We start from the raw sequence: 72089 nt of genomic DNA on the forward strand, positions 1-72089 counted from the left end.
TTCTTTGAACCTGGTAAATACGAGACCACAAAGTCAAAACGGGAGAAAAACAATGACCAACGGGCCTGTCTAGGATTCAGGCGTTTAGCAGACTCGAGATACATCAGATTTTTGTGATCAGTCAAGACCACCACACGATGCTTAGCACCCTCGAGCCAATGACGCCACTCCTCAAATGCCCACTTCATGGCCAGCAACTCCCGATTGCCAACATCATAATTCCGCTCAGCAGGCGAAAACTTCCTAGAGAAAAAAGCACATGGTCTCATTACAGAGCAACCAGGGCCTCTCTGCGACAAAACGGCCCCTGCCCCAATCTCAGAAGCATCCACTTCAATCTGAAAGGGAAGTGAGACATCAGGCTGGCACAAAACAGGCGCTGAAGTAAACCGGCGCTTCAACTCTTGGAAAGCTTCCACGGCTGCAGGAGCCCAGTTAGCAACATCAGAACCTTTCTTGGTCATATCCGTCAAAGGTTTAACAACGCTAGAAAAATTAGCGATAAAACGACGGTAGAAGTTAGCAAAACCCAAGAACTTCTGAAGACTCTTAACTGACGTGGGTTGAGTCCAATCATGAATAGCTCGGACCTTGACTGGGTCCATCTCCACCGCAGAAGGGGAAAAAATAAAACCCAAAAAGGGAACCTTCTGTACTCCAAAGAGACACTTTGAGCCCTTAACAAACAAAGCATTCTCACGCAAGACCTGAAACACCATCCTGACCTGCTCTACATGCGAGTCCCAATCATCAGAAAAAAACAGAATATCATCCAGATAAACAATCATAAATTTATCCAGATACTTCCGGAAAATATCATGCATAAAGGACTGAAACACTGAAGGAGCATTAGAGAGCCCAAAAGGCATCACCAAGTAAAAACACAACCCATTCTGACGTCTATGATTTTTCCGTTCATTTCTAGTCTGAATTCTATCGCATTGCATTAAATCAGGTGCCTGTTCAGACAACACCACCAGAGGATTAGCAGTTTTGCGCTCCCGCAAACGCCGATCAATTTGAATAGCCAGCGCCATGGAATCATTCAGACTTGTAGGAATGGAGAAACCCACCATCACATTCTTAATGGCTTCAGAAAGGCCATTTCTGAAATTTGCGGCCAGAGCACACTCATTCCACTGAGTAAGCACGGACCATTTCCGAAATTTTTGGCAATACACTTCAGCTTCATCCTGGCCCTGAGAAATAGCCAGCAAGGCTTTTTCTGCCTGAATTTCAAGATTGGGTTCCTCGTAAAGCAATCCGAGCGCCAGAAAAAACGCATCAATATTCGCCAATGCCGGATCTCCTGGCGCTAGCGAGAAAGCCCAATCCTGAGGGTCGCCCCGCAAGAAAGAGATAACAATTTTAACTTGCTGAGCTGAGTCTCCAGACGAACAGGGTCTCAGAGATAGAAACAATTTACAATTATTCCTGAAATTCCTAAACTTAAATCGGTCTCCAGAGAACAGTTCAGGAATAGGTATTTTAGGTTCAGACATTGGACTACTGGTAACAAAATCTTGTATGCTCTGCACACGAGCAGCAAGCTGATCCACACTTGTAATCAAAGTCTGGACATTCATGTCTGCAGCAAGCATAAGCCACTCAGAGGTAAAGGGGAGGAAGAAAAAGAGGGGGAAAAAAAAAAAAAAAACCTCAGAATTTCCTTTCTTATTATCCCACTTCTGCAATGCATTAAACATTCAATGTAGGCTTGGCATACTGTTATGACCCCAATGGCAGAGGGTCTCAGGAATAAATACCAAGTCTGCAAACACAAAAAAACCCAGCTCATAGGGCAGTGGTAACTGGGCTGACCGTATATCTAATCCTAGCACCACAAATAGCAGCAGCCGGGGATTGTGCCTACGTTGGTTCTAGACGTCTCGCGCCAGCCGGAGAACTAACTAACCCTAGAAGGGAAAAGATAGACCTTTCTTGACTCCAGAGAAAAGACCCCAAAAGTTGGATACAAGCCCCCAACAAATAATAACGGTGAGGTAAGAAGAAAAGACAAACGTAAGAATGAACTAGGTATTTAGCAAAGAGAGGCCCACTGACTAATAGCAGAATATAGTAAGATGACTTATACGGTCAGCAAAAACCCTATCAAAATTTCCACGCTGGATATTCAAGAACCCCCGAACCGTCTAACGGCCCGGGGGGAGAATACCAGCCCCCTAGAGCTTCCAGCAAAATCAGGAATCACATTTAGTACAAGCTGGACAAAAAATAAGAGCAATGCAAATAACCAAAAAACAAGGAAGCAAGACTTAGCTTAATTTTGCTAGAACCAGGACCAGCAGACAGGAGCAAACAGAAAGGACTGATTACAACGATGCCAAGCACCAGACTGAGAATTCAGGAAGTTCATATAGCAACACCCCTGGACTAACGACCCAGGTGGGTGCCAAACTGAGGAAAGACAATCCCAGAGTCATATCACTAGTGACCACAAGAGGGAGCCAAAAAAGTCTAATTCACAACAGGCCGCCAACACGATTGTGCAGATGTTGGGTTGAACAATTAATAAAATGTTCAATTCTCTAGTTGCCTACTCCTGGCCTAATGGATATTGATCATGTGCGCACTAAAGAAATACACCAGACAGACACAGTCAGATGTATACTCCTTGATGAATCTGTGGCTCAGCTCCAAGGGCTTTTTATTAGTCAGACACAAGCTTATATATTTCCTGTAAGGGGGCTCGGTTAGCTCTAAAATGGGAGTGATCGGATGTATTTAATTGGTTAGTGGGTTGGGCAATGAGCAAGTCCATGGGCGTATCCATGAGGTCATCAGGGTGGGTTGGTCCATGAGGTCATCAGGGTGGGCGTCACTGTGGGTGGATCCATGAGGTCATCAGGGTGGGTTGGTCCATGAGGTCATCAGGGTGGGCGTCACTGTGGGTGGATCCATGAGGTCATCAGGGTGGGCGTCATCTTGGATACCAGAGCACATGGCATGCTGATACAGGAAATGGCAGCCATCTTTAGGGTCTCATTGATCATCTTGGATACCAGCACATGGCATGCTGATACAGGAAATGGCAGCCATCTTTAGGATCTCACTTTGATCTGAGGAAACTTATGTAAGGTTAAACAATACATGTTATGGGTTGCTTCTGTCAATTACTTTATGTCTTATGTGTTGAGGTTAATTAAGTATTTGATCTTATGGCTCTCCTCTACAGTCCCCCCTAAATACTTTATTAACCTTTTTTTTTTATCTTGATCCCACCGTGGTTCCCTAACCCACCAGTGTTAAGTGTCACTATGACATCAGAGGCTTCATGACAATTCGGATGCTACTGACACGAGAGAATGTGTGACCAATTATGGGTATACCGAGGAGGTATATCGGAGCGCGTTACCCATGTCCTCTGGACTTTCCTACGTGCTGGATCGATTACTCTCCAATCTCCCATCACCATGGTTACATAAAATACACATGTGACTAACCCTGATGCACACATCCTAGATCTCACCGTCTCGCACGGGAGGGGGGAATTGGAGTTTTCACCAGTTTGAGACAAGTTTTCCCTTGTGGAAAACCTCCCTTTGTAGCTGGACTTTGACAAGCAGGTCAGATCCTACTCTGTCCCTAACTAACAAGTTTATAATGTGAGAGATGGATCCAGGAGGCGCTCAGCAACCCTGACCGAAGTAGGAGTAGTCAGGAGCACTTAGTAGGGACCCTCAAATCTCGACTCCAGGGATGTCTTTCTGATGAACTTCTTTACCAGCATGTAGTCACCAGGTTGGAAAGCATGGGTACCTTCAGTGGAATCTGGACCTGGAATGGATGATAAAACTTGTACATGTGTTACTGACAGTTCTTTAGTAAGGGCAATTACATAATTTACAAGAGTATCACTTCCTAAAGCTAGCTGTTGTGGAAAATATTGACCCAACCTTGGAGGCCCCCCAAAAAGAATCTCGTATGGCGTGAGTTTAGTGGGACCCCTTGGAGTGTTTCTGACTGAGTATAAGGCAATGGCTAAAATGTCTGTCCAAGGAAGTCTGACCTCCTGACTGGCTTTCAGTATTTTATTTTTCAAGGTGCCATTCAATCTTTCTACTTTCCCACTGCTCTGGGGGTGATATGGAGTATGTAAACCCAAATCCGCTCCCACCAATGTCCATAGTTCCTTAGTCAGTGCTGCCGTGAATGCGGGTACTTGGTCACTCTCAATTACCTCTGGGACCGCATATCTGCATACTACTTCAGTCATCAGGCTCTTAACAGTCACTCTGGCAGTCATGTTGGTTTCTGGATAGGCTTCGGGCCATCCTGAAAACATGTCAGTCACTACCAGTCAGGGCCGGACTGGCCATCGGGCACTTCTGGCAAATGCCAGAAGGGCCGGTGCCAGTAGTGGGCTGCTCGATCCGCCTCCCCCCGCCCCCGCCGTCGCATTCAACTATACCGGCGTATAGACGCCGGTACAGTTGAACGCAATGATGGAGGAGAGAGCGTCTACAGACGCTCCCTCCCCCATCATTCCCCGCTCTGCCTCTGACACTGCGGGTGCGCGAAGACGTCATATCATCGCGCACCTGCTGTGTCCCGGGCAGACTGCAGCTGCTGAGAGTGAGACAGGAGCAGGAACCAGGAAGCAACGCGGGGCATGAGGAGAGGTGAGGAGAGTTTTGTTTTTTTTACTGAACTGTGTGGGGCCATTCTCGGGGGGCGGGGGGGGGGGGGGTGGAGGAAGAGAAGAGATGCGGGCTGTGCTCTGTGCTGTATACTACTGTGTGGGCTGTGCTATATATAGTACTCTGTGGGCTGTGCTGTATATAGTGCTCTGTGGGCTCTGCTGTATGTAGTGCTCTGTGGGCTGTGCTGTATATAGTACTCTGGGCTGTGCTGTATATATTACTCTGTGGGCTGTGCTGTATATAGTGCTCTGTGGGCTGTGCTGTATATAGTGCTCTGTGGGCTGTGCTGTATATAGTGCTCTGTGGGCTGTGCTGTATATATTACTCTGTGGGCTCTGCTGTATATAGTGCTCTGTGGGCTGTGCTGTATATATTACTCTGTGGGCTGTGCTGTATATAGTGCTCTGTGGGCTCTGCTGTATTTAGTGCTCTGTGGGCTGTGCTGTATATAGTGCTCTGTGGGCTGTGCTGTATATAGTGCTCTGTGGGCTCTGCTGTATATAGTACTCTGTGGGCTGTGCTGTATATATTACTCTGTGGGCTGTGCTGTATTTAGTGCTCTGTGGGCTGTGCTGTATATAGTACTCTGTGGGCTGTGCTGTATATATTACTCTGTGGGCTCTGCTGTATTTAGTGCTCTGTGGGCTGTGCTGTATATATTACTCTGTGGGCTGTGCTGTATATATTACCGTGTGGGCTGTGCTGTATATAGTACTCAGGGCTGTGCTGTATTTAGTGCTCTGTGGGCTGTGCTGTATATAGTACTCTGTGGGCTGTGCTGTATATAGTGCTCTGTGGGCTGTGCTGTATATAGTACTCTGTTGGCTGTGCTGTATATATTACTCTGTGGGATGTGCTGTATATAGTACTCTGTGGGCTGTGCTGTATATAGTGCTCTGTGGGCTGTGCTGTATATATTACTCTGTGGGCTGTGCTGTATATAGTACTCTGTGACCTGTGCTGTATATAGTGCTCTGTGGGCTGTGCTGTATATATTACTCTGTGGGCAGTGCTGTATATAGTACTCTGGGCTGTGCTGTATATAGTGCTCTGTGGGCTGTGCTGTATATATTACTCTGTGGGCTGTGCTGTATATAGTACTCTGTGGGCTGTGCTGTATATAGTGCTCTGTGGGCTGTGCTGTATATAGTACTCTGGGCTGTGCTGTATATAGTTCTCTGTGGGCTGTGCTGTATATAGTGCTCTGTGGGCTGTGCTGTATATAGTTCTCTGTGGGCTGTGCTGTATATAGTACTCTGGGCTGTGCTGTATACTACTGTTTGGTCTGTGCTGTATACTACTGCGTGGGCTGTGCTGTATACTGCTGTGTGGGCTGTGTTATCTACTACATGTGCTGTGCTATGTTATGCAGGCTGTGCTATATACTATACGGTTTGTGCTATATACTATGCGGGCTTTGCTATATACTATGGGGAGTATATTATATTCTATGGGGGAGGCCATGTTATGTACTATGTGGCTGTGTTATATACTATTGTGGGGGTGTATTATATACTATGGGGGAGGCTGTGTTATATACTATGGTGGAGGCTGTGTTATATACTATGGGGGGCTGCATTATATTCTATGGGGGCTACATTATATATTATGGGGAGGTGGGCTGTATTATATTCTATGGGGGGGTTACATTATACTCTGTGGGGTGGCTGCATTATACTATATGTGGGCTGCATTATACTGTATCGAGGACTATGGGGAATACGTTATACTATATGAAGAACTATGGGGTGCATTATACTATGGGAAGTGAATTGTAGTACATGGATGACTATGGCGGTGCATTATACTATATGGAGCACTGTGAGGAGTGTATTATACTATGTGGAGGACTGAGCAGTGTATTTTAATATGGAGTACTATAGGGAGTGTATTATACTATATGGAGGACTGTGGGGCACATTATAATATATGGAGGACTATGGGGTGTATTTTACTAAACAAGTAAAATGCTGCATATTCAGATTGTTCTTGCTGGAACAAAAATCATTGTTCTCAGCAGCACATCGCCAGCGTAAACTGTAGATGTGCTGCTGATAACATGATACTGTATGGTGATCTGTTAGTGATCTATTAGTGATCGTTCTGTCCCATCCTTATTCCTCAGTTGGTGGAAAGAGGCCGGGAAACAAGCGTTGAACAACTTCCGTATTGTCGATCAAACTCATTTAGCGGCCTGAACTCAGCGCACGTAAATACAACAGAAATGCTTTTGTGTGATGTGCAATATGTTAGCATTTGGGGCCCCATTTTAAACTTTACCTAGGGCCCCACTTTGCCTAAAACCGGCCCTGCCTACAAGTGTACAAAGATATTATACAGTCATCATGTGACAAGTGGGCCTGTGTAACTTCAAATGCCAGGGCTGAATTTTAGTCCCAGTCCGGCCCTGCTACCAGTACCTACTCGTACTTCCCTACTTTTGTCATTTGAATGTGATCAATCTGAATCCTCTGAAAGGGATAGATTGGTTTAGCCAGCTGTTTCTGAGTAACTTTCTGAGGCGGTGCTGGATTGCATGCTGCACACACAAGGCAGGACTTGAAATATTTTTGGTTGACAGTAGAGATCCCAGGTGCCATATAAGTCTTCCAAATCAGGTCATTCATCCGATTCTTGCCTCTGTGGGTGATACCGTGTGCCCATTCTGTCACTGAGGGGTACAGATTACGGGGTAGACAGAGCTTTTTGTTCACCCTCCAGACTCCATCTTCATCCTTTTTTAGCTCCTCCTTCTTGCCATGACTTCTTTTCATCATCTGATGTCTTGATGTAGATGGATAATCCTCAAGAGAGAGCATTTAGGCCCTTCTTCAGTGTCTTGTGACATGTACACCGCTGCTTTCTCTTTCCCAAATGGATCCGCAGCATAGGTTTTTGCTGTTTTGTCAGCAAAGAAATTCCCCCTTGCTTCTGGAGAATCCGGTCTCCTGTGAGCTTTGATCTTGATCACTGCAACCTTTGAAGGTAGATCCAGAGTGACCACAAGTTCTTGCATGGTAGCAGCATGTTTTACAGGAGTTCCACTGGACGTTAGGTATCCTCTGGCTGCCCAGATACTGCCGAAGTCACGAGCCACTCCGAAAGCAGATCTTGAATCCGTGTAGATGTTGACCACCTTCTCCGTCGCTTCCTGACAAGCCAACGTCAAAGCCTTAAGTTCCGCATCTTGTGCAGACATGCGGTGGTAGGGATCCGGCTGAGATGACCTGGTCATGTGTAACCATGGCATATCCCGTATGGAGCCTTCCTGTTTCATCTGCAAATCTGGAACCATCAGTGAAGAACGTCAGGTCAGCATGTGGGAGTGGGTCTTCAGACACGTTTTTCTTGGAGGCGGCTTCTTCCTGCATTTGTTCGAGACAGTCATGATCCTCTGAGTGTGTAGAGGCATCTTCTCCGAGAGCATCAGTATCATCATCCACATCCCCCCTGGAAAGAAGAAGCAGCGTGGACGGGTTGAGGATGGTGCAGCGGACAAGAGTGACATTATCCGGACCAAGAGGGAACATTGGAGTCTCAAATGACACTGTAACGACAGGTGTTTAGGTTGAGTCTGGCCTAGAATAGCTTTTATGTAGTGTGGAGCCATTAAAAGAACCGGATGTCTTAAGATGATATCAGAATTTGGGATTCCAAGAGCTGGTGCAGACTGTATGACCTGTTTAAGAGCGTAGGAAGCTTCCACGGATTTGGTACATAGTGGAAACACTGACGTCTTGAGGTCATCGTACAATGGCTGCATCAGCTTTGAGGCATCTGGAAACCTTTGGCGACAATAGGTGATAGGTCAGCCAACTCATCCGAGGCCCATGACTTATGTTCTTGGCAGAACTCAACACCAGAGTCCCATGTCTTGTCACTGGCAAGTGAGTCATCATTGAACACGATATCCATAACAGGCCAATATACATCACCTGCTTTAAGATTTGGCAAGGAAATGAGATCTGGCCATGTGGCTGAGTGATTCCTTTGGATTTGAAGCATGCTTCTGTTGAAAGGCATCGGCTGTTTTTCTGGATCTGGAAGTTGGTTCAACAGAGTAGCAGCTTGCTGGGGTGTAAACTTGACATAGAGGGTGGGCTCCTCAGACATGAGCATTGGCACTGTTGGTGGTGGCACCTGAGGTGGGAGTAGAGATGGCACCGGGAGTACAGATGTAATCACTTGTGTATGAGGAGCCGGAGGAGGTAACAGTCCTGGAATGAGGGGCTCTATTTGGGCAGCTCCAGTATCATGGTGGGGGTCCAGGTGACGCAGGCAGTCTTAAAAAGCTTTAACAGTCCTGTCCTCATTACTAATTAATAAAGTAGGGGTCACACAGCGTGTATGATGATTCTACACGGAAGATTGCCAGATTTAGTCACCGCTATGTCCCCAACAGCTATCTGACCACGTGACTCAACAATGATTTGACTGTCAGCTTGAATAGTCGCCCCTCCTGCTTCCACTATAGCTCTAGCTACACCTCCATTGTGCTCTAACCGAGAATTGGCAGCATTAACAATAGCATCTGTCTCCATTGTTGTTATGTCACCCTTTCCCACCACTAACAAGGGTCCCTCAGGAAGTTCTTTTTCAAAAATAGGTTGCCAACATTCCCTCCCCTTTGTGCTTCCTGTGCTATCGGTATCCCCCTCCCAGATTGAGCCCCCCCCTTGTTACAGTTGCCACTGTCTCATTCAGGTGTGCGCTTGGCTGCGAGACAGCCTGTGAGGTACTGGGTATAGGGTTAGGTAGACTGTGTGAGAGTGCTGTTGTAGTGGAAGCGTTGGGAGAAGAGGCTGTTGCTTGGAGCATCTCATGTGGGTGTGCAGCTAAATTGGCAGTGGAAGTGACAGTAGAACGGGTCGGTGCTGGGGACAATCCAGGTGGGAGTATTGCTGGATTCACGACAGGAGTGATAGAGGAAAGAGTCGGTGCCCTATTGGAAACCACTGGGACGGGAAATATGGGTAAAGCCTGTTCACTTCCCGAAGGAATATAGTATTGGCCATCAGTGGTCATTACTGGGTAACAAGGATTTAGTGATGTGGTGTGTAGCCTTAGTCTGAGATGTTCACCACCAGGAGCAGCACATTTGCCATCCAGAAAATGGCTGCCATTACATTTGCCATCCACAAAATGGCTGCTGCCAGCATTAACACATTTGCCATCCACAAAATGGCTGCCGTTAGCATCAACACATTTGCCATCCACAAAATGGCTGCCGTTGGCATCAACACATTTGCCATCCACAAAATGGCTGCTGCCAGAATTAACACATTTGCCATCCACAAAATGGCTGCTGTCAGCATTAGCACATTTGCCATCCACAAAATGGCTGCTGCCAGAATTACATTTGCCATCCACAAAATGGCTGCTGTTAGAATTAACACTTTTGCCATCCACAAAATGGCTGCTACCAGCATTAACACATTTGCCATCCACAAAATGGCTGCTGCCAGCATTAACACCTTTGCCATCCACAAAATGGCTGCTGTTAGAATTAACACCTTTGCCATCAACAAAATGGCTGCTGTTACAATTAACACATTTGCCATCAACAAAATGGCTGCTATTACAATTAGCACATTTGCCATCAACAAAATGGCTGCCATTACATTTAGCACATGGCCCATCCACAAAATGGCTGCTATTACAATTAACACATTTGCCATCAACAAAATGGCTGCCGTTAGAATTAGCACATTTGCCATCCACAAAATGGCTGCCGTTAGAATTACATTTGCCATCCACAAAATGGCTGCTGCCAGAATTAACACTTTTGCCATCCACAAAATGGCTGCTGCCAGAATTAACACATTTGCCATCCACAAAATGGCTGCTATTACAATTAACACATTTGCCATCAACAAAATGGCTGCTATTACAATTAACCCTTTTGCCATCCACAAAATGGCTGCCGTTAGAATTACATTTGCCATCCACAAAATGGCTGCTATTACATTTAGCACATTTGCCATCAACAAAATGGCTGCCGTTAGAATTAGCATATTTGCCATCCACAAAATGGCTGCCGTTATAATTACATTTGCCATCCACAAAATGGCTGCTGCCAGAATTAACACTTTTGCCATCCACAAAATGGCTGCTGCCAGAATTAACCCATTTGCCATCCACAAAATGGCTGCTATTACAATTAACACATTTGCCATCAACAAAATGGCTGCCATTACATTTAGCACATGGCTCTGGGCCACCATTATACGGTGGTGGCCGCTCAGAGGATATATTTTTGTAATACACATAAGTCAAAACTCTACCCTTTGTATTCCTTTCCTCCTCTACCCAATTTTCTTTATACAAACTTTCAGAGACTCTTTCCCACGCCCTAGCAGTAGACAACAATCCATTATCTTCTAGGATACCTTTTTTTTTTTTCTAAGACAATCTTCCAGTCCAGGGGCTGTAACCTCCCCCTTCTGGCATTCCACACAACTTCCACTAATGTACACGAGTCTAACTTGCCATCTGAATTTGGCTTAGTGCCAATACGGCAGGACTGCATTAATTTCTCCATCTTTCTATAGATATACAGTATATATATCTATCTATCAAGATAGCAAACACCAAACAAACAATAAGACGGGGGAGATGACTCAAACCTGAGATTCTAAAGGGAACTGAGTCTGCAGTACTCAGTTCCTATTCTTTCTTGTCACGTGGTCCCTGTCTGACTTCCGTGTTCCGTACTTTACAAACCAATTATTCCCTACTTTGTCAAATTGCTCCCTAACTTACCAGTCCCCGTGCAGAGTCAACTCACTCGATGTCACGAGGCAAAACTATAAATTTATTTATTTGGCTCGAACTGAGTCATCTCACTCCAAGTTTTAATGAGCTGCTACACAATTTATTAGGCGCCGAACTGAGTCATCTCACTCCAAGCTCTACCGGGCCCCCCCTAGGCCGAGTCAATTCACTCAAGGTCCTAGTCTCTCTTATACAGAACTGAAAATCTTATCACAGGCGACAACCATGTACTGTACCACAGACAAAAATTATTTTTTTTCTTACACTTGCTTGCTTTCCTTCTCTAAAAAACTTGTTTTTCCTGTTTTAACACTTGCTTGCTTTCCTTCTCTAAAAAACTTGCTTTTCCTGTTTTAACACTTGCTTCTCTTAACTACCAGTCATCCCCCCTCTTCACAACATGTAACAGGCAGTAGGCAACTAAAATATGTGACGGTTCTTGCAATTAAATGACCAGCAGCGGAGAGACCCTTCTGCCATCTTACAGATACCAAGAAAATCAGACACGGTCAGGCAATCTGCACAGGATACCCCGAAGGACACAGGTAAAGACTACAGATTATAAATAATCAGCAGACTTACCGTGTTCTGATAAGGAGGTGATCAGTCTCCAGGTTCGGGGTATTCAGTGCATCCTGCTGTTCCACTAGCCGGTCCTCAGGGTCTCAGGGCTCTTCCTCTGCTGGCCCCATGTTGGGCGCCAAATATGTTGGGTTGAACAATTAATAAAATGTTCAATTCTCTAGTTGCCTACTCCTGGCCTAATGGATATTGATCATGTGCGCACTAAAGAAATACACCAGACAGACACAGTCAGATGTATACTCCTTGATCAATCTGTGGCTCAGCTCCAAGAAGGGCTTTTTATTAGTCAGACACAAGCTTATATATTTCCTGTAAGGGGGCTCGGTTAGCTCTAAAATGGGAGTGATCGGATGTATTTAATTGGTTAGTGGGTTGGACAATGAGCAAGTCCATGGGCGTATCTATGAGGTCATCAGGGTGGGTTGGTCCATGAGGTCATCAGGGTGGGCGTCACTGTGGATGGATCCATGAGGTCATCAGGGTGGGCGTCATCTTGGATACTAGCACATGGTCTGCTGATGAAGGAAATGGCAGCCATCTTTAGGGTCTCTTGGATCATCTTGGATACCAGCACATGGCATGCTGATACAGGAAATGGCAGCCATCTTTAGAGTCTCATTGGTCATCTTGGATACCAGCACATGGTGTACTGATACAGGAAATGGCAGCCATCTTTAGGATCTCACTTTGATCTGAGGAAACTTATGTAAGGTTAAACAATACATGTTATGGGTTGCTTCTCTCAATTACCTTATGTCTTATGTCTTGAGGTTAATTAAGTATTTGATCTTATGGTTCTCCTCAACACAGATAGGCCAACAACACGCAGATAGGCCGCCAACACGATTGTGCAGATAGGCCACCAACACGCAGATAGGCCGCCAACACGATTGCGCAGATAGAGCACCAACACGCAGATAGGCCACCAACACGATTGTGCAGATAGGCCGCCAACACGATTGCGCAGATAGGCCACCAACACGCAGATAGGCCACCAACACGCAGATAGGCCGCCAACACGATTGCGCAGATAGGCCGCCAACACGCAGATAGGCCGCCAACACTGGTGCAGATAAGCCGCCAACACGATTGGTCCTTCTCCAAAGTTCTACAGCTGATGGCCGTTTACTGTCAATATTCAATATTACTAATAAAACCGCAAACACTTTCCATCTTGGTGAGATCTGGCACACCGTGACTTTGGTGCCTCCACAACCTGTGAATCACCTCAGCAGACACCCTGTGGTCGCCATTATGCTCATATCTTCCAACCTCCTCAAATTCAGGGTACATGCTCAGATTTAGGTTTGGAAAGAGGATATTCTCAGATTTGGGAAGCTGCTCCACTGTTAATGTGGTTGGGGAATGTTCCCGTTTCAACTCCACCTGCATTCTAAGGATACAATTCAATACAGTAGCAGAGTAGGGAGCTGTGAGCGGCCACCCCGAAGGGTACCCAGCCTGTGAATGCCCTGTGGGCTGTTCACATAAGTGCAGCACCCAGCCTGTGAATGCCCTGTGGGCTGTTCACATAAGTGCAGCACCCAGCCTGTGAATGTCCTGTGGAATGATCACATAGATGCAGCACCCAGCCTGTGAATGCCCTGTGGGCTGTTCACATAAGTGCAGCACCCAGCCTGTGAATGCCCTGTGGAATGATCACATAGATGCAGCACCCAGCCTGTGAATGCCCTGTGGGCTGTTCACATAGATGCAGCACCCAGCCTGTGAATGCCATGTGGGCTGTTCACATAGGTGCAGCACCCAGCCTGTGAATGCCCTGTGGGCTGTTCACCTAGATGCAGCACCCAGCCTGTGAATGCCCTGTGGGCTGTTCACATAGATGCAGCACCCAGCCTGTGAATGCCCTGTGGGCTGTTCACATAAGTGCAGCACCCAGCCTGTGAATGCCCTGTGGAATGATCACATAGATGCAGCACCCAGCCTGTGAATGCCCTGTGGGCTGTTCACATAGATGCAGCACCCAGCCTGTGAATGCCCTGTGGGCTGTTCACATAGGTGCAGCACCCAGCCTGTGAATGCCCTGTGGGCTGTTCACCTAGATGCAGCACCCAGCCTGTGAATGCCCTGTGGGCTGTTCACATAGATGCAGCACCCAGCCTGTGAATGCCCTGTGGGCTGTTCACATAGATGCAGCACCCAGCCTGTGAATACCCTGTGGGCTGTTCACATAGGTGCAGCACCCAGCCTGTGAATGCCCTGTGGGCTGTTCACATAGGTGCAGCACCCAGCCTGTGAATGCCCTGTGGGCTGTTCACCTAGATGCAGCACCCAGCCTGTGAATGCCCTGTGGGCTGTTCACATAGATGCAGCACACAGCCTGTGAATGTTCTGTGGGCTGTTCACATAGGTGCAGCACCCAGCCTTTGAATGTTCTGTAGGCTGTTCACATAAGTGCAGCACCCAGCATGTGAATGCCCTGTAGGCTGTTCATACAGATGTAGTGTGAGCAGGTAGTGGGATGCAGTGATGGACAAGAGGCAGAGCAAGGATTAACAAATATAACAGTTTTAATTTAACAGTGGGTTAACTCTTCGCAGGGAGGTGCAGGGTTAAATGGGGAGAATAACAGTCCAATTGTAAAGGATGTAAGTAATTTGCAGAGTTAATGAGCACAGTAACAGCAGTTCTTTTGTACACTCAGAAGTTTCTCCGACTCTAGATGCTGCTTGAAAAAGTCAGTATCGCCGACAACAGCTGGTGCGGTGCTTGTCCAAGAAGGTCCTGCTGGTAACGATGGTCTGTCGTCTGGCGGCAGTGGTCGGTTGTCTGTTACCTTCCACTGGACCCCTAGTCTATAAGTGGCTGCGGCCAACGCAGGCAAGGCCGCAATATTGTCAGGGTCCTGGTCGAACGATGTGGCAACGTCCGGCAATGTGGGCAGCAACAAACAGTCCTGCACACTGCCCTGGCTCTTAAACTTACGTACGGCGCTCAGCTGAACAGGGCTCCCGGCTCTCTCCCTGTCACTGTGGCAGGCTTCGGCAGCGTCCTGGCATATGGCCAGCCCTGTTTCGTCTTGACCCGGCTGCGCATGCACCTTGCCCCTCTCACGGCTGGCAGGAAACTCCTTGACGCTGCGTGCGCTTTCCCTTTAAACTGCGCCCCCAGCTTCCGGGTCAGAGCCCCGGTTTAGTCTTTTTTGCCTTCCCACGGGAAACAAGGGATGCAGCCTCAACAGTTCCGGACCCAGCGCAGCACAGGTACCTGCAGCCCAGTCTTCCTCTCTACACTCCCTCTCTCTTTTAGCTTGCCATTCCATGTGTGAGACCTCTTCATGCTCCTTTATGTTCTTCGGAGGTGGGTCAGATGCCCACAATTTTCGCATCTATTTCTGAGCTTCACTCAGGCAGCTGCTAGCTGAGCTCCGCTCAGTTAGTTGGTCCCTGACAGGGGTGGGATCCTGTCAGAGGCCTAGACAGAAGGCCCCGGAGCTGCGCCTGCCCCACGTGCGGCAGCTTCCAGAAAGAGACACGAACAGAGAACTGCCTTGTAGAGAGTGAGAAGAAGTCATAGCAAAAGGAGAGGAAACCAGAAGGAGTTCTGCCCTACACAGGCTGCCTCCTTCTGAGGCGCAGGATCCCGGTAGCCGGAACACCGAGGGAGCAACAGTCCTTTATGCCTAGCTCCAGATACCGGCAGGACAGCTAATTTCACGTTACCTGCCCGCCCTATACCCAGGAGGCAAGTTGGCACCAACTTGAGGCTGGGGCATGATAGAGTCCCTGTAAAAAGCCTCAAGCCACTGGTCATACGGGTTTGTCCTATTCATCCGGGGGACAGAGAGAGACCCAACATCTAGAACATCTACTACAGTTGTGAGGACCTTATGAGACGCTTAGCAGTAAGGTACTACAACACCGCAGCATTAGAGGAAGGCTACTGATTTCTACCTGGATAAGGGGACTCTGGATTTGCCTCCGAACTGGCCGGATCCTGCCTGCCCTGTGATCTGGTGCTCTGGACTGTGGATGCTGAAGCCTTCAGTAAAAAGGTAAAGAGACTGCAACTTTGTGTCCTCGTTCTTCACTGCGCCTCACACCATCCACCATCTACACACTGGGAAGCCCTGGGGAAATACTTCACCTGTGGGAAGGTATACCATCTAGCTGCCATAACATCACCCCAGCGGACCCCTTAAAGCAGCGTCGGTCACCCTGACCAAATACCACAGGTGGCGTTACGAACATTATCCCTTTAAAGACCTTTCCCCCCTTTTACACGGACACCCCTAGGGCCAAGGGCTGGGTCAGCCACTGTGACATCCCCCTTGAGAACTGAAGGACCCGGTACCGAGTACCCCACTGCCCTATGGGGGGCGATTCATACTTCCCTTGGACTGGCGGGCGGCAAACTATCCATTTCAGAGAACGAGGCAAGTGATTCTTCCTCATCACAATCGGAAACTGTGGGAGTGAGTGTTTCAGGGGCACTTGGCACTTTCTCCTCTCCTTTGGAATCTTGTGACAGGCAAGTTCACTATATACTTCGGTGGACTACTCGGGTAGGCATCCCTTCTTCCTCTTTGGGTTGAATCTCACAGATGGGACCATTGGGTCCAATTCAAGTCAGTGTTCCACAAGAGGGAGACAATATTTCACAAAAGAAATCATAGCATCAGTCAAATAAAATGAATAAAAATGTATAGTACTCAGCAATATCTACCACATGGGATACTTGAATTAAATCAACAGGTACTAGGCCAAGGGGCCCTGTGGGCTGTTCACATAAGTGCGGCACCCAGCCTGTAAATGTCCTATGGACTGTTCACATAGGTGCTGCACCCAGCCTGTGAATGCCCTGTGGGCTGTTCATATAGGTGCAGCACCCAGCCTGTGAATGTCCTGTGGGCTGTTCACATAGGTGCAGCACCCAGCCTGTGAATGTCCTGTGGGCTGTTCACATAAGTGCAGCACTCAGCCTGTATATGTGAGGCGCCCCAGGGTCCTGGTCATCACAGTGGCATTGCTTTCCTCCAGGGGAGAGTGATGCTACGTTCGGAGGCAAGGAAGGATAACTGCATCCAGGTACCACAAGCATGCAACACATTCATACTCCAGGCCACCAGGGGGAGCTTTTGATCCTATTTACTAGGTGACTCCCCATATATAAGGTAGTTTGGAGGGAAAGTGAGTTCAGTTCCTGTCAGAGAAACAGAGAGGAAGGAAACAGAAAGATGTGCTAGAGAGAGAGATTGCCAGAAGGGAGCTTGTCGCGGAACATCAGCTCAGGCGGAGCTGGTACGATAGGAGAATAGCTGAGCAGACGTGGGGGTCTGCATCTCCTGGCAGCAAGAGGAAACTGAGAAGGAAAGAACATCAGTCAGTTAGTTCCAGACAGGAGTCAGTTCCTGACACAGTCAGTTCCAGACATCCGTCTAAGGAGGACAGAGGGTGTTGTGAATTCCGTTCTTGGACTCCATCCTGTGGTTGCGAATGGTATTTTTGGGAGTTCTGCTCTTGGGCTCCCTCTGGTGGTTTCAAGTGGAACTTAGCAGCTGCGTTCACTAATCGGTTTCCTGGCCTTGTTATTTAACTGGGCTTTTGGCTTTAGTGGATGCCAGCTGTCAATGTATTTCCTGTGGATTCAGTCCTTTCCTGGAAGTTCTCTGTTGGCCAGTCCATTTTCAGCTTAAGATAAGTCTGCTACTTTTTGGGTGTTTCCCTGCTTATGACCTTCTGTTCAGTTCAATTTATGTCTCTTTTGTCCAGCTTGTCATTATGAAATATTCCGGCTAGTTGGAAGCTCTGGGGTCGCAGATTTGCCCCTCCACACCGTGAGTCGGTGTGGTGGTTATTTTTGTAAACTCTGTGTGGACTTTTAGTTTTTATACTGACCGCACAGTAGCCTTTTCTATCTCTGTCTATTTAGATAGTATTGGCCTCCTTTGCTAAAAAATCTAGTTTCATTTCTGAGTTTGTCATTTTCCCTCTCCACTCACCGTCAATATTTGTGGGGTCTATCTTCCTTTGGGGGTTTCTCTGAGGCGAGATAGCTTTCCGTTTCCATCTTCAGGGGTAGCTAGTTCTTAGGCTGTGCAGAGGCGTCTAGGCAGAGATAGGAACGCTCCACGGCTATTTCTAGTGTTGGTGTTAGGAGTAGGGATTGCGGTCAGTAAAGTTACCACCTCCTCAGAGCTAGTCCTATTTTTGTTTTACCCACCAGGTCATTTCAGTGCTGCTCCTTAGCGAGTCCATGATTGGTTTTGCCCACCAGGTCATCTCAGTACTGCTCCGTACCCACCAGGTCATAACAGTACAGCTGGCCCATAATGTGTTAAATGCATCTCAAAAGAGGGAAGAGAAAGTTCTGAGTAATTTTTTTTTTTTTTTGTGTTGCTTGTTTTGTCCTTTTTTTTTCCCCTTGATTTTTGGATGGTGCAGGAGCTTGGTGCTGATATGGAGGTTCAGGGTCTGTCTGCGCGTGTTGATCATCTCGCTGCAAGGGTACAGAGTATCCAAGACTATGTTGTTCAAACTCCTGTTTCTGAGCCTAGAATTCCTATTCCTGATTTGTTTTCTGGGGATAGATCTAGGTTTTTGAATTTTAAAAATAATTGCAGATTATTTTTTGCTCTGAGACCCCGTTCCTCTGGTGACCCCATTCAGCAGGTGAAGATTGTTATTTCTCTGTTGCGTGGCGACCCGCAGGACTGGGCATTCTCCCTTGAGCCAGGGAATCCTGCATTGCTCAATATAGATTCGTTTTTTCAAGCACTTGGACTGCTTTATGACGAACCCAATTCTGGGGATCAGGCAGAAAAAATTTTGCTGGCTCTGTGTCAGGGTCAGGAAGCAGTAGAGATATATTGTCAGAAATTTAGAAAGTGGTCTGTGCTTACAAAATGGAATGAGGATGCCCTGGCGGCTATTTTCAGAAAGGGTCTTTCTGAAGCTCTTAAAGATGTTATGGTGGGGTTTCCCACGCCTGCTGGTTTGAACGAATCAATGTCTCTGGCCATTCAGATTGATCGGCGCTTACGTGAACGTAAGGTGGTGCACCATATGGCGGTGTCCTCTGGGCAGAGTTCTGAGCCTATGCAATGCGATAGAGTTTTGACGAGAGCAGAACGGCAGGAGTTCAGACGTCAGAATGGGCTGTGTTTTTACTGTGGTGACGCTACTCATGCTATCTCTGACTGCCCGAAGCGAACTAAGAGGGTTGCTAAGTCGGTTACCATCAGTACTTTACAGCCTAAATTTCTCTTGTCTATTACCCTGATTTGCTCATTGTCATCCTTTTCTGTAATGGCATTTGTGGATTCTGGCGCTGCCCTGAACTTAATGGACCTGGAATTTGCCAAGCGCTGTGGTTTTTCCTTGGAGCCGTTGCAGAGTCCTATTCCCTTGAGGGGGATTGATGCTACGCCATTGGCCAAGAATAAACCTCAGTACTGGACACAGTTAGCCATGAACATGGCTCCAGCACATCAGGAAAATATTCGCTTTTTGGTGTTGCATAATTTGCATGATGTGGTTGTGCTGGGGTTTCCATGGTTACAGGTACATAATCCAGTGCTGGATTGGAAATCTATGTCCGTGACTAGTTGGGGTTGTCAGGGGATACATAGTGACATTCCTCTGATGTCAATTTCCTCGTCCCCTTCTTCTGAAGTTCCTGAGTTTTTGTCAGATTTCCAGGATATATTTGAGGAGCCTAAATCCAGTCCTCTGCCTCCTCATAGGGACTGTGATTGCGCTATTAATTTGATTCCTGGCTGTAAGTTCCCTAAGGGTCGACTTTTCAATCTGTCTGTGCCAGAGCATGCCGCTATGCGGACTTATGTAAAAGAGTCCTTGGAGAAGGAGCATATTCGCCCGTCTTCGTCACCGTTGGGAGCGGGGTTCTTTTTTGTTGCCAAGAAGGATGGCTCCTTGAGGCCCTGTATAGATTATCGCCTTCTCAATAAGATCACGGTCAAATTCCAGTACCCTTTGCCTTTGCTTTCTGATTTGTTTGCTCGGATCAAAGGGGCTAGCTGGTTTACCAAGATTGACCTTCGAGGGGCGTATAATCTGGTCCGCATCAAACAGGGTGATGAATGGAAAACAGCATTTAATACGCCCGAAGGCCATTTTGAATATCTTGTGATGCCTTTTGGGCTCTCTAATGCTCCATCTGTGTTTCAGTCCTTTATGCATGATATTTTCCGGGAGTATTTGGATAAATTTATGATTGTATATTTGGATGATATTTTGGTTTTTTCCGATGATTGGGAGACTCATGTGAAGCAGGTCAGGATGGTATTTCAGATTCTTCGTGCTAATACACTGTTTGTGAAGGGGTCTAAGTGCCTTTTTGGAGTTCAGAAGGTTTCTTTTCTGGGGTTCATTTTTTCTCCCTCGACTATTGAAATGGACCCTGTTAAGGTCCAGGCTATTTATGATTGGACTCAGCCCACATCTGTGAAGAGCCTTCAGAAATTTTTGGGCTTTGCTAATTTTTATCGCCGCTTCATTGCTAATTTTTCTACTGTGGTTAAACCTCTGACCGATTTGACCAAGAAAGGTGCAGATGTTGTGAATTGGTCCTCTGCGGCTGTGGAGGCCTTTCAGGAGCTTAAGCGTCGTTTTACTTCTGCCCCTGTGTTGCGTCAGCCAGATGTCTCTCTCCCTTTTCAGGTTGAGGTTGACGCTTCTGAGATTGGGGCAGGAGCTGTTCTGTCTCAGAGAAGCTCTGATGGCTCTGTGTTGAAGCCGTGTGCTTTCTTCTCCAGAAAGTTTTCGCCTGCTGAGCGTAATTATGATGTCGGCAATCGGGAGTTGTTGGCTATGAAGTGGGCATTCGAGGAGTGGCGACATTGGCTTGAGGGAGCCAAGCATCGTGTTGTGGTCTTGACCGACCATAAGAATCTGATTTACCTTGAGTCGGCCAAGTGCTTGAATCCTAGACAGGCTCGGTGGTCTTTGTTTTTCTCCCGTTTTGATTTTGTGGTCTCGTATCTTCCGGGATCTAAGAATGTGAAAGCTGATGCCTTGTCTAGGAGTTTTTTGCCTGATTCTCCTGGAGTCCGTGAGCCGGCTGGTATTCTCAAGGAGGGGGTGATTCTTTCTGCTATCTCCCCTGGTTTGCGGCGGGTGCTTCAGGAGTTTCAGGCTGATAGACCCGACCGCTGTCCTGTGGGGAAATTGTTTGTTCCTGATAGATGGACTAATAAGGTGATTTCTGAGATCCATTGTTCGGTGTTGGCTGGTCATCCTGGGATCTTTGGAACCAGAGATTTGGTTGCCAGGTCCTTTTGATGTCCTCCTTTGTCACGTGATGTGCGTTCCTTCGTGCAGTCCTGTGGGATTTGTGCTCGGGCTAAGCCCTGCTGTTCTCGTGCTAGTGGGTTGCTTTTGCCCTTGCCTATCCCTGAGAGGCCCTGGACGCATATTTCCATGGATTTTATTTCCGATCTTCCTGTGTCTCAGAAGATGTCTGTCATCTGGGTGGTTTGTGACCGGTTTTCTAAAATGGTCCATTTGGTACCTTTGCCTAAGTTGCCTTCCTCCTCTGATTTGGTTCCTTTGTTTTTCCAGCATGTGGTTCGTTTGCATGGTATTCCGGAGAATATTGTGTCTGACAGAGGTACCCAGTTTGTTTCTAGGTTTTGGCGGTCCTTTTGTGGTAGAATGGGCATTAATTTGTCTTTTTCTTCGGCGTTTCACCCTCAGACAAATGGACAGACGGAGCGAACCAATCAGACCTTGGAAACCTACTTGAGATGCTTTGTGTCTGCTGATCAGGATGATTGGGTTACCTTCTTGCCATTGGCCGAGTTTGCCCTTAATAATCGGGCTAGTTCGGCTACTTTGGTTTCGCCTTTTTTTTTGCAATTTCGGTTTTCATCCTCGTTTTTCTTCAGGGCAGGTTGAGCCTTCGGACTGTCCTGGGGTGGATTCTGTGGTGGACAGGTTGCAGCGGATTTGGACTCATGTGGTGGACAATTTAACATTGTCTCAGGAAAAGGCTCAACGTTTTGCTAACCGCCGTCGGTGCGTTGGTCCCCGGCTTCGGGTTGGGGATTTGGTCTGGTTGTCTTCTCGTCATGTTCCTATGAAGGTCTCTTCCCCTAAGTTCAAACCTCGTTTTATTGGTCCTTATAGGATTTCGGAAATTATCAATCCGGTGTCTTTTCGTTTGGCCCTTCCAGCTTCGTTTTCCATTCATAATGTGTTCCATAGATCTTTGTTGCGGAGATATGTGGTGCCCATGGTTCCCTCCGTTGACCCTCCTGCTCCGGTGTTGGTTGAGGGGGAGCTGGAATATGTGGTGGAGAAGATTTTGGATTCTCGTCGTTCAAGGTGAAAACTTCAGTATCTGGTCAAGTGGAAGGGTTATGGCCAGGAGGATAACTCTTGGGTTTTTGCCTCCGATGTCCATGCTGCTGATTTGGTACGTGCGTTTCATTTGGCTCGTCCCGATCGGCCTGGGGGCTCTGGTGAGGGTTCGGTGACCCCTCCTCAAGGGGGGGGTACTGTTGTGAATTCCGTTCTTGGGCTCCATCCTGTGGTTGCGAATGGTATTTTTGGGAGTTCTGCTCTTGGGCTCCCTCTGGTGGTTTCAAGTGGAACTTAGCAGCTGCGTTCACTAATCGGTTTCCTGGCCTTGTTATTTAACTGGGCTTTTGGCTTTAGTGGATGCCAGCTGTCAATGTATTTCCTGTGGATTCAGTCCTTTCCTGGAAGTTCTCTGTTGGCCAGTCCATTTTCAGCTTAAGATAAGTCTGCTACTTTTTGGGTGTTTCCCTGCTTATGACCTTCTGTTCAGTTCAATTTATGTCTCTTTTGTCCAGCTTGTCATTATGAAATATTCCGGCTAGTTGGAAGCTCTGGGGTCGCAGATTTGCCCCTCCACACCGTGAGTCGGTGTGGTGGTTATTTTTGTAAACTCTGCGTGGACTTTTATACTGACCGCACAGTAGCCTTTTCTATCTCTGTCTATTTAGATAGTATTGGCCTCCTTTGCTAAAAAATCTAGTTTCATTTCTGAGTTTGTCATTTTCCCTCTCCACTCACCGTCAATATTTGTGGGGGGCTATCTTCCTTTGGGGATTTCTCTGAGGCGAGATAGCTTTCCGTTTCCATCTTCAGGGGTAGCTAGTTCTTAGGCTGTGCAGAGGCGTCTAGGCAGAGATAGGAATGCTCCACGGCTATTTCTAGTGTTGGTGTTAGGAGTAGGGATTGCGGTCAGTAAAGTTACCACCTCCTCAGAGCTAGTCCTATTTTTGTTTTACCCACCAGGTCATTTCAGTGCTGCTCCTTAGCGAGTCCATGATTGGTTTTGCCCACCAGGTCATCTCAGTACCGCTCCGTACCCACCAGGTCATAACAAGAGGGTCCACGAAGCTGTGCATGCCCACAGAGCTGCAGCTCCCAGAAAGAGACATTTGAAGGCTAAATCGTTTGCAGCGAGCGTGCAGGAGAGGAAGCACAAGAGAGTATATCAGAAGGGGACCAGCACCGAGCATGCTGCCTCCTTCTGAGGCGCAGAGACCGGTAGCCGGACCACTGAGGTGGTAAGGGCCTCTATGACTTACATCAGAGACCGGCAGGACAGCTGAACTCTACATTACCTGTCCGACATTAAACCCAGGAGGCACGGTGACAACCTTAGAGGCTGGGGCGTGCTAGAGTCCCTATAAACCGCCTCAAGTCACCAGTCATACGGGCATGTTCTATCCAATCCGGGGGACAGAGAGAGATAACATCTGTGAGGACCTTATGAGAAGCTTAGCAGTAAGGGACTACACCACTACGGCGCTAGAAGAAAGGCTTTTATTCTCCACCTAGACAAGGGAACTCTGGACTTGCCTCCAAACCGGCCGGAGTCTGCCAGCCCTGTGGTCTGGTGCTCTGGACTGTGGATGCTGAAGTCTTCAGTAAAGGTAAAGAGACTGCTATCCTGTGTCCTTGTTCTTCTCTGCGCCACTCACCATTCACCATCTATACATCGGGAAGCCCTGGGGATACACTTCACCTGTGGGAAGGTATACCATCTAGCTGCCATAACATCACCCCAGCGGAACCCTTAAGGCCGCGTTGGTCACCCTGACCGAATACCACAGGTGGCATCACGAACATAAACCGTCGAACGGCTACAAATTGCCGTCACCACGCCATACAGGGCCCTCTGATCCTATACTCAGTGTCGTGCTGGTTAGTTTCCCTTATGCCACAGTTCCATATGTGACAGACTAATGTTGTGAATTCGCTTTTTGCTCCCTCTAGTGGTTACTAGTTTTTTGACTCTGGTTTTTCTGTCATTCCTTTTATCCGCACCTGGGTCGTTAGTTAGGGGTGTTGCTATTTAAGCTCCCTGGACCTTCAGTTCTATGCCTGGCAACGTAGTTATCAGAGCTAGTCTGCTGTGCTCTTGTCTACTGATCCTGGTTCCAGTTATATCAGCTAAGTCTGCCTTTTTGCTTTTTGCTATTTGTTTTGGTTTTGTATTTTTGTCCAGCTTGTTCCAAATCTATATCCTGTTCTTTGCTGGAAGCTCTAAGGGGCTGGTGTTCTCCCCCCGGACCGTTAGACGGTTCGGGGGTTCTTGAATTTCCAGTGTGGATTTTGATAGGGTTTTTGTTGACCATATAAGTTACCTTTCTTTATTCTGCTATCAGTAAGCGGGCCTCTCTGTGCTAAACCTGGTTCATTTCTGTGTTTGTCATTTCCTCTTACCTCACCGTTATTATTTGTGGGGGGCTTCTATCCAGCTTTGGGGTCCCCTTCTCTGGAGGCAAGAAAGGTCTTTGTTTTTCCTCTACTAGGGGTAGTTAGATTCTCCGGCTGGAGCGTGTCATCTAGAATCATCGTAGGAATGATCCCCGGCTACTTCTAGTGTTGGCGTTAGGAGTAGATATATGGTCAACCCAGTTACCACTGCCCTATGAGCTGGTTTTTTGTATTCTGCAGACTTCCACGTTCCTCTGAGACCCTCGCCATTGGGGTCATAACAGTTTGCCAGGCAACAGTATTAAATGTTTAATGCATTGCAGAAGAGGGATTATAAGAAAGAAGATTCTGAGTTTTTTTTTTTTTTTTTTTCTTCTTCCCCTTTACCTCAGAGTGGCTATGCTTGCTGCAGACATGAATGTCCAGACCTTGATTACAAGTGTGGATCAGCTGGCTACTCGTGTGCAGGGCATACAAGACTATGTTATCAGAAATCCTAGGTCAGAACCTAAAATACCGATTCCTGAACTGTTTTCCGGAGACAGGTTTAAGTTTAGGAATTTCGTGAATAATTGTAAATTGTTTTTGTCCCTGAGACCCTGTTCATCTGGAGACTTTGCTCAGCAAGTAAAAATTATTATTTCGTTCTTACGGGGCGACCCTCAGGATTGGGCTTTTTCGCTGGCGCCAGGAGATCCGGCATTGGCTGATATTGATGCGTTTTTTCTGGCGCTCGGTTTACTCTATGAGGAACCCAATCTTGAGATTCAGGCAGAAAAGGCCTTGCTGGCTATGTCTCAGGGACAGGACGAGGCTGAAGTGTATTGCCAAAAATTTCGGAAATGGTCCGTGCTGACACATTGGAACGAGTGTGCTCTGGCCGCTAATTTTAGAAATGGCCTTTCTGAAGCCATTAAGAATGTTATGGTGGGTTTTCCCATTCCCACAGGTCTGAATGATACTATGGCACTGGCTATTCAAATTGACCGGCGGTTGCGGGAGCGCAAAACCGCAAATTCCCTCATGGTGTTGTCTGAACAGACACCTAATTCGGTGCAATATGATAGAAAAACCGCAAATTCCCTCATGGTGTTGTCTGAACAGACACCTGATTTAATGCAATGTGATAGAATCCTGACTAGAAATGAGCGGAAAATTCATAGACGCCAGAATGGCTTGTGCTACTACTGTGGTGATTCTACACATGTTATCTCAGCATGCTCTAAACGTATAGCTAAGGTTGTTAGTCCTGTCACCGTTGGTAATTTGCAACCTAAATTTATTCTGTCTGTAACTTTGATTTGCTCACTGTCGTCTTATCCTGTCATGGCGTTTGTAGATTCAGGTGCTGCCCTGAGTCTTATGGATCTGTCATTTGCTAAGCGCTGTGGTTTTACTCTTGAACCATTGGAAAATCCTATTCCTCTTAGGGGTATTGATGCTACGCCATTGGCAGCAAATAAACCGCAGTATTGGACACAAGTTACCATGTGCATGACTCCTGAACACCGCGAGGTGATACGTTTCCTGGTTTTACATAAAATGCATGATTTGGTTGTTTTAGGGCTGCCATGGTTACAGACCCATAATCCAGCCCTGGACTGGAAGGCTATGTCAGTCTCAAGTTGGGGCTGTCGTGGTATTCATGGGGATTCCCTGCCTGTGTCTATTGCTTCTTCTACGCCTTCGGAAGTTCCTGAGTATTTGTCTGATTATCAGGATGTCTTCAGTGAGTCTGAGTCCAGTGCACTGCCTCCTCATAGGGACTGTGACTGTGCTATAGATTTGATCCCTGGCAGTAAATTTCCTAAGGGAAGACTGTTTAATCTGTCGGTACCCGAACATACCGCTATGCGTTCATATATCAAGGAGTCTCTGGAGAAAGGACATATTCGTCCGTCTTCTTCCCCTCTTGGTGCGGGATTCTTTTTTGTGGCTAAAAAGGACGGATCTTTGAGGCCTTGTATTGATTATCGGCTTTTAAATAAGATCACTGTCAAATTTCAGTATCCTTTACCGCTGTTGTCTGACTTGTTTGCCCGGATTAAGGGTGCCAAGTGGTTCACCAAGATAGACCTTCGTGGTGCGTACAACCTTGTGCGCATTAAGCAAGGTGATGAATGGAAAACCGCATTCAATACGCCCGAAGGTCATTTTGAGTACTTGGTGATGCCTTTTGGGCTCTCCAATGCGCCTTCAGTTTTTCAGTCCTTTATGCATGACATCTTCCGGAAGTATCTGGATAAATTTTTGATTGTTTATCTGGATGATATTTTGGTTTTTTCTGATAATTGGGATTCACATGTGGAGCAGGTCAGGTTGGTCTTTAAAATTTTGCGTGAAAATTCTTTGTTTGTCAAGGGCTCAAAGTGTCTCTTTGGTGTACAGAAGGTTCCCTTTTTGGGGTTCATTTTTTCCCCTTCTGCTGTGGAGATGGACCCAGTCAAGGTCCGAGCTATTCTTGATTGGACTCAGCCCTCGTCAGTTAAGAGTCTTCAGAAATTCTTGGGTTTCGCTAACTTCTACCGTCGTTTTATCGCTAATTTTTCTAGCATTGTGAAACCTTTGACGGATATGACCAAGAAAGGCTCCGATGTAGCCAACTGGGCTCCTGCTGCCGTGGAGGCTTTCCAGGAGTTGAAACGCCGGTTTACTTCGGCGCCTGTTTTGTGCCAGCCCGATGTCTCACTTCCCTTTCAGGTTGAGGTGGATGCTTCAGAGATTGGAGCGGGGGCCGTTTTGTCGCAGAGAGGCCCTGGTTGCTCTGTTATGAAACCTTGTGCCTTTTTCTCTAGGAAGTTTTCGCCTGCCGAGCGAAATTATGATGTGGGCAATCGGGAGTTGTTGGCCATGAAATGGGCATTTGAGGAGTGGCGTCATTGGCTCGAGGGTGCTAAGCATCGTGTGGTGGTCTTGACTGATCACAAAAATCTGATGTATCTCGAGTCTGCTAAACGCCTTAATCCGAGACAGGCCCGCTGGTCATTGTTTTTCTCCCGCTTTGATTTTGTTGTCTCGTATTTACCAGGTTCAAAGAATGTGAAGGCCGATGCTCTTTCTAGGAGCTTTGTGCCTGATGCTCCTGAAGTCGCTGATCCTGTTGGTATTCTTAAAGATGGAGTTATCTTGTCAGCTATTTCTCCGGATCTGCGACGTGTGTTGCAGAGATTTCAGGCGGATAGGCCTGAGTCTTGTCCACCTGACAGACTGTTTGTCCCGGATAAGTGGACCAGCAGAGTCATTTCCGAGGTTCATTCCTCGGTGTTGGCAGGTCACCCGGGAATTTTTGGCACCAGAGATCTGGTGGCCAGGTCCTTTTGGTGGCCTTCTTTGTCAAGGGATGTGCGGTCATTTGTGCAGTCCTGTGGGACTTGTGCTCGAGCTAAGCCTTGCTGTTCTCGTGCCAGCGGTTTGCTCTTGCCCTTGCCTGTCCCGAAGAGACCTTGGACACATATCTCCATGGATTTCATTTCTGATCTTCCGCTATCTCAGGGCATGTCCGTTATCTGGGTGATATGTGATCGCTTCTCCAAGATGGTTCATTTGGTTCCTTTGCCTAAGCTGCCTTCCTCTTCCGATCTGGTTCCTGTGTTTTTCCAGAACGTGGTTCGTTTGCACGGCATCCCTGAGAATATTGTGTCAGACAGAGGATCCCAGTTCGTTTCCAGGTTCTGGCGATCCTTTTGTAGTAGGATGGGCATTGATTTGTCGTTTTCGTCTGCTTTCCATCCTCAGACTAATGGACAGACGGAGCGAACCAATCAGACTTTGGAGGCTTATTTGAGGTGTTTTGTCTCTGCTGATCAGGACGATTGGGTGACATTCTTGCCGTTGGCTGAGTTTGCCCTTAATAATCGGGCTAGTTCCGCCACCTTGGTTTCGCCTTTTTTCTGCAACTCTGGTTTCCATCCTCGCTTTTCTTCAGGTCATGTGGAGCCTTCTGACTGTCCTGGGGTGGATTCTGTGGTGGATAGGTTGCAGCGGATCTGGAATCATGTGGTGGACAACTTGAAGTTGTCACAGGAGAGGGCTCAGCGCTTTGCCAACCGCCGCCGCGGTGTGGGTCCCCGACTACGCGTTGGGGATTTGGTATGGCTTTCTTCCCGCTTTGTTCCTATGAAGGTCTCCTCTCCCAAATTTAAACCTCGTTTTATTGGGCCTTACAAGATATTGGAAATCCTTAATCCTGTATCTTTTCGTCTGGATCTTCCTGTGTCGTTTGCTATTCACAATGTATTTCATAGGTCCTTGTTGCGGCGGTACATTGTGCCTGTAGTTCCTTCTGCTGAGCCTCCTGCTCCGGTGTTGGTTGAGGGCGAGTTGGAGTACGTGGTGGAGAAGATCTTGGATTCTCGCCTCTCCAGGCGGAGGCTTCAGTACCTGGTCAAGTGGAAGGGCTATGGTCAGGAGGATAATTCCTGGGTGGTCGCCTCTGATGTTCATGCGGCCGATTTAGTTCGTGCCTTTCATGCCGCTCATCCTGATCGCCCTGGTGGTCGTGGTGAGGGTTCGGTGACCCCTCACTAAGGGGGGGGGTACTGTTGTGAATTCGCTTTTTGCTCCCTCTAGTGGTTACTAGTTTTTTGACTCTGGTTTTTCTGTCATTCCTTTTATCCGCACCTGGGTCGTTAGTTAGGGGTGTTGCTATATAAGCTCCCTGGACCTTCAGTTCTATGCCTGGCAACGTAGTTATCAGAGCTAGTCTGCTGTGCTCTTGTCTACTGATCCTGGTTCCAGTTATATCAGCTAAGTCTGCCTTTTTGCTTTTTGCTATTTGTTTTGGTTTTGTATTTTTGTCCAGCTTGTTCCAAATCTATATCCTGTTCTTTGCTGGAAGCTCTAAGGGGCTGGTGTTCTCCGCCCGGACCGTTAGACGGTTCGGGGGTTCTTGAATTTCCAGTGTGGATTTTGATAGGGTTTTTGTTGACCATATAAGTTACCTTTCTTTATTCTGCTATCAGTAAGCGGGCCTCTCTGTGCTAAACCTGGTTCATTTCTGTGTTTGTCATTTCCTCTTACCTCACCGTTATTATTTGTGGGGGGCTTCTATCCAGCTTTGGGGTCCCCTTCTCTGGAGGCAAGAAAGGTCTTTGTTTTTCCTCTACTAGGGGTAGTTAGATTCTCCGGCTGGAGCGTGTCATCTAGAATCATCGTAGGAATGATCCCCGGCTACTTCTAGTGTTGGCGTTAGGAGTAGATATATGGTCAACCCAGTTACCACTGCCCTATGAGCTGGTTTTTTGTATTCTGCAGACTTCCACGTTCCTCTGAGACCCTCGCCATTGGGGTCATAACAGACTAATATAGGTACTATAATTTTTGTTTCATTTTATGCAGGGTCGTACACCCGTTCAGTACCCACTAGTACTATAGTTGAAATTCTAATTGCAACAACAGTAGGTGTTTCTCCACACTATTTCTTCACTTTAGTCACCATCACAGTAGTTGCAGACAACCACTTTTATTTATGGATTAGTTTAATTTTCCAAGTAGTGGTAAGCTCACACCTAGCAGTCGGGTAGGCTCCTCCCTCTTTTTTTTATTTCCTTTTGATTTCTTTTTCATCCAATCTTTTTCTGCTTCTAAATATGGAGATTAGGCCGACATGGCCATTACCTTGGTTTACTTGAAAGAATTGTATATATTTTGTTCATATTATCAATATCACATGTGTCTGATTTGACATCGCTATGTTATTATATAATTTTGTTTCACTATGTATCTATTACAGTACCTGATGAAGGTCCATTTGAGGACCGAAACGTTGTATATTTACTTTTCTAGACTGTATTAAAAATCTTCACATTCAAGTTGAGTGTCAAGTTATATATTTATATTATTCACGGGTTGGGCTCCCACTTGTGCACCACTTCGGCTGTGCTACGATATAAACTTTAATATTATATGAGCCATCTGGCGTACTAACAAGCGCCAAACCCCAGTGTGCATTGTATCAATCTACTTGGGCAGCCCCTCCACTCGAGTGCATTAAAAAAGTGACTAAATGTGCCACAAAAAATGCACTTGGATGCTGGTCTCTTAAAACCCTCTCCAACAGGAGAAGGGTCCCCAAAATCAATCTCGTTCCTCCAAGCCAGAAGATCACAGCTAGGGTCAGGGACTAAGTTGCATCCCTCAGCCGAAGCCAAGGGAGCCTCAGTCGTGCTCCCAGCTTCTACCCAGGCTGCCACCCAAGGGAGAGCTGGGAGCCTTTAACTGTTGACTCCCCTCCCAAAAGAGGAGAGTCTGTGCACGCATAGTGGGCATGGGATTTCTTGAAATCCCATCCACTATGCTGTAACATCGGGCTGCTGCACAAATACGCAACGTCCAACCCACATCATTTACTGACCGTGTTTACCTACCCTTACTCTGGCTGAGGAAGAATTATTGGTACAGATAGTCCTCGATACAGTATAGTGCAGGTCCCATATAGTACATATAGTAAAATGCACTCTCCATGGTCCTTCGTAGAGTGTAATGCAGCCCCCTCAGAGTATACTGCAGCCCCCTTATAGAGTATACTGCAGCCCCCCTCATAGAGTATACTGCAGCCCTTCTCATTGAGTATACTGCAGCCCCCCTCAGAGTGTAATGCAACCCCCCTCAGAGTATAATGCAGCCCCCTCAGAGTATAATGCAGCCCCCCACACACAGTATAATGTAGCCCCCTCAGAGTATAATGCATCCCCCTCAGTGGGGCTATATTAAACCGCTATGGGGCTGCATTATTCCGCCATTGGGGTGCATTATACTGCCATGTGGTGCATTATATCTCCTTGAAGCTGCATTATACCGCCATGGGACTGCATTGTACCACCTTGGGGGTGCGTTATACCGGTATGAGAATGCATTATACCAGTATGGGGGTGCATTATACTGGTATGGGCCTGCATTATACTGGTATGGGGCGGTATTATACTAAATATGACTAGGGCAGCATTATACTAAATATGACTGAGGGTCCATTATACTGCTATGGGGTGCATTATACTACTATGGGGGCATTATACTATATATGACTATGGGGCTGTATTATACTACTATATATGACTATGGGATGCATTATACTATTATGGACAACTAAGTGGGCAATATGGAGAGATATGGGGGAAGTATGGAGAGAAATTAGGCAGAATGGGAGGACATGTGGGGTCCAGAATGGGAGGACGCATGTGGTTCAGAATGTGGAATATTATTACTGTGGGGCCAATTAAAGGATATTATTTTTGAGGATACTGTTTTCAGTGTGTGGGAGGAGAGGTACTGTTACTGTGCAGGGCAACATGGTCGCTTCTTTCCTTCATCTGACGTAGTCTAGAGGTTGGGGAAAAATTGGTGAATATGCTGTAGATAACTGTGATATTTTCTGTAGAGATGAGTCCTGGCTGAAAGAAGTGATGGCTGTGCGCTAGATAAAGAACTTCAACTAGGGACATCACTGATAAGTCCAGTGTGCTACCTGTACAAAGAGACTACACTGTATACTATATACAGAGCTCCTGTGTATAATGTCACTAGTGATCACTGTATTACCTGTACAATAACACCATATACAGAGCTTCTGTGTATAATGTCACTGGTGATCACTGTATATTACCTGTTCACTGACACTACATACAGAGCTCCTGTGTATAATGTCACTGGTTGTTAGGTGTTGAGTTCCCACCGCTGCACAGGGGGAATCTCGAGCCATGTCCTCTGCGGTATCCCATTCTCCTCCAGCCACAGTGGAGCCTGCTCAGAAGAGACGTCGGTCCCAGCATCTGGCTCAAGCAGATACTGTGCGTTTGGTTACAGTTGCCATTCCAGGCTCAGCCTTTGCAACCAGCATTGATCAGCGGCGAGCAGACATTCCAGAGACTAAGTCCTGCTTTTCTTCTACTGAACATGCCCACGGGACGACCTCTCATTGGTGGTCAGGGTCACATGCTCAGGTCCTGTTGCAGCTCCGATTGGAGCACTAGGAAGGTCCTGGAAGGCTACAGATATAAAAGGTTCTCATGGCCGCTTGACCATGCATTAGTATAAATCAGAAATCGTGTGTGTGGATGTGTGACTGAATCTGGTGAAAGCTCCTTAACCCCTTTCTGTCATTGGACGTACTATTCCGTCCATGTGGGGTGGGCCCTACTTCCCAAGGACGGAATAGTACGTCCAGCGCGATCGGCCGCGCTCACGGGGGGAGCGTGGCCGATCGCGGCCGGGTGTCAGCTGCCTATCGCAGCTGACATCCGGCGCTATGTGCCAGGAGCGGTCACGGACCGCCCCCGGCACATTAACCCCAGGCACACCGCGATCAAACATGATCGCGGTGTGCCGGCGGTATAGGGAAGCATCGCGCAGGGAGGGGGCTCCCTGCGGACTTCCCTGAGACCCCCGGAGCAACGCGATGTGATCGCGTTACTCCGAGGGTCTCCTACCTCCTTCCTCGCTGCAGATCCCGGATCCAAGATGGCCGCGGCATCCGGGTCCTGCAGGGAGGGAGGTGGCTTACCGAGTGCCTGCTTAGAGCAGGTGCTGGTAATTTACGCCTGCAGTGCTCTAAGTCAGATCGGTGATCTGACAGAGTGCTGTGCAACCTGTCAGATCACCGATCTGTGATGTCCCCCCCCGGGACAAAGTAAAAAAGTTTTAAAAAAAATTTCCACATGTGTAAAAAAAAAAAAAAAAAATCCTAAATAAAGAAAAAAATATATATATTATTCCCATAAATACATTTCTTTATCTAAATAAAAAATCAAACAATAAAAGTACACATATTTAGTATCGCCGCGTCCGTAACGACCCAACCTATAAAACTTTCCCACTAGTTAACCCCTTCAGTAAACACCGTAAGAAAAAAAAAAAACGAGGCAAAAAACAACGCTTTATTATCATACCGCCGAATAAAAAGTGGAATAAAACGCGATCAAAAAGACAGATATAAATAACCATGGTACCGTTGAAAGCATCATTTTGTCCCGCAAAAAAAGAGCTGCCATACAGCATCATCAGCAAAAAAATAAAAAAGTTATAGTCCTCAGAATAAAGCGATGCCAAAATAATTATTTTTTCTATAAAATAGTTTTTATCGTATAAAAGCGCCAAAACATAAAAAAATGATATAAATGAGGTATTGCTGTAATCATACTGACCCGAAGAATAAAACTGCTTTATCAATTTTACCAAATGTGGAACGGTATAAACGCCTCCCCCAAAAGAAATTCATGAATAGCTGGTTTTTGGTCATTCTGCCTCACAAAAATCAGAATAAAAAGCGATCAAAAAATGTCACGTGCCCGAAAATGTTACCAATAAAAACGTCAACTCGTCCCGCAAAAAACAAGACCTCACATGACTCTGTGGTCTCAAATATGGAAAAATTATAGCTATCAAAATATGGTAACGCAAAAAATATTTTTTGCAATACAAAGCGTCTTTCAGTGTGTGACGGCTGCCAATCATAAAAATCCGCTAAAAAACCTGCTATAAAAGTAAATCAAACCCCCCTTCATCACCCCCTTAGTTAGGGAAAAATTAAAAAATTTAAAAAACATATTTATTTCCATTTTCTCATTAGGGCTAGGGTTAGGGTTAGGATTAGGGTTAGGGCTAGGGTTAGGGCTAGGGTTAGGGTTGGGGCTAGGGTTAAGGCTACAGTTAGGGTTGGGGCTAAAGTTAGGGTTGGGGCTAAAGTTAGAGTTAGGGTTTGGATTACATTTACGGTTGGGAATAGGGTTGGGATTAGGGTTAGGGGTGTGTCTGGGTTAGAGGTGTGGTTAGGGTTACCATTGGGATTAGGGTTAGGGGTGTGTTTGCATTAGGGTTTCAGTTATAATTGGGGGGTTTCCACTGTTTAGGCACATCAGGGGCTCTCCAAACGCGACATGGCGTCCGATCTCAATTCCAGCCAATTCTGTGTTGAAAAAGTAAAACAGTGCTCCTTCCCTTCCGAGCTCTCCCGTGTGCCCACACAGGGGTTTACCCCAACATGTGGGGTATCAGCATACTCAGGACAAATTGGACAACAACTTTTCTGGTCCAATTTCTCCTGTTACCCTTGGAAAAATACAAAACTGGGGGCTAAAAAATAATTTTTGTGGGAAAAAAAAGGATTTTTTATTTTCACGGCTCTGCGTTATAAACTGTAGTGAAACACTTGGGGGCTCAAGTTCTCACAACACATCTAGATAAGTTCCTTGGGGGGTCTAGTTTCCAATATGGGGTCACTTGTGGGGGGGTTTCTACTGTTTAGGTACATTAGGGGCTCTGCAAACGCAATGTGACGCCTGCAGACCAATCCATCTAAGTCTGCATTCCAAATGATGCTCCTTCCCTTCCGAGCTTTGCCATGCGCTCAAACGGTGGTTCCCCCCCACATATCAGGTATCAGTGTACTCAGGACAAATTGGACAACAATATTTAGGGTCCAATTTCTCCTGTTACTCTTGGAAAAATACAAAACTGGGGGCTAAAAAATAATTTTTTTGGGAAAACATTTTTGTTTCATTTTTACGGCTCTGCATTATAAACTTCTGTGAAGCCCTTGGTGGGTCAAAGTGCTCACCACACATCTAGATAAGTTCCTTAGGGGGTCTACTTTCCAAAATGGTGTCACTTGTGGGGGGTTTCAATGTTTAGGCACATCAGTGGCTCTCCAAACGCAACATGGCGTCCCATCTCAATTCCTGTCAATTTTGCATTGAAAAGTCAAACGGCGCTCCTTCCCTTCTGAGCTCTCCCATGCGCCCAAACAGTGGTTTACCCCCACATTTGGGGTATCAGCATACTCAGGACAAATTGTACAACAACGTTTGGGGTCCATTTTCTCCTGTTACCCTTGGTAAAATAAAACAAATTGGAGCTGAAGTAAATTTTTTGTGAAAAAAAGTTAAATGTTCATTTTTATTTAAACATTCCAAAAATTCCTGTGAAACACCTGAAGGGTTAATAAACTTATTGAATGTGGTTTTGAGCACCTTGAGGGGTGCAGTTTTTAGAATGGTGTCACACTTGGGAATTTTCTATCATATAGACCCCTCAAAATGACTTTAAATGAGATGTGGTCCCTAAAAAAAAAATGGTGTTGTAAAAATGAGAAATTGCTGGTCAACTTTTAACCCTTATAACTCCCTAACAAAAAAAATGTTGGTTCCAAAATTGTGCTGATGTAAAGTAGACATGTGGAAAATGTTACTTATTAAGTATTTTGTGTGACATATCTCTGTGATTTAATTGCATAAAAATTCAAAGTTGGAAAATTGCAAAATGTTCAAAATTTTTGCCAAATTTCCGTTTTTTTCACAATTAAACGCAGGTAATATCAAAGAAATTTTACCACTATCATGAATTACAATATGTCACGAGAAAACAATGTCAGAATCACCGGGATCCGTTGAAGCGTTCCAGAGTTATAACCTCATAAAGGGACAATGGTCAGAATTGTAAAAATTGGCCCGGTCCATAACGTGCAAACCACCCTTGGGGGTAAAGGGGTTAATCATACCCATCCCTAGTGTTGTTGAATGTACTTGGGTGATTGAGCTACCTAGCGCCTGACTGTGCCATCCAGCACTAGGCACGAGTACACAGCGTCAATTAGCAGTGACTGCCAGTGCGGCGCCTTGCACAACTAGTGCGCTTTCCTGGCCCTAGTTAGGGTGGTTAGTGGCGTCCGCACTCAGTGCGGTAAATCATTATTTAGGTTTTTCCCTGGCACCGCAGTTGCGGTGCTGAGCGCTATTTGTCTAGAGGGACTCTAACTCCGTGTCCTTGGGGCAGAGTCCTGTGACCCAATACTAGCGTTCACTCTGAGGTATTGTGGCTCTGTGACGCAACAGGGTTCGCTTCCTTACATACTGGGTGAAGCTAACCCGTGTGTTCACTTTATACTGCCATATACTGTCCGCCATTACCAAGCAGCAGGTGTCATCTCTGCACGGTCGACCCATGGCTGTGAGCACACCTTATACCATCCTTATAATTATTTGGTGCGTTCCGCCAGCCCTAACACTGGTGATCACTGTATTAGGCCTCTTTCACACTAGCGTCATGCACTGCACGTCGCTATGCGTCGTTTTGCAGAAGAAACGCATCCTGCAAAAGTGCTTGCAGGATGCGCTTTTTCTCCATAGACTTTTATTAGTGACGCAGTGCGACGGTTGCGTCGTGTTGCGTCGGACCGTCGCCACCAAAAAACATTGCATGTAACGTTTTTTGGTGCGTCATCTGCAGCATTTCTGACCGCGCATGCGCGGCCGGAACTCCGCCCCCAACACATCACAATGGGGCAGCGGATGCGTTGAAAAACAGCATCCGCTGCCCCCGTTGTGCGGCACTTCCACATTATGCGTCGGTGCGCCGCAGCGTCGCATTGCGACGTGCAGTGCACGACGCTAATGTGAAATTAGCCTTACCTGTACACTAGTCAGTGTATGTATGTATGTATGTACAGAGCTCCAGAGTATGTCACCGGTGATCACTGTACTACCTGTACACTGACACTAAGCACTGTATACTATATACAAAGCTTCTGTGTATGATGGCGCTTATGGTAAAATTAGTATTGTTTTTTTTATTAATGATCAGTATTGTAGTATTCGGACACTGTGGTGGTAATATGTGGTCTGGTCATGGTGTGATGGTATTTGTCCCTCGTATGTGGTATTATTGTTCATATTAAAAATTGTACAGTATGTGACACATTCCCTTAAAGAAACATAAATAAAAATATACATAAAAAGAGTATTGGATATTTTAACAAATATTTAAAAGGTTAGAGTAGAGAATGGTCCGCCAAAAGATTCTACCTAGTCGTGGTGGCAGCTTAAAAAATCTTTTAGCCAAAACAAAAGCTGCTGGCTATGTATGTGATCTGGTGTGTGTTAAATGGGAACTGATAATGTGTAATTGGTGAGGATGTGATGCAGATGTGAAGTTTTTCTATGAGTGGGCGGTGGGCTGTGGAAGGTTCGAGGGTTGAAAGCGGAGCTGGGGTGGAGCCAAGGCGGAGTCTCAAGGGGGCCAGGATGGGGTCCCAAAATTCCTGGTGGCAGCCCTGCATATCCTGGTGTGTATGGTCTCCTGATCCCCATCCTGGTATGCATGGCCTCCTCATCCCTATCCTGGTATGCATGGCCCCTCATCCCTATCCTGGTATGCATGGCACCTTTATCCCTATTGTTATGGTTCTCAATGGCAAGAGAACATAGCCCAGCAAACATAAGAACTAGCTCTTGGAAGGATGGAAACTAAACTGACCATGAACTAAACCTGCCGCACAACTAACAGTAGCCGGGTAGCGTAGCCTGCGTTTTATCCCTAGACGCCCAGCGCCGGCCGGAGGACTAACTAATCCTGGCAGAGGAAAATATAGTCCTGGCTCACCTCTAGAGAAATTTCCCCGAAAGGCAGACAGAGGCCCCCACAAATATTGGCGGTGATTTTAGATGAAATGACAAACGTAGTATGAAAATAGGTTTAGCAAAATTGAGGTCCGCTTACTAGATAGCAGGAAGACAGAAAGGGCACTTTCATGGTCAGCTGAAAACCCTATCAAAACACCATCCTGAAATTACTTTAAGACTCTAGTATTAACTCATAACATCAGAGTGGCAATTTCAGATCACAAGAGCTTTCCAGACACAGAAACGAAACTACAGCTGTGAACTGGAACAAAATGCAAAAACAAACAAGGACTCAAGTCCAACTTAGCTGGGAGTTGTCTAGCAGCAGGAACATGCACAGAAAGGCTTCTGATTACAATGTTGACCGGCATGGAAGTGACAGAGGAGCAAGGCTAAATAGCGACTCCCACATCCTGATGGAAACAGGTGAACAGAGAGGATGATGCACACCAGTTCAATTCCACCAGTGGCCACAGGGGGAGCCCAAAATCCAATTTCACAACAGTACCCCCCCCTCAAGGAGGGGGCACCGAACCCTCACCAGAACCACCAGGGCGATCAGGATGAGCCCTATGAAAGGCACGGACCAAATCGGAGGCATGAACATCAGAGGCAGTCACCCAAGAATTATCCTCCTGACCGTATCCCTTCCATTTGACCAGATACTGGAGTTTCCGTCTGGAAACACGGGAGTCCAAGATTTTTTCCACAACGTACTCCAACTCGCCCTCAACCAACACCGGAGCAGGAGGCTCAACGGAAGGCACAACTGGTACCTCATACCTGCGCAATAATGACCGATGAAAAACATTATGAATAGAAAAAGATGCAGGGAGGTCCAAACGGAAGGACACAGGGTTAAGAATCTCCAATATCTTGTACGGGCCGATGAACCGAGGCTTAAACTTGGGAGAAGAAACCCTCATAGGGACAAAACGAGAAGACAACCACACCAAGTCCCCAACACAAAGCCGAGGACCAACCCGACGCCGGCGGTTGGCAAAAAGCTGAGTCTTCTCCTGGGACAACTTCAAATTGTCCACTACCTGCCCCCAAATCTGATGCAACCTCTCCACCACAGCATCCACTCCAGGACAATCCGAAGATTCCACCTGACCAGAAGAAAATCGAGGATGAAACCCCGAATTACAGAAAAAGGGAGACACCAAGGTGGCAGAGCTGGCCCGATTATTGAGGGCAAACTCCGCTAAAGGCAAAAAAGCAACCCAATCATCCTGATCTGCAGACACAAAACACCTCAAATATGTCTCCAAGGTCTGATTCGTCCGCTCGGTCTGGCCATTAGTCTGAGGATGGAAAGCAGACGAGAAAGACAAATCTATGCCCATCCTAGCACAGAATGCTCGCCAAAATCTAGACACGAATTGGGTACCTCTGTCAGAAACGATATTCTCCGGAATACCATGCAAACGGACCACATTTTGAAAAAACAGAGGAACCAACTCGGAAGAAGAAGGCAACTTAGGCAGGGGAACCAAATGGACCATCTTAGAGAAACGATCACACACCACCCAGATGACAGACATCTTCTGAGAAACAGGAAGATCCGAAATAAAATCCATCGAGATGTGCGTCCAGGGCCTCTTCAGGATAGGCAAGGGCAACAACAATCCACTAGCCCGAGAACAACAAGGCTTGGCCCGAGCGCAAACGTCACAAGACTGCACGAAGCCTCGCACATCTCGAGACAGGGAAGGCCACCAGAAGGACCTTGCCACCAAATCCCTGGTACCAAAGATTCCAGGATGACCTGCCAACGCAGAAGAATGAACCTCAGAAATGACTTTACTGGTCCAATCATCAGGAACAAACAGTCTACCAGGTGGGCAACGATCAGGTCTATCCGCCTGAAACTCCTGCAAGGCCCGCCGCAGGTCTGGAGAAACGGCAGACAATATCACTCCATCCTTAAGGATACCTGTAGGTTCAGAATTACCAGGGGAGTCAGGCTCAAAACTCCTAGAAAGGGCATCCGCCTTAACATTCTTAGAACCCGGCAGGTAGGACACCACAAAATCAAACCGAGAGAAAAACAACGACCAGCGCGCCTGTCTAGGATTCAGGCGTCTGGCGGACTCAAGATAAATTAGATTTTTGTGGTCAGTCAATACCACCACCTGATGTCTAGCCCCCTCAAGCCAATGACGCCACTCCTCAAAAGCCCACTTCATGGCCAAAAGCTCCCGATTCCCAACATCATAATTCCGCTCGGCGGGCGAAAATTTACGCGAGAAAAAAGCACAAGGTCTCATCACGGAGCAATCGGAACTTCTCTGCGACAAAACCGCCCCAGCTTCGATTTCAGAAGCGTCGACCTCAACCTGAAAAGGAAGAGCAACATCAGGCTGACGCAACACAGGGGCGGAAGAAAAGCGGCGCTTAAGCTCCCGAAAGGCCTCCACAGCAGCAGGGGACCAATCAGCAACATCAGCACCCTTCTTAGTCAAATCAGTCAATGGCTTAACAACATCAGAAAAACCAGCAATAAATCGACGATAAAAGTTAGCAAAGCCCAAAAATTTCTGAAGACTCTTAAGAGAAGAGGGCTGCGTCCAATCACAAATAGCCTGAACCTTGACAGGATCCATCTCGATGGAAGAGGGGGAAAAAATATATCCCAAAAAGGAAATCTTTTGAACCCCAAAAACGCACTTAGAACCCTTCACACACAAGGAATTAGACCGCAAAACCTGAAAAACCCTCCTGACCTGCTGGACATGAGAGTCCCAGTCATCCGAAAAAATCAAAATATCATCCAGATACACAATCATAAATGTATCCAAATAATCACGGAAAATGTCATGCATAAAGGACTGAAAGACTGAAGGGGCATTTGAAAGACCAAAAGGCATCACCAAATACTCAAAGTGGCCCTCGGGCGTATTAAATGCGGTTTTCCACTCATCCCCCTGCTTAATTCGCACCAAATTATACGCCCCACGGAGATCTATCTTAGAGAACCACTTGGCCCCCTTTATGCGAGCAAACAAATCAGTCAGCAGTGGCAACGGATATTGATATTTAACCGTGATTTTATTCAAAAGCCGATAATCAATGCACGGCCTCAAAGAGCCATCTTTCTTAGCCACAAAGAAAAAACCGGCTCCTAAGGGAGATGACGAAGGACGAATATGTCCCTTTTCCAAGGACTCCTTTATATATTCTCGCATAGCAGCATGCTCAGGCACAGACAGATTAAATAAACGACCCTTAGGGTATTTACTACCCGGAATCAAATCTATGGCACAATCGCACTCCCGGTGCGGAGGTAATGAACCAAGCTTAGGTTCTTCAAAAACGTCACGATATTCAGTCAAGAATTCAAGAATCTCAGAGGGAATAGATGATGAAATGGAAACCACAGGTACGTCCCCATGCGTCCACTTACATCCCCAGCTTAACACAGACATAGCTTTCCAGTCAAGGACTGGGTTATGAGATTGCAGCCATGGCAATCCAAGCACCAACACATCATGTAGGTTATACAGCACAAGAAAGCGAATAATCTCCTGGTGATCCGGATTAATCCGCATAGTTACTTGTGTCCAGTATTGTGGTTTATTGCTAGCCAATGGGGTGGAGTCAATCCCCTTCAGGGGTATAGGAGTTTCAAGAGGCTCCAAATCATACCCACAGCGTTTGGCAAAGGACCAATCCATAAGACTCAAAGCGGCGCCAGAGTCGACATAGGCATCCGCGGTAATAGATGATAAAGAACAAATCAGGGTCACAGAAAGAATAAACTTAGACTGTAAAGTGCCAATTGAAACAGACTTATCAAGCTTCTTAGTCCGCTTAGAGCATGCTGATATAACATGAGTTGAATCACCGCAATAGAAGCACAACCCATTTTTTCGTCTAAAATTCTGCCGTTCACTTCTGGACAGAATTCTATCACATTGCATATTCTCTGGCGTCTTCTCAGTAGACACCGCCAAATGGTGCACAGGTTTGCGCTCCCGCAGACGCCTATCGATCTGGATAGCCATTGTCATGGACTCATTCAGACCCGCAGGCACAGGGAACCCCACCATAACATCCTTAATGGCATCAGAGAGACCCTCTCTGAAATTCGCCGCCAGGGCGCACTCATTCCACTGAGTAAGCACAGCCCATTTACGGAATTTCTGGCAGTATATTTCAGCTTCGTCTTGCCCCTGAGATAGGGACATCAAGGCCTTTTCCGCCTGAAGTTCTAACTGAGGTTCCTCATAAAGCAACCCCAAGGCCAGAAAAAACGCATCCACATTGAGCAACGCAGGATCCCCTGGAGCCAATGCAAAAGCCCAATCCTGAGGGTCGCCCCGGAGCAAGGAAATCACAATCCTGACCTGCTGAGCAGGATCTCCAGCAGAGCGAGATTTCAGGGACAAAAACAACTTGCAATTATTTTTGAAATTTTGAAAGCAAGATCTATTCCCCGAGAAAAATTCAGGCAAAGGAATTCTAGGTTCAGATATAGGAACATGAACAACAAAATCTTGTAAATTTTGAACTTTCGTGGTGAGATTATTCAAACCTGCAGCTAAACTCTGAATATCCATTTTAAACAGGTGAACACAGAGCCATTCCAGGATTAGAAGGAGAGAGAGAGAGAAAGGCTGCAATATAGGCAGACTTGCAAGAGATTCAATTACAAGCACACTCAGAACTGAGAAAAAAAAAAAAAAAATCTTCAGCAGACTTCTCTTTTCTCTCCTTTCTCTGTCAATTAATTTAACCCTTTTTTGGTCCGGTCAAACTGTTATGGTTCTCAATGGCAAGAGAACATAGCCCAGCAAACATAAGAACTAGCTCTTGGAAGGATGGAAACTAAACTGACCATGAACTAAACCTGCCGCACAACTAACAGTAGCCGGGTAGCGTAGCCTGCGTTTTATCCCTAGACGCCCAGCGCCGGCCGGAGGACTAACTAATCCTGGCAGAGGAAAATATAGTCCTGGCTCACCTCTAGAGAAATTTCCCCGAAAGGCAGACAGAGGCCCCCACAAATATTGGCGGTGATTTTAGATGAAATGACAAACGTAGTATGAAAATAGGTTTAGCAAAATTGAGGTCCGCTTACTAGATAGCAGGAAGACAGAAAGGGCACTTTCATGGTCAGCTGAAAACCCTATCAAAACACCATCCTGAAATTACTTTAAGACTCTAGTATTAACTCATAACATCAGAGTGGCAATTTCAGATCACAAGAGCTTTCCAGACACAGAAACGAAACTACAGCTGTGAACTGGAACAAAATGCAAAAACAAACAAGGACTCAAGTCCAACTTAGCTGGGAGTTGTCTAGCAGCAGGAACATGCACAGAAAGGCTTCTGATTACAATGTTGACCGGCATGGAAGTGACAGAGGAGCAAGGCTAAATAGCGACTCCCACATCCTGATGGAAACAGGTGAACAGAGAGGATGATGCACACCAGTTCAATTCCACCAGTGGCCACAGGGGGAGCCCAAAATCCAATTTCACAACACCCTATGCTGGTATACATGGCCCCCTCATCCCCATCCTGGTATTCATTGCCTCCTCATCTGTATCCTGCCATGCATGGCGCTTCATCCCCATCCTGGTATGCATGGCCCCCTCATCCCTATCCTGGAATGCATGGCCTCTTCATTCCCATCCTGGTATGATGACCTCCTCATACCTATCCTGGTATGTATGGCCTCTTCATCGCTATCCTGGTATGCATAGCCCCTCATCTCTATCCTGGTATGCATGGCCCCCTCACCCCATCATTGTATGCATGGCCCTTCATCCCCATCCTTGTAACTAAGGCCCACTCATCCCTATACTGGTATGCATGGCCTCCTCATCCCTATCCTGGTATGCATAGCCCCTCACCACTATCCAGAATGCATGCCCCCCTCATCCCCATCCTTGTATGTATGGCACTCTCATCCCCATCCTTGTATCCTTGTATGCAAGGCCCCCTCATCCCAATACTGGTATGCATGGCCCCCTCATTCCTGTCCTGGTATGCATGGCCGCCATCAGAAAAACATAAAATAAATAAACCATTTTACATACCTTTCCTGTGCTCACTCGCAGCGTCTTGTTCAGATGCCAGCAGCTGATTTATGCTTGTAAGCAGCGCATGGCAGTGACTTCATGCACTGCTTACAAGCAGAGGACAGCAGACAGAATACTCCCTGCTCTCCAGGCCAGGACTATGGGCATGGAGGGCAGTGAATATTCATTTCTCTTTAATAGCGGGCACAGTAAGTTCAGCTGCTTGGCTCACTGCAGCGGTCGGGCGATCACATGTGCCCGCTACTAAAAGGAATGAATATTCACTGCTCTCCATGCCTAGGGGAGTGGAGAACAGTGAATATTCATTCCCTTAAGTAGCCGGCACACGTGATTGTCCAGCAGCTGCATAAAGCCGGTGGCTGCGACTACTGTGCCCGCTATTAAAGAGAAATAAATATTCACTGCGAGCACAGTGAATATTCATTTCTCTTTAGAAGCTGGCACAGGTGTTAACCGCAGCAGCCGGCTAGTGCCTCCTGCTGCTCCCCCTCTGTTTTTTGTGACCCTGACTTGAGTATAAGCCAAGGGGGGCTTTTTCACCATAAAAAATGTGCTGAAAAACTCAGCTTATGCTACAGTATATATGGTACTTGAAGATCCATCCGGGGCAGGGACCATAGCCAGAGGCCAAGCTAGTCCAACTGTGCCCTTGGCTGACTCTTCCCAGTGCTGCAGTAGGTGATTGACAGTTATATCCCTCGTGTGAACATTGGAAGAGATCTGTTTATCACCTACAGCTGGCCCTGTGGGAGGTGGAGCCGCATATTCATCACTGTAATGGGCGGCACCACGTGACCGCTCATACAGGAGAAGCTGCAGCGCAGAGAGGACGCATCGAGGGAGCTGGCTGAGTATTTTATTTCCAGCGGGCAGGCGCACAGGGGGTGGGAGGGGGGTGGTGACAAAGATCTTTATTTCAACCGTAAAAAAAACAAAAACAATGATTTTTCATTTCTTCTCTCCAGCGAACGCTGCTGGAGAGAAGAAATGAATGGCGGCTTCAGCACCACAAGCTGGGGGACAGCGCTTACTGTAGCGCTGTCTCCTGCACGGCACACGGACGGCACACGGACGGCACACGGACGGCACACGGACAGCATCCGTGTGCGGTACGTGTTTTACATGGACCCATTGACTTTAATGGGTCCGTGTGATCCGTGCGCTCCCACGAACACTGACATGTCTCCGTGTTTTTCAAACGGACACACGGTCCGTGAAAACACGCTGACATGTGCAGAGACACATTGATTTTAATGTGTCTACGTGAGTCAGTGTCTCCGGTACGTGAGAAAACTGTCACCACACATACCGGAGCCACTGACATGTGAAACCGGCCTAAAGTGTAGAACTGCCATGGTTGGTGAAAGACTTTGCACGATTTATGAGCAGTTGAGTGTTCAGTATATTACCTCTATAGCAATTTAGTGTTTGTCTTGAGCACCAGAAGGAAGAGCAATGATGCATAAAACATAATTAAATATGTTGATTCATTTACTTCTCACTAGTAATATTATTCCTGACTCACTGAACCAAAACCAATTATCTACAGCTAAATCTTCCCCTGCACATGAATTACTTAGAAAGTGAATGTTTTTTCCAAAGTCCGAAAATTTCCAAAATTCAATAACCAAATACATCATTGTGTAGCTTGAATATTAGTTGCTACGTCATCATGGTAAGACTTGCCATCTAATGGGAGTTTCCGAAATGTTCTTTTTGTGGTTTAAGAGATAACAGTATGTGTGGAAATATAGTAGAGCAGTCAGATTTAGTGAAGGTTTCATATCCATTATATTTTAGAATTTATGAAGACATTTTTATTGCACATATAAGTTTAAATGCAAAAAAAAATAAAACAACAATGTATATATTGATGATTAATTAAAAGAACTGAATAGAAATTTGAATCACTTTGAATCACATTGTAGTTTACCATAGACACTAGATTATTGTGAATACATCCAACCAACATAACTGCGATTCAACTACAATGTATTGCCCAAGATCTGCCCACAGGCCCACCCGAAGCTCAAACAGTGTGTCTCTATGATGAGGAACATGTGTGTGCTTTGGGGTGGCATCTAGTTCTCAATAGTCCACCAGTAAATATCAAAAGTCATTTTATTAAATCACTAGATGTTTCCAGCCAGCTAACGCTCGGCACGCTCATTGCTATCAAATTAACGCTGCTGATGATTAAACTAAAGTAAATAATGACAACATTCAATAGCGCTTACGCAGGTGGTAAATTAACTTAAAATGAAGTTAATAACAATAGTGTGGTGATGTGTTGGGGGCGGGATTATGTGTGGTGATGTGTTGGGGGCGGGATTATGTGTGGTGATGTGGTGGGGGCGGGATTATGTGTGGTAATGTGGTGGGGGGCGGGATTATGTGTGGTAATGTGGTGGGCGGGATTATGTGTGGTAATGTGGTGGGGGGGCGGGATTATGTGTGGTAATGTGGTGGAGGGGCGGGATTATGTGTGGTGATGTGTTGGGGGTGGGATTATTTGTGGTGATGTGGTGGGGGGCGGGATTATGTGTGGTGATGTGGTGGGGGGCAGGATTATGTGTGGTAATGTGGTGAAGGGGCGGGATTATGTGTGGTGATGTGTTGGGGGCGGGATTGTGTGTGGTGATGTGGTGGGGGCGGGATTATGTGTGGTGATGTGGTGGGGGGCGGGATTATGTGTGGTGATGTGGTGGGGGTGGATTATGTGTGGTAATGTGGTGGAGGGGCGGGATTATGTGTGGTAATGTGGTGGGGGCGGGATTATGTGTGGTGATGTGGTGGGGGCGGGATTATGTGTAGTTAGTGGTGGGGGGCGGGATTATGAGTGGTGATGTGGTGGGGGGCTGGATTATGTGTGGTGATGTGGTGGGGGGGCGGGATTATGTGTGGTGATGTGGTGGGGGTGGATTATGTGTGGTAATGTGGTGGAGGGGCAGGATTATGTGTGGTAATGTGGTGGAGGGCGGGATTATTTGTAGTAATGTGGTGGGGGGCGGGATTATGAGTGGTGATGTAGTGGGGGGCAGGATTATGTGTGGTGATGTGGTGGGGGGGCGGGATTATGTGTCGTAATGTGGGGGCGGGATTATGTGTAGTAATGTGGTGGGGGCAGGATTATGTGTAATGATGTGGTGGGGGGCGGGATTATGTGTGGTGATGGGGTGGGGGGTGGGATTATGTGTAGTGAAGGGGTGGGGGGCGGGATTATGTGTAGTAATGTGGGGGGTGGGATTATGTGTGGTGATGTGGTGGGGGGTGGGATTATGTGTGGTGATGTGGTGGGGGGGCGGAAATATGTGTGGTGATGGGGTGGGGGGCAGGATTATGTGTGGTGATGTGTTGGGTTCGCGGGATTGTGTTGTGATGTGGTGGGGGCGGGATTATGTGTGGTAATGTGGTGGGGGGGCAGGATTATGTGTGGTAATGTGGTGGGTTGGCTGGATTATGCGTGGTGATGTGTTGGGGGCAGGATTATGTGTGGTAATGTGATGGGGGCGGGATTATGTGTGGTAATGTGGTGGGGGGTGGGATTATCTGTAGTAATGTGGTGGGGGGTGGGATTATGTGAGGTAATGTGGTGGGGGGCGGGATTATCTGTAGTAATGTGGTGGGGGTGGGATTCTGTGTGGTAATGTGTTGGGGGCACAGGACTATGTGTTGTGGTGGGGGCGGGATTATGTGTGGTGATGTGGTGGGCGGGCGGGATTATGTGTGGTGATGTGGTGGGCGGGCGGGATTATGAGTGTTGATGTGGTGGGCGTGCGGGATTATGTGTGGTGATGTGGTGGGGGGTGGGATTATCTGTGGTAATGTGGTGGGGGCGTGATTATGTGAGGTAATGTGGTGGGGGGGTGGTATTATCTGTAGTAATGTGGTGGGGGGCGGGATTATGTATGGTAATGTGTTGGGGGCGCGGGATTATGTGTTGAGATGTGGTGGAGGGTGGGATTATGTGTGGTGATGTGGTGGGGGCGGGATTGTGTGTGGTAATGGGGTGGGGGGCAGGATTATGTGTGGTGATGTGGTGGGGGCGGGATTCTGTGTGGTGATGTGGAGGGGGCGGAGCTACTGTGCAGGGGGCGGGATTAGCGAGTAATCACGATGCCTCTTATATATATAGATAGCAACGAGGAGAAATACACATGCTGTATATCTATCAACAAATAAAGACAAAGTCAATCATGATTAAAGAAATGGGAATCAGGTATTTGTGGCATGTACGCCATACATTGATGTTGGGGTGGGAAGAGTACACAGAACTAGAATACCAAAAAGTGCTAGTACTTCAATATTAATTGCTTTCAATCATAAATGTTGAGTACTGGTAAATTGTTAGGATCAGTAACCAATTTCTACACATCAAATATGAGTGCCTGCAGAGTAAGGTATAAAATATAGTACTACTCTATGCTAGACCGCATGTCCCCAAGTCAAGGGGAAATCACCTGTGACTTCACGAGTCAGCAAAAAGGCGCCGTCGGCAATGCTCCGATGCACGCCACGGTATAGGCATGAGTACTCACCAGGCACCGTCCCGGGTATGGGCAAAACTGAGGGCAAATATATGATAAACATAATTGCACTTTCTAATCTGAGTATAACCAGAATATGCAAGTACAAGATATTATGCATGACCTAATTACATACTGCGAAAAGATAGTGTAAATCTTAAAGTGACGTGTGAAACATATATGTCACACCACTAAAGCATAACTAAACAGAGTGACTAAAATAAAAAATATATAAGAATAAAAAAAAATATATGAAGTGACAATGCAAAATATATTCCTACCACAATTATGTGAATGAAACAAATGTGACAATACATATATAGCACACAACATAAATACGGTATGTTTGTGAAAAATACAGACAGTAGAAACAAATTATGTCCCGGATATGGATCAGCAGATGACAAAAGAAGAGCTACACCAAAGACCCATCTAAGATAATGAGGAAAATCCCATAATGAACTTGAAACAATTTTACATCTGGTGGCTCACACTAATATGGGGAAATATTGTCACTGATGGTCGCGAATCACAAATTAAAAACAACTGAAAAAAAAAATCGCTATTTACTTTGTCTTTATTTGTTGACAGACATACAGGTGCTCCTCACTAAATTAGAATATCATTAAAAAGTAAATTTTTTTTAGTTCTTTAATACAAAAAGTGAAACTCATATATTATATAGAGTCATTACAAACAGAGTGATCTATTTCTGTTAATGTTGATGATTATGGCTTACAGCACGTGATATGCGAATACATTCGGCACTATTCGTTACTCGCACGAATAGTACGGTATTAATGCTATTCGTTACTAAGTATTCGCCTCGGATTATTCAAGTGACCCGCCCAGCATGTTTGGAGCTTTATTTGCACGCAATGAACATAATGGGCTGCCTTGCCAATCACAGTAATGCCGGCGCCATCTTTGGCATGGCATCACTGTGATTGGTTGGCCTTACAGCATCATAGGGACTATTTAAAGGCTGCCATATTGCGCACATTGCAGCTGGAAGCAGCGTAGGGGAAGTGATAGGAGGTTACAGTGAGCCTTATTTATTCCAAAATGTTCTTTTAAGAGCTGAAGATTGTCAAGATTAGTTGTTTGTTAGGTGGGGACTTAGTAGGGAGAGATTTAATAGGTGGGAGGGTGGGTGAAAGGCAAGCACCTGAGTGTTCTCATCATTGCAAGTATATGCTGCAGATCTCTGCTATTTTCCACTTAAAATACCTAATATATGTCTAACAGTTGCTCAACTGGCGCAATCTGGGTAGAGATAATCTTATGTGACAATTTAACAGGGGCAATAACCTTCATTACTCCGCATTTGGAGTGTCAGCAAGACGATTGAAAAAAATCATAATTTTCTATTGGTTTAAAAAATAGCGTATCTTTGTCTAGCAGTTGTGCAACTGGCGCAATCCGGGTACAGATAATCTTACGTGACAATTTGACAGGGGCAATAATCAATCTTTATTACTCCACATTTGGAGTGTGTCAGCAAGACTATAATATAAAAAATAGCCACACTTGGCTAGATACAGTTAATTTGTACATAAGACCTTTGTAAGGGTACTTGTGAAAAACAAAACCAGTATTTTTTGTTTCATAAGCATAACGCATTCAAGATGAGAAAGGTTGATGTTAAGGGATGTGGATGTGATGGTGCCTGCCAAGGCCGTGTGACAGATCCGAAGGTGACTGTATCTCGTTCTAGGTTCATGTCAAAATTTGGTCAGTGTGCTACACCACTAACGAACCCAGACAAGCGTGAGGATGTTGCGGGTTGGATGGCAGACAATGGATCCAGTGTGCTGACAAGCAGCACCATAAAGTCTTCCACATTGCCCAGTCTCAGTAGCCAAGAGGCTGGGCCTCTGACTACTCAACCTGGTCCTTCTTCCTACCACCATCAAGAGTCCCAGGAAACATATATGACCCAAACGCTGGCCACTCTGAGGAACTGTTTATGTTCCCTTGCAATTTGTCAGGCCTTTCAATGTGTACCATTAAAGAGGGTCTTGAGGAGATGGAGTGCAGTGATGACCAAACATTTGAGGACCCATGGCCAGGAGAAAGGCACGTTGGGGAAGGTCAATTGATGTCTGAAGAGGTGGAGGATAATCATGAGGCACAGTTGTGATCAGGTCAGCATCAAATCGCAGCTCAGAAGGAGGATCAGATTGAAGAATTGGAAGACGACGTGGTCGATGGTGAGGCCACTGATCCAGCCTGGCACAGTGGCACGCCTAGCGAGCACAGAAATGCAGAGAGGGATGGATCCGTAGAAAGAAAACAGGCAAGAAGAGGTAGTGGTTTGCCCAGAGGTAGAACTCGTTTAACTGTTCCATAGAGCCCCCCACTCAGCTAGATAACAATCCAAGGGTGCATTGTTCCCCTTTATGGCATTCAGATAAAATAACTGTAATTTACCAAGCTAAGAAGAGGTAAGAATTATGCCAACCTGATCACCACCAGCATGCAAAAGCACATAGCAGCCAAGTACCCCAGTAGGTGGGCAGAATGCCTGGGTACCAAATCTGTGTCTGAGGGTGAAACCACTGCCCCTTCCCTTGTGTTGCGGCCTTCCCAATCTGCTGACCATGAAGCAGGCACTGATGCCTCCTGCCCACAACCTGCAGTTGCACAGACACAACAGTCAGCAACCACGTCCACTTCGTTGTCCCAGTGCAGCGTTCAGTTTTCCCAGCCCCCGACAATTACTAGAAAGCAGAAATATCCAGCCACCCACCCACAGGCCCAAACTCTAAACACCCAGATTGCTAGCCCTGGAAATGTTGCCATTTTGACTTGTGGGAACTGAGTCTTTCTGTGACCTCTTAGCGGTGGCAGCCCCACGGTACTTGATTTCCAGCCGACATTTTTCCTGGTGTGCCGTACCCGCATTACATAAGCACGTGTTAAACAATATAAGCCGTGCTCTGGCCAACGCAGTAACAGGGAAGGTCTACATAACCACAGACATGTGGACAAGTTCTGGTGGACAGGGACGATACACCTCTCTGACAGCACACTGGGTTACCCTGGTGTAGTTTGCGACAGAGTCAGAGGCTGGGACATCACACATCTTACCCACACCAAGAATAGCGGGCCCAACTTCAATCAGAGTTTCAGTCTCCCCGTATTCCACTTTCTGTCCCTCCTACTCCTCCTCATCTTCAGCAGAACTAGCCTCCCCATCACTCCCCAGCTGAGAAATCTGCAGCACTGCCTTGGTGAAGTGGCAGCATGCTCTGCTGAAGCTCATCTGTTTAGGTGATAAAGCTCACAACGCAGCCGACCTTTTGAAAGGGGTAAAAGAATAGACCGATCAGTGGCTCTCCCGCTGAGCCTCCAACCAGGTCTGGTGGTGTGCGATAATGGACATAACTTGGTAGCAGCTTTAAAGCTCGGCAAGCTGATACACGTTCCATGCATGGCCCACATGATGAACTTGGTTGTACAGCAGTTTTTAAAAACATACTTTGACTTGCCTGACCTACTTGCCAAGGTACGCCATGTCAGAGCACATTTCTGAAAGTCATCTCAGGCTTTCGCCGGTCTAGCTTCGCTGCAGCAGTGCTTTAATTTGCCTCGTCACCAACTAATTTGTGACTTGCCCACACACTGGAATTCGACCTTCCATATGTTGGCAAGTTTTAGTGAACAGCAGAGGGTAGTCTTTGAATTTTAGCTTCTCAATGCCCGTCAGAGTAACACTCAGCCCCCACACATAACAACTGCCAAGTGGGTGTGGATCTCTGACCTATGTGAGGTTCTTAAAAAACTTTGAGTACTGCACCAAGATGGTGAGCACTGATGATGCTATTATCAGCATAACCATCCCACTGCTCTGTCTATTAAATCTTTTGCCGCAGAATCTGAAAAAGGAATCTTTGAATGCCGAGCAGGTGGCTGTGGAGCAAGATTGTACAGTGGCTGATACCACACAGCCTAGCCTCATACAGTGTTCTCAGGCCACATTGGGTGATGACAAGGAATAGAAGGAGGAGGAACAGGATTTTTTGTCTCTGGGCTACAGAGGGGAATCCTAATCCCAGCTTCATGCCTGTCCAGCATGGATGGCATGAAGAGGAGGAGGAGTAGGAGGATATGCATCATGAGGAGGAGAGGATACTTAGTTTTGTTCCTGGTGAGGACACTGAACATTTGACTCTTTGTAGTCTGCCACACATGGCAGAGTTCATGTCTAGATGCCTTTCCCAAGACCCTCACAGGAAAGACATTTTATCCACCACGAAATACTGGCTGTGCACCTTTCTTGACCCACTGTACAAGAAGAAATTTGCTTCTCTAATGTCGGAGGCAGACGTGCCATCTTCAATGCATGCATGTCAGAGGGCCGTAATGGAAAACTTGCTCAAAAGATTACCCTCAAACAACGCTGGTGGCAGAGGTACCGGCTCTTTTCGCCCACAAAGATTACAGGGGAGGGCCTCAAACACCAGGTGCAATTCAGAGGGGAAATGTCCACCAACTAGGCCATTTTTATGAGACCGTCCCATCTGCAAGGGCTATCTGTGGGTGTAACTATGACGAGGAGGGAGAAGTTGACCAAGATGGTGAAGGACTACTTAAGTGACCATGCCAACATCCTTCCTAATTCATCAGTGCCCTTTAATTATTAGTTGTCCAAGCTGCACACTTGGACTGACTTCTACTTGTACGCCTGGGAGGTGTTGCCATGCCCTGCCACAAGTGTGTTGTCTGAGCGGGTTTTTAGTTCAGCAGGTGCAATCATAATGGATAGGCGCACATGGCTGTCAACGGAAAATGAAGACAGGCTGACTCTTCTACAATTGAACAAGGGCTGGATTTCCTCTAACTTTGTAAGCCCTACGGATGACAGCAATGTTATGTCTTAACGTCCATCCCTTACCATCCAAAACCATTTTGTTCAGGAAATCAACTCTCTTTCCTCCTGCTTCGGCAACAAGTACTTAGTGTGTTCATCTATGTATACCCCACGGGGCATTGTTTTGTACTTTTTGAAACCGTTGCACATTGTGCAATGGTAAAACTTGTACTCTATATCTCTACCTCTTGTAAAAACTGCTAAGTGTATTGTGATGTCCCCATCATGGCATCTTTCAGCTGGTCTGAGAGAGACCCCTTGGCTAATTTTTTGAAACCTTTGCACATTTTGCAATGCTGAAACTTTTACTCTCTATCTCTACCTCTCGTAATAACTGTTAAGTGTATTGTGATGTCCCCATCATGGCATCTTTCAGCTGATCTGAGAGAGACCCCTTGGCTAATTTTTGAAACCTTTGCACATTGTGCAGTGGTGAAACTTGTGCTCTATATCAGGGGTGTCAAACTGCATTCCTCAAGGGCTGCAAACAGGTCATGTTTTCAGGATTTCCTTGTATTGCACAGGTGATCATTTAATCACCTGCACAGAATGATTCCAGCACCTTGTGCAATGAGAAGGAAATCTTGAAAACACGCATGGTTTGAGGCCCTTGAGGAATGCAGTTTGACACCCCTGCTCTATATCTCTATCACTTGTAATAACTGCTAAGTGTATTGTGATGTCCCCATCAAAGCATCTTTCAGCTGGTCTGAGAGAGACTCCTTGGCTAACCGATGCAATAGGCTGACAACATTATTCCCAGATACCATATGTGAGTCAGAAAGGCATGCAGGCATCTTCTCCATGCTGTTCCCATTTAGCGTTAGCTCTTTCCCATCCATTTCAGCTTTTACTCATGCCTCAAGATCTGTTTGTTGGGTCCAGTAGAAAAATTTTCGGCTTTCCCAATGACTTGCATTGGATTTGTTATTTGGTACAAATACACAGGTATTAGAAATTATTCGGGCCTATTTTCCCAAATCCAAATATTTCACTATTCGATCATCACTACTTTATTCACCAAAAGTTCTCAGCAGAGGGTGAAACAACATCAGCATTGGCAGTTACATGATATGTGACATCGACGTGTTTCAGGTGGCAACACACCCTTAATCATGATGTCCGACATTTTGGTAATTCTTTTTATGCTAAGTTCCAGTGAAGACATCGGTGTACTGATTAATTAGCATAGTTACTGAGGAGAGACAAAGTGAAACATGTGAAATACATACAAATTAAAATCATGTGCTTTGGCTAAGTAAAAGCACATTATGAAAAACAAAACATGATCAGTGATTAATAATTTTAATACGATATACTGCTATCCAGTGATATCAATATCTCTGAGCTTGGTAGTGTGTGTCAGAATATATTAAGAGACACTTGTAAAACTTTTATAAGTTATTGATTACACTTGTGGATTATTAATTAATCTATATGAATGCACCATTGTAACTTAATATTTGCTGCTGCTGCATTCATGAACGAGAATTTTCTAAAAATTGAATGCGTATGAAGAAAATCTAGTTCTGTGTACTTTTTCTCCTGCAAATAAACCTGCTGCGTTGTGCAGTACAAAGTGCTATGGCTATTACACAAGAGAATTACTGTGTGGAAAGATGTTAGAATAAAGATGTGCTGGTTCCAAAATAGCCATTTAGAGTTTATACACTAATTCAAAGATATGTATAAATAAGTATAAAATAATAATGATAGAGATGTAATTTCCAAATAATAAATGCATTTATATGATTGTGTATTTAAATGTAGGTAGTTTATGTATTAAAATGAACTTCTAATAAATCTGCTGTTTTAGTGACGGAGCCAAATTTTTGAAATCTGACCAGCGTCACTTTATGTGGTAATAACTCTGCAATGCTTCAACAAATCCCAGTGATTTTGAGAATGTTTTTTCGTGACACATTATACTTTATGATAATGGTAAATTTAGGTCAATATGTTTTGTGTTTACTTATAAAAAATATCAAAAATTTGAGAAAAATGTTAAAAAATTAGCAATTTTCTAAATTTGAATGATTATCCCTTTAATCCAGATGGTCATACCATGGCAAACCATTAATAAATAACTTTTCCCACATGTCGGCTTTACATCAGCACCATTTGTAAAATGTTATTTTATTTTGTTAGCATTTTAGAAGGTTTAAAAATGTAGCAGCAATTTTTCATTTTTTCAAGGAAAATTACAAAATTTATTATTTTAGGGACTTATCCATGTTTGAAGTGACTTTAGGGGTCCCATATATTGGGAAACCCCCAAACGTGATACCATTTTAAAAACAGCACCCCCTGACATATTGAAAACTGCTGTCAGGTAGTTTATTAACCCTTCAAGTGCTTTACAGGAATTAATGAAGTGGTATGACAGAAATGAAAATGTGTATTTTTACCACCTAAATGCCTCTAACTTCTGAACAGATTACTACAGCCGTCAGACTCTAAGGCCGCTATTTGGTCATGAACTGCCATGGCAAACATCAGGACCACAAAATCATGATCTGAGGGCACCAGTTTGGATAAAGAGGAAGCCCCCACACTCTGTAAACCATTTATAATGATGTAGTCACTATTGACAGCAGCATCTAAGGGGTTAAACAGATTTGGAAGGTGCAAATACTGATCGTGGCTGATACAGCAAGTTGTCAGCTATAGTGCACAGCCAACAGCTGCAGGATTGTCACCTGTGTGGAGATGCTATTCTCTTATATCTCAGGTCAGTTAAAAGACGTATTGGCTGTCATTAAGGGGTTAATGCCCTGATTTATTGAAAAATTATGCATGAATGTGAAATGATCAGTAGGTAACTGTAATTAATATTTTTAGAAGACAGTTGAATTAAGGAGAAAGAGACAGGCAGGGTGGAAACAAGATTAATAAAATAGCATGATATTTACCTACTTAGGAGTCAAAATAACAGCAAAGACATCACAGCTATATGATGAAAACTTCAAGTTAGCCTAAAGGTACCTTCACACGAAACGACTTTACAACGAGAACGACAACGATCCGTGACGTTGCAGCGTCCTGGATAGCGATATCGTTGTGTTTGACACGCAGCAGCGATCTGGATCCTGCTGTGATATCTGGTTACCAGCGTAAAAGTAAAAAAAACAAACAGTACATACTCACCTGCGCGTCCCCTGCCGTCCGCTTCCTGCTCTGACTGAGCGCCGGCCCTAAAGTGAAAGTAAAAGCACAGCGGTGACGTCACCGCTCTGCTGTTAGGGCCGGCGCTCACACAGTACAGGAAGCGGACGCCGGGGGACGCTGTTATGACCCCAATGGCGAGGGTCTCAGAGGAACGTGGAAGTCTGCAGAATACAAAAATCCAGCTCATAGGGCAGTGGTAACTGGGTTGACCATATATCTACTCCTAACGCCAACACTAGAAGTAGCCGGGGATCATTCCTACGTTGATTCTAGATGACACGCGCCAGCCGGAGAATCTAGCTACCCCTAGTAGAGGAAAACAAAAGACCTTTCTTGCCTCCAGAGAAGGGGACCCCAAAGCTGGATAGAAGCCCCCCACAAATAATGACGGTGAGGTAAGAGGAAATGACAAACACAGAAATGAACCAGGTTTAGCACAGAGAGGCCCGCTTACTGATAGCAGAATAAAGAAAGGTAACTTATATGGTCAACAAAAACCCTATCAAAATCCACACTGGAAATTCAAGAACCCCCGAACCGTCTAACGGTCCGGGGGGAGAACACCAGCCCCCTAGAGCTTCAGCAAAGGTCAGGATATAGATTTGGAACAAGCTGGACAAAAATACAAAACCAAAACAAATAGCAAAAAGCAAAAGGCAGACTTAGCTGATATAACTGGAACCAGGATCAGTAGACAAGAGCACAGCAGACTAGCTCTGATAACTACGTTGCCAGGCATTGAACTGAAGGTCCAGGGAGCTTATATAGCAACACCCCTAACTAACGACCCAGGTGCGGATAAAAGGAATGACAGAAAAACCAGAGTCAAAAAACTAGTAACCACTAGAGGGAGCAAAAAGCAAATTCACAACAGTACCCCCCCCTTAGTGAGGGGTCACCGAACCCTCACCACGACCACCAGGGCGATCAGGATGAGCGGCATGAAAGGCACGAACTAAATCGGCCGCATGAACATCAGAGGCGACCACCCAGGAATTATCCTCCTGACCATAGCCCTTCCACTTGACCAGGTACTGAAGTCTCCGCCTGGAGAGGCGAGAATCCAAGATCTTCTCCACCACGTACTCCAACTCGCCCTCAACCAACACCGGAGCAGGAGGCTCAGCAGAAGGAACTACAGGCACAATGTACCGCCGCAACAAGGACCTATGAAATACATTGTGAATAGCAAACGACACAGGAAGATCCAGACGAAAAGATACAGGATTAAGGATTTCCAATATCTTGTAAGGCCCAATAAAACGAGGTTTAAATTTGGGAGAGGAGACCTTCATAGGAACAAAGCGGGAAGAAAGCCATACCAAATCCCCAACGCGTAGTCGGGGACCCACACCGCGGCGGCGGTTGGCAAAGCGCTGAGCCTTCTCCTGTGACAACTTCAAGTTGTCCACCACATGATTCCAGATCTGCTGCAACCTATCCACCACAGAATCCACCCCAGGACAGTCAGAAGGCTCCACATGACCCGAAGAAAAGCGAGGATGGAAACCAGAGTTGCAGAAAAAAGGCGAAACCAAGGTGGCGGAACTAGCCCGATTATTAAGGGCAAACTCAGCCAACGGCAAGAATGTCACCCAATCGTCCTGATCAGCAGAGACAAAACACCTCAAATAAGCCTCCAAAGTCTGATTGGTTCGCTCCGTCTGTCCATTAGTCTGAGGATGGAAAGCAGACGAAAACGACAAATCAATGCCCATCCTACTACAAAAGGATCGCCAGAACATGGAAACGAACTGGGATCCTCTGTCTGACACAATATTCTCAGGGATGCCGTGCAAACGAACCACGTTCTGGAAAAACACAGGAACCAGATCGGAAGAGGAAGGCAGCTTAGGCAAAGGAACCAAATGGACCATCTTGGAGATGCGATCACAAATCACCCAGATAACGGACATGCCCTGAGATAGCGGAAGATCAGAAATGAAATCCATGGAGATATGTGTCCAAGGTCTCTTCGGGACAGGCAAGGGCAAGAGCAAACCGCTGGCACGAGAACAGCAAGGCTTAGCTCGAGCACAAGTCCCACAGGACTGCACAAATGACCGCACATCCCTTGACAAGGAAAGCCACCAAAAGGACCTGGCCACCAGATCTCTGGTGCCAAAAATTCCCGGGTGACCTGCCAACACCGAGGAATGAACCTCGGAAATGACTCTGCTGGTCCACTTATCCGGGACAAACAGTCTGTCAGGTGGACAAGACTCAGGCCTATCAGCCTGAAATCTCTGCAACACACGTCGCAGATCCGGAGAAATAGCTGACAAGATAACTCCATCTTTAAGAATACCAACAGGATCAGCGACTCCAGGAGCATCAGGCACAAAGCTCCTAGAAAGAGCATCGGCCTTCACATTCTTTGAACCTGGTAAATACGAGACAACAAAATCAAAGCGGGAGAAAAACAATGACCAGCGGGCCTGTCTCGGATTAAGGCGTTTAGCAGACTCGAGATACATCAGATTTTTGTGATCAGTCAAGACCACCACACGATGCTTAGCACCCTCGAGCCAATGACGCCACTCCTCAAATGCCCATTTCATGGCCAACAACTCCCGATTGCCCACATCATAATTTCGCTCGGCAGGCGAAAACTTCCTAGAGAAAAAGGCACAAGGTTTCATAACAGAGCAACCAGGGCCTCTCTGCGACAAAACGGCCCCTGCCCCAATCTCCGAAGCATCCACCTCAACCTGAAAGGGAAGTGAGACGTCAGGCTGGCACAAAACAGGCGCCGAAGTAAACCGGCGTTTCAACTCCTGGAAAGCCTCCACGGCAGCAGGAGCCCAGTTAGCTACATCGGAGCCCTTCTTGGTCATATCCGTCAAAGGTTTCACAATGCTAGAAAAATTAGCGATAAAACGACGGTAGAAGTTAGCGAAGCCCAAGAACTTCTGAAGACTCTTAACTGACGAGGGCTGAGTCCAATCAAGAATAGCTCGGACCTTGACTGGGTCCATCTCCACAGCAGAAGGGGAAAAAATGAACCCCAAAAAGGGAACCTTCTGCACACCAAAGAGACACTTTGAGCCCTTGACAAACAAAGAATTTTCACGCAAAATTTTAAAGACCAACCTGACCTGCTCCACATGCGAATCCCAATTATCAGAAAAAACCAAAATATCATCCAGATAAACAATCAAAAATTTATCCAGATACTTCCGGAAAATGTCATGCATAAAGGACTGAAAAACTGAAGGCGCATTGGAGAGCCCAAAAGGCATCACCAAGTACTCAAAATGACCTTCGGGCGTATTGAATGCGGTTTTCCATTCATCACCTTGCTTAATGCGCACAAGGTTGTACGCACCACGAAGGTCTATCTTGGTGAACCACTTGGCACCCTTAATCCGGGCAAACAAGTCAGACAACAGCGGTAAAGGATACTGAAATTTGACAGTGATCTTATTTAAAAGCCGATAATCAATACAAGGTCTCAAAGATCCGTCCTTTTTTGCCACAAAAAAGAATCCCGCACCAAGAGGGGAAGAAGACGGACGAATATGTCCTTTCTCCAGAGACTCCTTGATATATGAACGCATAGCGGTATGTTCAGGTACCGACAGATTAAACAGTCTTCCCTTAGGAAATTTACTGCCTGGGATCAAATCTATAGCACAGTCACAGTCCCTATGAGGAGGCAGTGCACTGGACTCAGACTCACTGAAGACATCCTGATAATCAGACAAATACTCCGGAACTTCCGAAGGCGTAGAAGAAGCAATAGACACAGGCAGGGAATCCCCATGAATACCACGACAGCCCCAACTTGAGACTGACATAGCCTTCCAGTCCAGGACTGGATTATGGGTCTGTAACCATGGCAGCCCTAAAACAACCAAATCATGCATTTTATGTAAAACCAGGAAACGTATCACCTCGCGGTGTTCAGGAGTCATGCACATGGTAACCTGTGTCCAATACTGCGGTTTATTTGCTGCCAATGGTGTAGCATCAATACCCCTAAGAGGAATAGGATTTTCTAATGGTTCAAGAGTAAAACCACAGCGCTTAGCAAATGAGAGATCCATGAGACTCAGGGCAGCACCTGAATCTACAAACGCCATGACAGGATAAGATGACAGTGAGCAAATCAAAGTTACAGACAGAATAAATTTAGGTTGCAAATTACCAACGGTGATAGGACTAATAACCTTAGCTATACGTTTAGAGCATGCTGAGATAACATGTGTAGAATCACCACAGTAGTAGCACAAGCCATTCCGGCGTCTATGAATTTTCCGCTCATTTCTAGTCAGGATTCTATCACATTGCATTAAATCAGGTGTCTGTTCAGACAACACCATGAGGGAATTTGCGGTTTTTCTATCACATTGCACCGAATTAGGTGTCTGTTCAGACAACACCATGAGGGAATTTGCGGTTTTGCGCTCCCGCAACCGCCGGTCAATTTGAATAGCCAGTGCCATAGTATCATTCAGACCTGTGGGAATGGGAAAACCCACCATAACATTCTTAATGGCTTCAGAAAGGCCATTTCTAAAATTAGCGGCCAGTGCACACTCGTTCCAATGTGTCAGCACGGACCATTTCCGAAATTTTTGGCAATACACTTCAGCCTCGTCCTGCCCCTGAGACATAGCCAGCAAGGCCTTTTCTGCCTGAATCTCAAGATTGGGTTCCTCATAAAGTAAACCGAGCGCCAGAAAAAACGCATCAAGATCAGCCAATGCCGGATCTCCTGGCGCCAGCGAAAAAGCCCAATCCTGAGGGTCGCCCCGTAAGAACGAAATAACAATTTTTACTTGCTGAGCAGAATCTCCAGATGAACAGGGTCTCAGGGACAGAAACAATTTACAATTATTCACGAAATTCCTAAACTTAAACCTGTCTCCGGAAAACAGTTCAGGAATCGGTATTTTAGGTTCTGACCTAGGATTTCTGATAACATAGTCTTGTATGCCCTGCACACGAGTAGCCAGCTGGTCCACACTTGTAATCAAGGTCTGGACATTCATGTCTGCAGCAAGCATAGCCACTCTGAGGTAAAGGGGAAGAAGAAAAAAAAAAACTCAGAATCTTCTTTCTTATAATCCCTCTTCTGCAATGCATTAAACATTTAAAACTGGCCTGGCAAACTGTTATGACCCCAATGGCGAGGGTCTCAGAGGAACGTGGAAGTCTGCAGAATACAAAAATCCAGCTCATAGGGCAGTGGTAACTGGGTTGACCATATATCTACTCCTAACGCCAACACTAGAAGTAGCCGGGGATCATTCCTACGTTGATTCTAGATGACACGCGCCAGCCGGAGAATCTAGCTACCCCTAGTAGAGGAAAACAAAAGACCTTTCTTGCCTCCAGAGAAGGGGACCCCAAAGCTGGATAGAAGCCCCCCACAAATAATGACGGTGAGGTAAGAGGAAATGACAAACACAGAAATGAACCAGGTTTAGCACAGAGAGGCCCGCTTACTGATAGCAGAATAAAGAAAGGTAACTTATATGGTCAACAAAAACCCTATCAAAATCCACACTGGAAATTCAAGAACCCCCGAACCGTCTAACGGTCCGGGGGGAGAACACCAGCCCCCTAGAGCTTCAGCAAAGGTCAGGATATAGATTTGGAACAAGCTGGACAAAAATACAAAACCAAAACAAATAGCAAAAAGCAAAAGGCAGACTTAGCTGATATAACTGGAACCAGGATCAGTAGACAAGAGCACAGCAGACTAGCTCTGATAACTACGTTGCCAGGCATTGAACTGAAGGTCCAGGGAGCTTATATAGCAACACCCCTAACTAACGACCCAGGTGCGGATAAAAGGAATGACAGAAAAACCAGAGTCAAAAAACTAGTAACCACTAGAGGGAGCAAAAAGCAAATTCACAACAGGACGCGCAGGTGAGCATGTACTGTTTGTTATTTTTACTTTTGCGCTGGTAACCAAGGTAAACATCGGGTTACTAAGCGCGGCCCTGCGCTTAGCAACCCGATGTTTACCCTGGTTACCCGGGGACCTCGGCATCGTTGGTCGCTGGAGAGCGGTCTGTGTGACAGCTCTCCAGCGACCAAACAGTGACGCTGCAGCGATCGGCATCGTTGTCGCTATCGCTGCAGCGTCGCTTTGTGTGAAGGTACCTTTACATAAAGCTGAATTAGATTTGGAAAAGTGGCACAAACTACAGCTTTCATGGTTTGGCAGGATAAATGCTGTAAAGATGTATTTATTACCTCGCCTACTATATTACTTTCAAAATATCCCTTTATATTTGCCTGCCTCCTTCTTTTCTCGCCTTCAAAAAGCAATCACGCGATTTGTCTGGTCGCATAATTGAGCCCGTATATCATATTTTTTACTAAGCCGGTCGAAACAGAATGGGGGAATAGGCCTTCCAGATTTTGCATTATATAGCTATACATCAATTGGAACATGTATTTTAGATTTATTTCATAGTAAAAATAGTGAAAAATGGGTCAATCTGGAAAATGACCTTAACGGCCGTGGTTCTCAAATAACCCTCTGGTCCTCAAAAGAAGAGGGGGTGGAGGTGCATCTTTGCCCTTCCTTACCAGAAACATGATACTACTTATTAAACGGGTGGGCCGGGCCCGGGGCCTTGGGGTCTCGATGTCTCCAGGTCCGCTGGCTCCTATATATGATAACCCAAATTTCCCTGCAGGGTAAACAAACCAATCTACCTAAATAAAAGCAGAAATCTGCATCCTATTATTTATGACTACGTAAATAGAACAGGTATGAAGTTCCAAAAAGAAATATTTCAGGGTGAGGAGCCACCTGCAGGTACTTGGTTCTTCTATGAACAACTAAAAAGTTTCAGAACCAAACTAGTTAAACAATCTAATCCGTGCAGATTATTGACCCCTTTTGAAACTCTCTGCTTATCAAGGAACCCTCCAGACCACACTGTTTCTCTGTTGTACAAACTCTTCCAAGAGGGACAAACCCCTCCGCAAGACTTTCCAGCATTTTGCTCAAAGTGGGAGATTGACTTGGGGAAACCCTTATCGCCTGAGGACAGATCAAAGATACTTTTGTTTACGTTTAGGTCATCATTATGCTCGACATCACAGAAGAGGAGCTATAAGATTTTATCAAGGTGGTACAGATGCCCCTCTACTATCCATTCTATGTTCCCAATGACCCCAGACACTTGTTGGAGATGCCTAAGAGAGGAGGGCACATATACCCACATTTGGTGGAACTGCCCGCCTATAAAAAATCTGTGGTTAGCAATCTTCGAACTCTACAATAGATTATCCCTTACCAGGATTAGACCCACAATGGAAACAGCGCTATTATCCTTAAGTGACATATTGATTTCCAAGTTTAAGAGGAGTCTCCTCAGACATTTTCTCACTGCCACCAGGAACTTAATTCCTAGACTTTGGAAACAAGAGAAATCTCCTTCTCGTTCTGAATTTGTCACGGAACTTAATGATATCTATGGAATGGAACAAATTATAGGCCAAACGATGGGGAGTCCTGATAGGGTCTACAGTACCCGGGCCCCCTCGATTGCATTTAGGGAGACCCCGGAGCTGGACTCTTGGTTGTTGGGCTCCTAATTCATATCCACCTTTAGTTTTGGTGCCTCCATAACATGGATAGTCTACACCTGGACTACCCTGATTGTGTGAACTAGTGGACCGGGTCCCTGGTCTCCTCGTGTGATTTCTGAGAGATGCGGGTCTGCCTGGCAGGGGGATTTGTGCCCCCTGCATCCCATTCCACATAATTCTCTTCCCTCCCTCTTCCCCTCTCTTTCTCTCCTTCTCTTAAGGTACCTTCAGACTAAGCGACTTTGCAACGATAACGATAGCGATCCGTGACGTTGCAGCATCCTGGATAGCGATATCGTTGTGTTTGACACGCAGCAGCGATCTGGATCCTGCTGTGATATCGCTGGTCGTTGCTGAAAGTTCAGAACTTTATTTGGTCGTCAGATCGGCGTGTGTCGTTGTGTTTGACAGCAAAAGCAACGATGCCAGCAATGTTTTACAATGGTAACCAGGGTAAATATCGGGTTACTAAGTGCAGGGCCATGCTTAGTAACCCGATATTTACCCTGGTTACCATTGTAAAAGTAAAAAAAACAAACAGTGCATACTCACCTTCTGCTGTCTGTCACACGTCCCCCGCCGTCCGCTTCCCGCACTGACTGTGAATGCCGGCCGTAAAGTAAAAGCAGAGCACAGCGGTGACGTCACCGCTGTGCTGTGCTTTACGGCCGGCACTCACAGTCAGTGCGGGAAGCAGACGGCGAGGGACGTGTGACAGACACCGGAATGTGAGTATGTACTGTTTTTTTTTTTTTACATTTACAATGGTAACCAGGGTAAACATTGGGTTACTAAGCGCGGCCCTGCACTTAGTAACCCGATGTTATCCTAGTTTACCCTGGTTACCCGGGGACCTCGGCATCGTTGGTCGCTGGAGAGCTGTCTGTGTGACAGCTCCCCAGCGACCACACAACGACTTACCAACGATCACGGCCAAGTCGTATCGCTGGTCGTGATCGTTGGTAAATCGTTTAGTGTGAAGGTACCTTTACTCTCTTCTTCCTTTTCTTTTTCTTTTACCCACTTGAAATCTCATCTCAGGTATTTTTGTACTAATGATTAAGCATAATAATTTCCTGAGTTATCTTAAGAATTTCATTCATTTCTTAGTCTAATAATTTAAGTCAACATCTTGAAGTTGTGATATGCTTGACAATGAGCACACAGTTATTACAATTGACTGGTGATTATTACTTTTATCTGATTGACTAAGTTGGAATTTTTCTGTTTATCAATAACAATTGAACTTGTATTGTACAATTTATTCAATAAACTTGATTTGCACAAAATAGCATGATATCATTTCTCTGATTCAGGCCGTGCGGTACTCTGGTATTCAATGTGAAGATCCACCATGCCTCTTTGTTTCTCAATGTTTTTCAGTGTCTCCACGTCTGAGAGGTTAATGTGTTTTTTCTGTGGCATAGATTTTTAGTGTCTCAAGGTTACTTTGATGATTTTTTATAAAATGTTTAGAAATGTGTGATGTATTTTTATTTATATTGACATTCTCTACATCATATGTGTTTTCTGATTCTTGTTTTGAGTTGGCGTTTAGTGCTGCCCCACGTACTTGAGATTGCAAATGAGATTACAAATCTATTGTCTGAATTTTTCAATAAATTAGGGCATTAAAACAGCAGATTTATTAGAAGTTCATTTTAATACATAAAGTACCTGCATTTAAATTATACACACAATCATATAAATGCATTTATTATTTGGAAATTATATCTCTATCATTATTATTTTATACTTATTTATACATATCTTTGAATTAGTGTATAAACACAAAATGGCTATTTTGGAACCAGCACATCTTTATTCTAACATCTTTCCACACAGTAATTCTCTTGTGTAATAGCCATAGCACTTTGTACTGCACAACGCAGCAGGTTTATTTGCAGGAGAAAAAGTACACAGAACTAGATTTTCTTCATACGCATTCAATTTTTAGATAATTCTCGTTCATGTATGCAGCAGCAGCAAATAATAAGTTACAATGGTGCATTCATATAGATTGATTAATAATCCACAAGTGTAATCAAAAACTTATAAAAGTTTTACAAGTGTCTCTTATTCTTATTCTCTTGCCGTCACCACCGAAAATAGGAGCTGAACTGTCCCTCACCTGCATTCAACCTGCCTATGTCATAAACAGTAAAAGTAGGATCAGATACATGGTGGTTATCTGTCATCTCTTCTGAAATAAACTAAGGCTACTTTCACACATCAGGTTTTTGCCGTCTGGCTGAATCCGGCGACTTTTGAAAAAAACGGATTCGTTGCAAATTGTGAAAAACTGATGCAACGGATCCTTTTTTTTACCGCATCCGACTAGCTGATTTCCGGCCACTAACTGGTCCGGGGAGGAGAGAGAGAGAGATGATTTGTTAAAAAAAAAATGAATCCGTCTCCGGTTTCCATCATTTGACCTCATATTTCACCCGTTTTTCGCCAGATCCGTCAATGTCCAGTTTTTCGCCAGACAGAAAAGACATTCCTATGTCCGTTTTCTCAGGCCGCCAGAAAACGGATTTTCGACGGATCTGGTGAAAAACGGGTGAAATGTTAGGCCATCCGGCGCCAATACAAGTCTATGAGAAAAAAACGGATCAGTTTTTTTAAAAAATTCGCCAGATTGTGCCTGACGGCAAAAACCTGATGTGTGAAAGTAACCTAAGCTGTTCTCCCTGCATGTGCACACTTTGGTTACGCAAACTAAAAATTAACCTCTTGCTTTCACATCAGGAGATTTCTCCACTGTCCATCTATTAAAGCCCCCAATGCAAAGACAAGTTTAGCTGCTTTCTCTTGGGTATAATACCATTAATATATTCTGACACACATTACCAAGCTCAGAGATATTGATATCACTGGACAGCAGTAGATCGTATTAAAATAATTAATCTGTGATAAATTAATAAATACATAAATACTATTTCCCAGAGTGTCAAAATTAAATATATAATAGTGTCCAAAAATTACATTTCTCAAAAATATCCTAAACAATTTTTTTTTTTTTAAATCAATTACTGATCATATTTATGTTTTTCATAATGTGCTTTGACTTAGCCAAAGCATGTTTTTTATTTGTATGTATTTCACGTTTTCACTTTGTCTCTCATCAGTAACTATACTAATTAATCAGCACACCAGTGTCTTCACAGGAACTTAGCATAAAAAGTGTTACTCACTAAAATGTCGGACATCATGATTAAGCGTGCGTAGTCACCTGAAATGTGTCGATGTCGCATATCATGTAATTTCCAACGCTGATGTTGTTTTACCCTCTGCTGAGCACTTTGGTGAATATAGAAAGAAGTTTGCTCACAAGTTTGTTGAGCTGGACTTCTCTGTTTTTGATTGCTCCACGTCTTGACACAGCGTTTCCTGTGCTCCGAACACCTAAGGATGTCCATTACGATGAGCTTAACTTTTTTATACTTCATTGGTACTTTTCGCAGTGTCGACAGGTGGCAAGTCCTGCTGGGGGGGGGGGGGGGGGGGGCGGGCTCTTGAAGCAATGACTCCAGCAGCAGTCCACTCCTTGTGAATCTCTCCCAAATTTTTGAATGGCTTTTTCTTAACAATCCTTTCAAGGCTGCGGTTATCCCGGTTGCTTGTGCAACTTTTTCTGTCACGCTTTTTCCTTCCACTCTACTTCTCATTAATATGCTTGGATACAGCACTCTGTGAACAGCCAGCTTCTTTGGCAATGACCTTTTGTGGCTTAACCTATTTGTGGACTGTGTTAATGACTGCCTTCTGGACATCTGTCAAGTCAGCAGTCTTCCCTATGATTGGGAAGCCTACTGAAACAGACTAAGGGACCTTTTAAACTCTTAGAAAGCCTTTGCAGGTGTTTTTTTTTTTAAATCTGTTTATTAGATTTTTCTAAAACAGTACAAATCATACCAATCCAATGATAATACAATATTATGACAGTATTAAATAATAATGTAATAATGTAATAATGTAACCCCGAAACCCTCCCCCCCCCTACATAATCCAGAAATAGAAACCCCCAGACTTTGCTTGCGCATGGCTGAAGAAGTGTCTCATGAAATTGGAGAGTTGCCACCTATCCTCTGTAGTAAATACCATTGGGTATTTTCAAAATGTGCTCTCAATTGCTCCCTAGTCTCTAAAGGGAGTGATGGAATAAAAGTAGCCCACGTGGAAAAGAATTTGCCCACCTGCTTCTCTTTATTAGTTAATGCGTCCAACCACTCCATTCTGAATATGAACTGGATTTTAGTGCGGATGAAAGGAAGTGAAGGGACCAAAGGGCTCAACCACTGGTGCAAAATGCTCTTCCTAGTCGCCGAAGCCCAAATCACAAGTGTTGCCTTAATGTGTTTAGGCAATTTATGAGATGATTCGTCTAGGATATTAAAAATGGCCCATTGTGGAGTAAGCGTGAATTTTACTTTGCAAATTTTCTGTAATTCTTTGTGTACCTCGCTCCATAACCCCAGAATTTGCGGGCAGCTCCATAAGTGATGGTATATGTCGGTGTTACGAGATTTGCATTTAGAACACAAATAGACAGTGGAGGGGGACATCTTAGATTGCATGCAGGGTGTAATGTAGGCTCTGTGTAATATTAAAAGTGCCATGTCCGTGTAGCTGCTATATGGCAGGATCTTTCTTTGTGACAGAGTAGCCTCAAAGAGGTCTCCCACCTCCAAGCATGGTATGTCCCTTAGCCACTTTGCCACTCCTGTAGTCTTCCCTTCCCCCACCCACTTTTTACGTAATAATGAATAAATGTTGCTTATAGAAGCCGGGTGGGATTTTGCATTTCGAATAAATCCATCTAGATTAGTCCTCCCCTCCACCCCCCCCCCCCACCGACTGACATTTCTGTACCAAGCTGCGCGCCTGGAGAAATAAGAATGGTCTATTGCTAAATAATGGGAATCGTTTTGACGCCATTTCAAAGGATAATATTGAGAAATTAGGATCCATGAGATCCATTACCTGCTCACAACCCTGGGAAGCCAAAAGCCTATAAAAAGATGGTGCGGAGCCCCTCAAAAACCCCGGATTTCCCAAAAAGGACTGGAAGGGGGATAGATCATGCTTTAAATTACAAATCTTTCTGCAATGTCTCCAAGTTTGCAACGTTTGCCATAGTGATGGGTGTTCATGTATTCCCGTTGGGAGATCCTCCCCACTTAGGTGTAACAAAGCCGGTAACAAGATATGTGGGAAGAATTGTTGCTCTAGTTCAACATTTGCAAAGTGAGAAATACCCCTAATCCAATCAATTGCATATCTAAGATTAGCCGCTAAGTTATATCTTCCCAAATCAGGAAAGTTAACACCACCCTCCAATCTCGTCGCCTGTAATCTTGCAAGACTTATGCGCGATCTACCTCCAACCCCCCAAATGAATTTACGAAAGTTTAGGTTCAACAAATCCAGATCTGATCGAGTCAGGAGAAGGGGCAACGTTTGAAAGGTGTATAGCAATTTAGGAAACACTATCATCTTAATTAGATGACATCTACCAGAAAACGACAGTGTGAAGTGTTTCCATGAATGGAGAAGGTCTACTATGGAGGAGATTAGCAGCTTGTAATTTGCTCTATATAAAATAGATGGGTCTGCAGGCAACCGAATCCCCAAGTATTTGATAGAATCCTGGCACCAGTGAAACGGGAATGAGGGGTCGCTCAGCCTCCCAGATCTAAAAACCGCCAGGGCCTCAGATTTACCATGATTAACCCTAAATCCAGAGCATCTACCGAAACTCTCTAAAATTTGCATAATGGCCGGGATTGCTTTTTCTGGGTTAGCAATAAATAAAAGAACATCGTCGGCAAATGCCGAGATCTTTATGGATGTAGCTCCCACCCTCACCCCTTCGAAAGCTGCCTCGGTCTGTAGTGTTCTTAGGAGGGAGTCTAGTGCTATGTCGAATAAAAGTGGGGACAGAGGGCAGCCCTGGCGTGTTCCCCGCTGAATCTCAAAGGGTCTAGATAAAACATTATTCACAGACATCCTGGACAGTGGCTGTCTGTAGATTGATTTGACAGCTTCACAAAACCATGGGCCAAACCCTCGGAATGATAGCAGATCGTATAGATAATCCCATGCTACCCTATCGAACGCCTTGTCAGCGTCAAGGCTGACCACTATGGTTTTCATCCATTTGTGTGCTCTACTATAAGATATGGCACTCAAAGCTGTCCTAATGTTATATATGATGGATTTCCCGTGAATGAATCCAGTTTGTTGTGGCGAGATCAAATTTGGAATTATTTTCTGTAGTCTATCTGCCAGGATTTTTGTAAAAATTTTAAAGTCCGAATTTAATAACGAGATAGGTCTATATCCCTCAACCTGAGTGTGGTCCTTGCCTGGCTTTGGGAGAACAATAATCACCGCCTCGTTGAACCGGTCCGGTAAGTGACCAGATTCAACTATGTTGTTAAATAACTTACTCAGATGGGGAGCTATATGTGTTCCTAGGATCTTATAATGTTCATTGCTGAACCCGTCTGGGCCTGGTGCTTTGGATAGTTTAAGCTTAGTTATAGTCTGCAAGATTTCTGAGGATGTAATAGGGGAGTTAATGGTTTCCCTCTCTTCTTCCGTGAGCGCCGGAGCAAGGTGATTTTTAAGGAATTCCCCAGTCCCTCCTCCCGCCTCTGACCTATATAACTCGCCAAAAATGGAACGGAATTCATCCACTATCTCTTCATTATTAGTTAGGGTGTGACCGTTGCGTTGTTGTATTTTATTTATTCTCGTTGCTTTCCTATATGGCCTGGTAAGAGACGCCAACACTTTCCCCGGTCTATTACCCCATTTAAAATATTTTTGTTTTTGATAATCCAAGTTGAACGTAGCCATCTCATGGGCCAGAGTATCCGCCTCCTCCTTTGCCCTCAAAAATGTATCTTTTGTCAGTGGGGTGTTATTCAGTTTAAAATCTTTGTAGGCTTGGGTTACTGATTTTTGTATTTCCATTGCCCTTTTCATAATTTCTTTTCTTTTATGGCTAACATAAGAGATAATATTACCCCTCAGCACGGCTTTAGAGGCCATCCAAAACAGATGTGCGTCCTCACAGTGAACTTGATTATCGTTTTTATATACTCCCCAAGACATCTGCAAATATTTCTTAAAATCATCCGACTGGTACAGGTAAGAAGGGAAGCGCCACCTCCTCTCCTGGTGGATTGGGACTGTTAGTTTGGATTGGAACGTCACCGGGGCATGATCTGAAATATGAATATTTTGTATATTAGACTGTGTTACTAGGGGCACCAATGACTCATGTAACAACCAGCAATCAATCCTGGCGTGTGAATCATGTACATGAGAGTAGTGAGAATAGTCCCTCTCCAAGGGGTGTTGTAGTCTCCATATGTCAATTAAGTCAAAGTGATCTATTAATAATTGAATACCACTCCCCTGCACCAGTCGATGAGTATCTTTAGGGTTAGATCTATCCATGGAGATATCTGCTACCTCATTGAAGTCGCCTCCCATGACCACCCGTGACGTGTCCCACCCCGCCAACCTCTCCCTCAGTTTAACCTGAAACTGAACCTCAGGCGTGTTTGGGGCATAGATGTTGACCAAACTAAAACACAATCCCTCAATTATAATTTTAACCAAGAGGAATCTACCCTGAGGGTCTTCTAAGGTGTCAAGTATCTCGTAATTGAGGCCGTTATATATCAGTACAGCTACTCCTCGTTGTTTTTTGGTGTATGAAGCCTCGGCACATAGTGTGTATTTTCTACTTAGCAGAGAAGGGTGATTACCCCTGATCCAATGTGTTTCTTGGAGGAA

This window comes from Ranitomeya variabilis, chromosome 5 (genome assembly GCF_051348905.1).
Source record: "Ranitomeya variabilis isolate aRanVar5 chromosome 5, aRanVar5.hap1, whole genome shotgun sequence".
NCBI lineage: Eukaryota > Metazoa > Chordata > Amphibia > Anura > Dendrobatidae > Ranitomeya > Ranitomeya variabilis.